Source organism: Zea mays, chromosome 7, assembly GCF_902167145.1.
Source record: "Zea mays cultivar B73 chromosome 7, Zm-B73-REFERENCE-NAM-5.0, whole genome shotgun sequence".
Lineage (NCBI taxonomy): Eukaryota > Viridiplantae > Streptophyta > Magnoliopsida > Poales > Poaceae > Zea > Zea mays.
Window position 1 is genome coordinate 95,209,859 of NC_050102.1, and position 72,089 is coordinate 95,281,947.

Consider the following 72,089-nt stretch of genomic DNA (forward strand, 5'->3'; position numbering starts at 1 on the left):
TGATCTGGTCTTAAGAACCCCGGTGGCGGGTTGACATATGCAAGGGTTAAGTGCTACATATGTCGTGTGATTGGAGATCCTCAGCTGAGTATAATCGATTCAGATCGCCATACCTTCGCGGTTATCAAGACTTGGTCACTGCCCTATACGTAGAAATCCACTAAAGATGAAAGGTTTTGTTAAGAAATTGGCTAGTATAGGTCAAGTGATTGAACTAGGGTAGAAAGAACTCTAGTTGCAGGTAATTTTACTTAACTTGACAAATAAAACTGGATTTTTAAGGATCCACTTTAGTAAGCATTTTTGCAAAACAGAGTCTTTGATTATTGAGAAGCCTTACCTTGACTCCCTTAAGCCAGCATACCCTTGAGAGTCTTTTCTTTAGTCGGGTAAGACTTGCTGAGTAATTCCATACTCAGGGTTTATTCCCCCATTGTTTTTAGGTGAGGAAGCGACAAATTTTTGTTGCTTTTGCTCTAAGGTGGTACCAAAGGAAGAGCGCAAGGAATGAAGTGCGGGAGGAAAGGATCCTCCATATAGAACTTTTATAAAAACTATCGGGAGGAGTTTTTGCCTCCCTTGGTATGTGTAATAATACTACTCAGCACTCGTTTTATAGCTCTGGTCTGTAATAAATAACTTGATCTTACTTTCTAAATAAATGTAAGTTTATGTAATCGCTTCCGCATTTCTATATCTCCGATGTTCTGTAATGTCTGCAAGACGGGTGAAACGTTCCTGGAAAGGTAAGAAAGAAGATACCGAACTTGTCAAGTGATTCAGGAACATCTACAGGGTTGTCTGATGTCTGTTGGACAAGGACAACTGTAGGTGGGCCTAATTACTTGGGAGGTTCCGTCACACCTAAGGGAGTGCAGAATAGCTTCAGAAGCTCTAAAGACATTCCTAAGGGAGCACAGAGTAAGTTCGGAAGCTCAAAAGTCGTTCCTAAGGGAATCTAGAGCTAAGATGCCACCTAAATCAAAGGTGAAGAAGCTCCAAAGTCGTTCCTAAGGGAATGCAGATCTTAAATGCCACTTAAGTAAAAGGTGAAGAAGCTCCAAAGTCGTTCGTAAGGGGATGCAGAGCTGAAATACCACCTAAGTAAAAGGTGAAGAGACTCCAAAATCGTTCCTAAGGGGATGCAGAGTCTGGGTGTGTATTCGCGTGGGTTTTTACCTTCGACATAAACATCATTTTACATCATACCATCATATCATATCGCATAGCATCACATCATACATCATTTTGCATCAGCAAAAAGCCGTGGAGTAGAAGGAAAATTGCTCCTTCGAGAATACTTGTCGGATCATGAAAGAATGTGTTGTAGCATAGCATATGCCTTCGGCAGATATATTGTACTACACGAAGCTAACCTTCGACAACAGTAGCATAAGAAAAATTCTCTTCTTTGCGAAGCATGAAAAGAAGGGAAGGTGTTTTTTCGCCAAAGGCTCAAAAACGATACGTACGTAGATTTCATGCATCACAAAGAGATATATTACATTAATGTACATAAAAATACTTGATGTTTGTTTCATACACAAGGCGACAACCATACACAAGCATTACATTTTCAAGCATACAAAAATTTAATCTTCCTTTAACACTTTTCAGCAGCTTCATGTAATAGTCTATCGACGACTGCGTCAACGACTTCATTAGCAACCTTCATTAGATCCAAGGCTTCTTTCATAACCGGGTCGACTTCGGGTTTGTATAGCTCCAGTGGTGGTGAAAGGCTAGCTGCAATAAAGAATAAGTTGGTGAATTTCGAAGCTAGAAACGAACAACGAGGCAAAACTTTAAACAAAAGTACCTATAATCGTGGCACGTTTATGAAAGGGAAATAGGGTTAACCTTTTCCCACAATTAATTTTGGTGGTTGAATGCCAAACACAAATATATGGACTAACTAGTTTGGTCTAGAATACATGTTCTACAGGTGCATAAAGGTTCAACACAAACCAATAAACATCAAAGTTAGGGATCCAATTCAAAGGAGCAAAAGAAACCAAGTGTGCTGTGGTCTGGCGCACCGGACTGTCCGGTGTGCCACCAGACAGTGTTTGGTGCTCCAGGACCGTACAGATTCCAAATAGCCACTCTTGGGTTTTTGCAGGCGCACTCCGCTAAAATTCACCGGACTGTCCAGTGTGCCACCGGACTGTCCGGTGCACCAGCGGAGCAACGGCTAACTTGCGCAACGATCGACTACAAAAGTTGCGGATAGATGAAAAGTGAAGAACAATGCGCGCAAAGTTAGAGCCGCAGAGTCAGAGGCGCACCGGATAGTGAACCGGACCTGTCCGGTGTGGCACCGGACTGTCCGATGCCACTAGAAGACAACGACGCCAACGGTCAACTGGTCCCGAAACCTAATAGTTAGGTGACGTGGCGGCGCACCAGACAGCCTACAGTGCATGTCCGGTGGCGCACCAGACTGTCCGGTGCGCCCATCGCCAGCAGCCTTCCCCAACGGCTACTTGGTGGTTGAGGGCTATAAATACCCCCAACCACCACAACTCCAAGCATCCAAGATTTCTGAGTATCACATTCATTATAAGTGCTCTAGCATTCACTCCTAGACACAATTCAAAAGGTCAAAGCCTCTCCAAGTCCCAAATTCACCTCAAATACTTATGAGGTGTTTGGTTTAAGGAATCACTCTATTCAAAATGAAATGGTGTATCATGGGTCCATTCCTTAAATTTGGTGGGATGACTCCATTCTACATATTACTACTAAATAACTAACTATGAGGAATGAGGTGGTGATGGATTAACTCATTGCATTCCACAAACCAAACAAAAAAGTGAGGAGTGAGAAGATAATGGACTACCTCATTACTCAAACCAAACACCCCATTAGTGTAACACCCCTGGTGTCACTATAACTAAACTTGAGCATGGCATCATAAGCATTGGCATTGCATATGTTTGATACACCTAGAGTGCATTCACTAGGCAAAAATTTCAAACAAGTTGTATTGTTTTAATGTTTTGCAAATAGAACCCTGGATAGGGAACTTAACCCTAAATAGGGATTAAAGGGGTAAAACTTAACCCAAATTGAGAAAACCTAAAGGCTTTAGGGAAATAGTTGTAAAATATCCCCAAAAACAAAGTTGAATCACATTTATACCCCTGGGATACTAAAAACCCTAATTGGAACCCTGGAAAACCCTAAAACTAAACCCTAGGGGCCTATGTGCAAAATTAGTCCACTTTTGGACTAAAGTGCAAAAACCAAGTCAAATAAGTTTCTTAAATCAATTGGGTCACAAATATGTGAATTTGCAAGCCAAACCTTAAGTTTTGGATCAAATTGCAAAAATCACCTCTTAAGCACTATAGAGCCTAAGTCTGAAATCAGTGGGTTTTCTTCAACTTTGAACCCTTGTATCTTTCATGTTCTAGGGATTTTGCCCTAGGGCACCACATCAAAGTTGTAGACCTATCAAAGGTGAACATTTTTGCTTAAGAATGTGAGCATAGTTGTTATGTAGAATTCTGAGATAAATGAGCCTAAAGTTGGACTGTCAGGCTGTTATGGTCTGAATTTTCAGACTAGCAGTGAACTAACGTCGACTTCAAGCTAAATTCTGAGCATGATCCAGTGGAAATCTACCTGTGGTTGCCATAGCAAGTTTGTAGTGGGTATAATGCTCTACAAGTTTGCTGCAAAGATTAACTCGTGTTACCACAGGAATTTGGGAGAAAATCATGCTCCAACTTGGTCTGTCAGACAAGTTTTGTACTCAATCCAGGCGCACTGTTCACCGATCTTCAGAAAAATAGCGCCGGCTATAAGAACGCCACCGCAGCGTGGATGGTCGTCGGCGGCCATGGTAAAAGGCTTTTGCAACGTGGCGTTAAAACGGGGAGGTGGCAGGCCCTGGTTAATCGGCGGCCACCGTGCCATCACCGTGGTTGTGCCGTAGCTAGGCTCGCCGTACCTCCCTTGCGCGTCGACTGATCGGATAAAACCTCGCCGCCGGCCGATTACTGCCGCGCGCCACGTGCTTAAGCACTAGTCCTCATCGTGGTGACTCATGGGTTGCATGCCCGGCGATCACCGGAGCCACTGCCACGGTGAAAGCCACTTTTCCCCGTACCGAGCTCGCCTCTCCTCTCCGGCCGCCAGCACCCCTCAGCCAAATTCTTCACCGTCGCTCGATGCGGCAATAAATTGAGTGCGCCACTAGCTCCGTAGGGTAGTCAAGAACCCCGCCACCAAGAATTACCCTCAGTGGATCCCCAACGAGCGCGAATCTTACAATTCCCCCAAATCGGTTCAAACAAGCCGCAAGAACACTTCGCCGTGGTCAGTGCAATTCAGGTCCGATCATGTTGTCTCTTGCCTTGTTCTAACATCTTTAAGCTCTCCTCAAACTCCTCGGCCCTTTAGTTTGAACTAAACCGCCGTAGATCACTGGGAACGCATGGTTCTGTTGATTACTTCCGCTGCGTCCGTGGCCAGGGACATTTGGGTAGCCAATTGTGCGATTAACTTAGGGGAATCAATGGTTGGGGCGTGAATTCGGTTTCGACCAAAGTAGGGCATCAGTCCTTAGGTAAATCGGCCGGTGCAGGTGCTCGCCGGAGCCTCCCTGCGCCCACCGCCGTCGTTGACTTTTCCCTGTGAAGAAATGAAAACCGAAGGGCCTTTCTGTAATATGTCAGCGGCACACAGGAATAGTACAGGAACTTATTTCCAGTTACCCAGAACCCCAGGGACCTTTCCGCAAGATCGCCAGCGCGGGCGCGCGCGGGCGCCTTTCTGCCCTAGCTGGGCCGCCTGGGCTGGATTTGGCCCAGGTCTGTTCCTCTCCTTTTCTTTTTCTTTTTACTCCAAGGCTAAAACAATTGTAGAAAATTACAGAAAAATCCTAAAATTGTGAAACCAATTTTCCTAGGCTTGTTATTTTCCATAGAATTTAATAAAAATAGTTTTGTGATTTTTAGTGGAAATAAGAAATTTTAGGGCATTTAAAGTGGTTAAAAGTATTAGTTAGGGATTTTTAGAAAATAATTGGTAAGTCCAAAAATGCCCAAACTTTTTATGGGAACTTAAAACAATATTTAGAAGCCTTGGGTAGAGTTTGAATTGATTTGGACCATGTTTGATAACTAGAACCCAAAACCACCCCCTGCCCTTTGAACTCCTTTACCGACTCCGGAAACCCTAAGTTCTCGGAGTTCCGTGAAGGAAAGTTGTATTCAAGACTTAGATAATAAATCTTTATTATCTTCTCACTCTCATGCGCATTACATGGCATTCATTTTTATATATGTATATATATGGTTATGTTAGAACGTGAAGAAGAAATAGAAGTCACCGAAGAAAGGACACCACCACCCTCGGATTCTCAAGCAGGCAACTGCTTCTACTTCGATATTTGTGGATCCGAGCCCGACTCACCTGTTAACGAAGGCAAGCCCCGGTGCATTTGCCACCTCCCTTGATGTTTTTAAAATCTTTCTCACTTGCTTGCTGCATTAGGTGATAGGAGTTGATTGATTAAACAATTCCTGCATTACCTTCCTTGATCTTGATTACCCTCCTTGAAACCCTGTTTTTACAAAAAGGTTTTACTATGCTTAGTATTGCTTAGAAAAACAAAAGGATTTGTTTTACAAAAGATGTTTGGCAAAGTGGGAGGGTTGTTTTCGAAAATAAAACTTGATGGTGAATCCATCATGGCCATGATGGATTCAACATCGGAAAAGATGTACCTCTGCCAGGTACCAAGTTTTTGGGTTAAAAAGATTAAGCTGAGACCGGGCGGGTGACTTGCACGAGAAGAGAGTCTCGGTGTAGTGTCTCCGTCTGAGTCGATTAAGGACTGTCTCGATGTAGGCTTGATGATCGAGGACCCTTTAACTGGTCACATGCCTCGTCATGGGTAAGCCTTGCCTCGGGCAGACTAAGGCCAGAATAAGATAACACGAAATGGGCGTGGAGCGGTGGCGAGAGTAGCGTGTACCCTCCGTGGCAAGAGGCTGGACGGTGGTGTATCTGTGCTCTCGGTTTGCGTGAACCTAATCTGGTCTTAAGAACCCCGGTGGCGGGTTGACATATGCAAGGGTTAAGTGCTACATATGTCGTGTGATTGGAGATCCTCAGCTGAGTATAATCGATTCGGATCGCCGTACCTTCGCGGTTATGAAGACTTGGTCACTGCCCTACACGTAGCATTCCACTAAAGATGATGGGTTTTTGTTAAGAAATTGGCTAGTGCAGGACCAGTGATTGAACTAGGGTAGAAAGAACTCTAGTTGCAGGTAATTGTACTTAACCTGACAAATAAATTTGGATTTTTAAGGATCCACTTTAGTAAGCATTTCTGCAAAACAGAGTCTTTGATTATTGAAAAGCCTTACCTTGACTCCCATATAACCAGCATACCCTTGAGAGTCTTTTCTTTAGTCGGGTAAGACTTGCTGAGTAATTCCATACTCAGGGTTTATCCCTTCGTTGTTTTTAGGTGAGGAAGTAGCAGATTTCTGTTGCTTCTGTGCCAAGGTGGTTCCTAAGGAGGAAAAGCAAGACTGAAGTGCGGGAGGACTTGGTCCTCCACATAGAATCTTTTGCTTAAAACTTATCGGGAGGAGTTTGTGCCTCCCTTGGTTTGTATAATATTACTACTCAGCACTCGCTTATATTTTCTGGTCTGTAATAACCAACTTGATCTTACTTTTTAATAAATGTAAGTTATGTAATCGCTTCCGCATTTCTTTATCTCCGATGTTCTATAATGTCTGCAAGACGGGTGAACCGTTCCTAGTAAGGTAAGGAAAGATACCGAACTTGTCAAGTGACTTAGGAACATCTACAGGCTGTCTGATGTCTGTTAGACAAGGACAACTGTAGGTGGGCCTAATTACTTGGGAGGTTCCGTCACAGCTGGTATCAGAGCGTAGCCCTTCTTCGCAGATATTATGAGGCATCTTCAAAAGGATTTTCAAAAGTCTTACCTAAAAACTCTTTTCTCTTCTTACCTAAGTATTCTGAAGAGTCTATCTTAAAGACCAGATAGGAAGAGTGCAATGTATAGAAGGTTGAATCGACTAAGGTTGATTCTATACTTACACATGCATCATGTTAAGAATTATACTAATAAAGTTTTCCCCCTTAGAAAGATGTCGCCACGCACAAGGCTAACGGCGCGCAAGTCAACTGGACCAATCGGTGTGCCCCGGCATCAACTGGCCCCTCGACATGAAAACAGTAGCAGTGGGAGTAATGACCCAATAGGAGATCTTGAAGCCCGAGTGAGTTGACTTCAAGTGGCGCTGCAACACAGGACCGATGCTTGGGTCGCGGACGGAGATAGAATAAATGAACTAAGAAGGGATATCCGTCATCTGCAGGATCAGCTTGCTGATCGGGACTTAGCACTTGACTGGGCAGTACAGTCCCGTTTGCTGGCATGTGCTAAGGAAGCAAGGGCTCAGGCCCGAATTAAGGAACTTAGCTCAACTGTCGACGACCTGCAGGTCTATTGCAATACGTTGCATGAGGAAGTCCATGTACTGTACTCGCAATTACACCCTAGTGCACCTGCACACCCTACTGAGGCGGAAGCCGGACCCTCCCATGTTGCGGGACGCGCGCTGGGTGGGGAGTTAGACCTTTTTGAGCCCCCTCCTTCCATGAGGTTAGTTGACGTCTGGACTCCCACACCTGACGATGAGGCCGCCAAGAGTAATGGGAAGCAGGACTAATGGTGTAATAGGAGTAGAAGGAGTGTAGTGTATTGTAGGTTGTACTGGTGTATGATAGGTAATGCTATTGTATACTAGGTATTGTACCCTGTTGTAAGAGTCTTGAGTCTGTAACATTACTTTTGGTAATGTAAAATGGAATGGCTTTTTCTTTGGCATATCATATTGTTTTCAAATGTTGTTGCCACAGATGCCTTCCAAGACTCGAGCTCAGGACGGAGCTGGTACTTCCCGGGGGCGGGAATATACCCCCAATCCGCCCCCTGTTCCTCCGACATTGGCGGATGCAATTGCTGCCTTAGTGAACGCAACTGCTGACAACACCCGCTTCCTAAGAGAAATGGCGGGCCAACAATTCTAGCAGCCTGGTGGGCGGGGCTATCAACAAGGCCCCCGCGAAACTACTTATCTGGATTTCTCGGAAACCCATCCACCACTATTTGTGAAAGCTGAAGATCCACTAGAAGCCGATGAATGGATACAGTTTATTGAGCAGAAGTTTGGTCTTCTACGTTGTTCAGAGACACAGAAGTCGTTATTCGCAGCGCAACAACTACGCGGCCATGCCAGTACTTGGTGGGGAAATTTCGTGGCCGTTCAGCCGGCCAATCATCAAGTTACCTGGGAGGAATTCAAAGTGGCATTCCGTGAGCGTTATATACCCGAAGGCATTCTGCATATGAAACAAGAAGAGTTCATGAAGCTAAAACAGGGAGGAGATACTATCAATCAGTATCTCAACAAGTTTAATCACCTGTCCCAATATGCAATTGATCAGGTGAACACTGATCTGAAAAAGAGAAATTGCTTCATGAGAGGACTAAATGATCGGCTACAGAGAAAAATGGCTGCTTGTATTGACTTGACGTATGGAAAGGCTGTCAGTACAGCCCTATCTGTTGAAGCAAAATATGCAGGATCCGGAAAGAACAAGGGATTTGGTGGTGAGAAGACTAATCAAGGTTAAGCAAAAAGGCAACGGTTTATTCTCCGGCCTTCTAACTACCAACTTTCCCTTTCAAGCAGCCAATAATTATTCGTCCCAATAAAGCCCCCACTGTCCCAAATCAACCGGGTGCCCCAGGCACTCGATTCCCTCCCTTGCCTAGCTCTTCAACTGGGTGTTTTAATTGTGGCAAGTCTGGACATTTCATCAAGGACTGCCCATATCCCAAGCCGAATCAAGCAAATAATCAGAAAGGATCGGGAAGTTCATCTCAAAGCAAGGGAAATGTTAAGGGCAAAAATTTCAAGAAAACGGGACGCGTATATTATACTCAAGTGGCCACTACACCGGAAGGAGAACCGGTGATGATGGGTACGTTTCTCGTGGCCAGTCACCCTGCAATTATTCTTTTTGATTCTGGTGCTTCGCACACATTTATTAGCAAGAAATTTGTGGAGCAACATCACATTGCATGCCATGAATCAAAAGAGGGATTTAAAATACACTCACCTGGGGGACAAATCTTTACTAGAGAAGTGGCCTATCAAGTGCCCGTATCATTAGCCGGACGGGACTTTCCTACCAATATGATCGTCCTGAAAGGCCAAGACATAGATGTTATTTTGGGTATGAATTGGTTGGCCAAGCATAAAGCAACACTCAATACTGATCAAAGAACTATCAGGTTGAGTCATAATCAAGAAGAAATTCTTTTGCCCATTCCTATTCCAAACAAAATTACTGGCAGAGTTTACGAAACTATGGTACCGGAAATCAAGGATATCCCGGTAGTATGTGAGTTTCCTGATGTCTTTCCCGAAGATTTGCCGGGATTGCCACCTGAGCGGGAGGTAGAGTTTGTAATAGAGTTGAAGCCCGGTACGGCTCCTATTTCTCGAAGATCGTACCGTATGCCTCCTAATGAGTTGGCAGAGTTGAAGATTCAATTGCAAGATCTCCTGGAGAAAGGATTTATCCGGCCAAGCTCATCGCCATGGGGTTGTCCAGCCATATTCGTTAAAAAGAAGGATCAAACCTTACGAATGTGTGTGGATTATCGGCCCCTAAATGAGGTCACCATCAAAAACAAGTACCCTCTTCCAAGGATTGACATTCTATTTGATCAATTGACTGGAGCTAGGGTATTTTCAAAGATTGATCTCCGATCGGGCTATCACCAGATCCGTATTCGGCCCGAAGATATACCAAAGACCGCGTTTACTACGCGATATGGGTTGTTTGAATATCTGGTAATGTCTTTCGGGCTAACGAATGCTCCGGCCCACTTCACATATTTGATGAACTCGGTGTTCATGCCCGAGCTAGACAAGTTTATGGTGGTCTTCATTGATGACATTTTGATATATTCCAAGAATGAAGAGGAGCACGCCCAACATTTACGGATCGTATTAACGCGCCTGAGGGAACATCAGTTGTATGCTAAGTTCAGCAAGTGCGCGTTTTGGCTGGAGGAAATTCAATTTCTGGGACATGTTCTATCTGCTAGAGGGATTGCGGTCGACCCCAGCAAAGTCGAGGACATTTTGGAGTGGAAACCCCCGACCACTGTTCATCAGGTCCGAAGTTTCCTTGGACTGGCTGGATATTACCGCAGATTTATACCAGACTTTTCTAAGCTTGTGAAGCCAATCACAAGTTTATTGAAGAATGATGTTAAATTCAATTGGTCTTCGAAGTGTGACGAAGCGTTTGAACAATTGAAGACACTATTGACCACTGCTCCGGTATTGGCTCAACCGGACATCACCAAGCCTTTTGATGTATATTGTGATGCATCTGGCAGTGGACTCGGCTGCATGCTAATGCAAGAGGGCCGAGTAATTGCGTATGCTTCACGGCAGTTGCGCCGACATGAGGAGCATTACCCAACTCATGATCTGGAGCTAGTTGCTGTGGTCCATGCCCTAAAAATTTGGCGTCACTATCTGCTGGGAAATGTCTGTCATATCTATACAGATCATAAGAGTTTGAAGTACATCTTCACCCAGTCAGAATTGAATATGAGGCAGAGACGATGGCTTGAGCTTATTAAGGACTATGAACTGGAAATCCATTATCACCCAGGCAAAGCCAATGTTGTGGCAGATGCATTAAGCCGCAAGGCTTCCTGCCATTGTTTAACGATGAAGACCTCCGAGAACACTTTATGTCAAGAGATGGAGAAGCTAAACCTGGGAATGGTCCAACAAGGAACTTTGAATCAGCTAAAGCTTGAGTCAGTCCTCTTGCAAAGGATAATTGATGCCCAAAAGGATAATGAGGGCATGAGACATATTCGTGAGAAAATAAGGGCTGGAAAAGCCAAATGTTTCAAAGAAGATAATCAAGGCGTTGTATGGTTTAATAACCGCATAGTGGTGCCAAAGAATGAAGAGCTCCGCCAGCAGATTCTTGATGAAGCACATCTTAGCCGCTATTCTATTCATCCCGGAAGCACTAAGATTTACCAAGACCTAAAGCAACATTACTGGTGGACAAAGATGAAGATCGAAATTGCACGCTATGTGGCGAGATGTGACACCTGCAGACGTGTCAAGGCCATACATTTGAAAGCTGCCGGTCCATTGCAGTCACTACCAATACCAACATGGAAATGGGAAGACATAAGTATGGACTTCATTGTGGGATTGCCTAGGACCGCAAAAGGGTATGACTCTATTTGGGTTATCATTGATCGACTTACCAAGATCGCCCACTTCCTCCCTGTCAAAGTAAAATATCCCGTCATTACCTATGCGGAGTTGTACATCGCCCGTATTCTCAGTTTGCATGGTGTTCCAAAGGCTATAGTGTCGGATCATGGACCACAATTTGTATCCAAATTCTGGGAAGAACTTCATAAATCCCTGGGTACTAAGCTGCTCCACAGTTTGGCCTACCATCCTCAAACCAGTGGACAAACTGAGAGAGTGAACCAGATACTTGAAGATATGCTGCGAGCATGTGTTCTGGACTTCTCACAGAAATGGGATGAATGTTTGCCTTTGGCGGTGTTTTCATATAATAATAGCTATCAAGAAAGTATCAAGATGGCACCTTTCGAAGCTTTATATGGATGTCGTTGTCGTACTCCGCTAAATTGGTCTGAACCTGGTGAAAGGTGCTTCTTTAGGCCTGATATGGTGAAAGAGGCCGAGGATAAGGTTCAGAAAATTATTCATAATATGAAGAAAGCACAAGCTCGTCAGAAGAGTTATGCAGACAAACGGCGAATGCCCTTATATTTCCTGGAAGGAGACTATGTCTACCTGAAGGTCTCACCAATGAAGGGAGTATCACGTTTCGGGGTTAAAGGGAAGCTTGCACCACGATATATTGGTCCTTTTCTTATTTTGGAAAGATATGGGCCAGTGGCATACCGACTCCAACTACCCGAAACATTGTCTGCTGTGCATAATGTGTTCCACGTGTCACAATTGAAGAAGTGTCTTCGGGTTCCTGATCGAACCGTTGAAGTAACAGATGTTGTCCTTGAACCGGACTTGACATACTCTGAGCACCCTATTCGAGTCTTGGATCAAAAGGACAGGGTTACCCAGAGAAAAACTCACAAGTTTTATAAGATACAGTGGAACCAGCATTCCGAAGATGAGGCTACATGGGAAACTCAAGACTTTTTAGATAAGAATTTCCCAGGCTTTTTAGCATCATGTAAATGGTAAAGCCTGTATAACTGTGTAATAAAGAAGTGACCCCCACATCACCCCTGCCTTGTACCAGAAATAAGGAAATAAAAGTATTCCGCGTTTCCTTTTCCATTACTTACCCTAGGACTTTTAATCTCGGGACGAGATTCTTTTATGGGGGGAAGGATGTAACACCCCAGGTGTTACTATAACTAAAACTTGAGCATGGCATCATAAGGATTGGCATTGCATATGTTTGATACACCTAGAGTGCATTCACTAGTTAAAAATTTCAAACAAGTTGTATTGTTTTAATGTTTTGCAAATAGAACCCTGGATAGGGAACTTAACCCTAAATAGGGATTAAAGGGGTAAAACTTAACCCAAATTGAGAAAACCTAAAGGCTTTAGGGAAATAGTTGTAAAATATCCCCAAAAACAAAGTTGAATCACATTTATACCCCTGGGATACTAAAAACCCTAATTGGAACCCTGGAAAACCCTAAAACTAAACCCTAGGGGCCTATGTGCAAAATTAGTCCACTTTTGGACTAAAGTGCAAAAACCAAGTCAAATAAGTTTCTTAAATCAATTGGGTCACAAATATGTGAATTTGCAAGCCAAACCTTAAGTTTTGGATCAAATTGCAAAAATCACCTCTTAAGCACTATAGAGCCTAAGTCTGAAATCAGTGGGTTTTCTTCAACTTTGAACCCTTGTATCTTTCATGTTCTAGGGATTTTGCCCTAGGGCACCACATCAAAGTTGTAGACCTATCAAAGGTGAACATTTTTGCTTAAGAATGTGAGCATAGTTGTTATGTAGAATTATGAGATAAATGAGCCTAAAGTTGGACTGTCAGGCTGTTATGGTCTGAATTTTCAGACTAGCAGTGAACTAACGTCGACTTCAAGCTAAATTTTGAGCATGATCCAGTGGAAATCTACCTGTGGTTGCCATAGCAAGTTTGTAGTGGGTATAATGCTCTACAAGTTTGCTGCAAAGATTAACTCGTGTTACCACAGAAATTTGGGAGAAAATCATGCTCCAACTTGGTCTGTCATACAAGTTTTGTACTCAATCCAGGCGCACTGTTCACCGATCTTCAGAAAAATCGCGCCGGCTATAAGAACGCCACCGCAGCGTGGATGGTCGTCGGCGACCATGGTAAAAGGCTTTTGCAACGTGGCGTTAAAACGGGGAGGTGGCAGGCCCTGGTTAATCGGCGGCCACCGTGCCATCACCGTGGTTCTGCCGTAGCTAGGCTCGCCGTACCTCCCTTGCGCGTCGACTGATCGGATAAGACCTCGCCGCCGGCCGATTACTGCCGCGCGCCACGTGCTTAAGCACTAGTCCTCATCGTGGTGACTCATGGGTTGCATGCCCGGCGATCACCGGAGCCACTGCCACGGTGAAAGCCACTTTTCCCCGTACCGAGCTCGCCTCTCCTCTCCGGCTGCCAGCACCCCTCAGCCAAATTCTTCACTGTCGCTCGATGTGCCTATAAATTGAGTGCGCCACTAGCTCCGTAGGGTAGTCAAGAACCCCGCCACCAAGAATTACCCTCAGTGGATCCCCAACGAGCGCGAATCTTACAATTCCCCCAAATCGGTTCAAACAAGCCGCAAGAACACTTCGCCGTGGTCAGTGCAATTCAGGTCCAATCATGTTGTCTCTAGCCTTGTTCTAACATATTTAAGCTCTCCTCAAACTCCTCAGCCCTTTAGTTTGAACTAAACCGCCGTAGATCACTGGGAACGCACGGTTCGGTTGATTACTTCCGCTGCGTCCGTGGCAAGGGACATTTGGGTAGCCAATTGTGCGATTAACTTAGGGGAATCAATGGTTGGGACGTGAATTCAGTTTCGACCAAAGTAGGGCATCAGTCCTTAGGTAAATCGGCCGGTGCAGGTGCTCGCCGGAGCCTCCCTGCGCCCACCGCCGTCGTGGACTTTTCCTTGTGAAGAAATGAAAACCGAAGGGCCTTTCTGTAATCTGTCAGCGGCACACAGGAATAGTACAGGAACTTATTTCCAGTTACCCAGAACCCCAGGGACCTTTCCGCAAGATCGCCAGCGCGGGCGCGCACGAGCGCCTTTCTGCCCTAGCTGGGCCGCCTGGGCTGGATTTGGCCCAGGTCTGTTCCTCTCTTTTTCTTTTTCTTTTTACTCCAGAGCTAAAACAATTGTAGAAAATTACAGAAAAATCCTAAAATTGTGAAACCAATTTTCCTAGGCTTTTATTTTCCCTAGAATTTAAAAAAATAGTTTTGTGATTTTTAGTGGAAATAAGAAATTTTAGGGCATTTAAAGTGGTTAAAAGTATTAGTTAGGGATTTTTAGAAAATAATTGGTAAGTCCAAAAATGCCCAAATTTTTTATGGGAACTTAAAACAATATTTAGAAGCCTTGGGTAGAGTTTGAATTGATTTGGACCATGTTTGATAACTAGAACCCAAAACCACCCCCCTGCCCTTTGAACTCCTTTACCGACTCCGGAAACCCTAAGTTCTCGGAGTTCCGTGAAGGAAAGTTGTATTCAAGACTTAGATAATAAATCTTTATTATCTTCTCACTCTCATGCGCATTACATGGCATTCATTTTTATATATGTGTATATATGGTTATGTTAGAACGTGAAGAAGAAATAGAAGTCACCGAAGAAAGGACACCACCACCCTCGGATTCTCAAGCAGGCAACTACTTCTACTTCGATATTTGTGGATCCGAGCCCGACTCACCTGTTAACGAAGGCAAGCCCCGGTGCATTTGCCACCTCCCTTGATGTTTTTAAAATCTTTCTCACTTGCTTGCTGCATTAGGTGATAGGAGTTGATTGATTAAACAATTCCTGCATTACCTTCCTTGATCTTGATTACCCTCCTTGAAACCTTGTTTTTACAAAAATGTTTTACTATGCTTAGTATTGCTTAGAAAAACAAAAGGATTTGTTTTACAAAAGATGTTTGGCAAAGTGGGAGGGTTGTTTTCGAAAATAAAACTTGATGGTGAATCCATCATGGCCATGATGATTCAACATCGGAAAAGATGTACCTCTGCCAGGTACCAAGTTTTTGGGTTAAAAAGATTAAGCTGAGACCGGGCGCGTGACTTGCACGAGAAGAGAGTCTCGGTGTAGTGTCTCCGTCTGAGTCGATTAAGGACCGTCTCGATGTAGGCTTGATGATCGAGGACCCTTTAACTAGTCACATGCCTCGTCATGGGTAAGCCTTGCCTCAGGCAGACTAAGGCCAGAATAAGATAACATGAAATGGGCGTGGAGCGGTGGCAAGAGTAGCGTGTACCCTCCGTGGCAAGAGGCTGGACAGTGGAGTATCTGTGCTCTCGGTTTGCGTGAACCTAATCTGGTCTTAAGAACCCCGGTGGCGGGTTGACATATGCAAGGGTTAAGTGCTACATATGTCGTGTGATTGGAGATCCTCAGCTGAGTATAATCGATTCGGATCGCCGTACCTTCGCGGTTATGAAGACTTGGTCACTGCCCTACACGTAGCATTCCACTAAAGATGATGGGTTTTTGTTAAGAAATTGGCTAGTGCAGGACCAGTGATTGAACTAGGGTAGAAAGAACTCTAGTTGCAGGTAATTGTACTTAACCTGACAAATAAAATTGGATTTTAAGGATCCACTTTAGTAAGCATTTCTGCAAAACAGAGTCTTTGATTATTGAAAAGCCTTACCTTGACTCCCATATAACCAGCATACCCTTGAGAGTCTTTTCTTTAGTCGGGTAAGACTTGCTGAGTAATTCCATACTCAGGGTTTATCCCTTCGTTGTTTTTAGGTGAGGAAGTAGCAGATTTCTGTTGCTTCTGTGCCAAGGTGGTTCCTAAGGAGGAAAAGCAAGACTGAAGTGCGGGAGGACTTGGTCCTCCACATAGAATCTTTTGCTTAAAACTTATCGGGAGGAGTTTGTGCCTCCCTTGGTTTGTATAATATTACTACTCAGCACTCGCTTATATTTTCTGGTCTGTAATAACCAACTTGATCTTACTTTTTAATAAATGTAAGTTATGTAATCGCTTCCGCATTTCTTTATCTCCGATGTTCTATAATGTCTGCAAGACGGGTGAATCGTTCCTGGTAAGGTAAGGAAAGATACCGAACTTGTCAAGTGACTTAGGAACATCTACAGGGTGTCTGATGTCTGTTAGACAAGGACAACTGTAGGTGGGCCTAATTACTTGGGAGGTTCCGTCACAATTAGTGACTTGTGAGAGAGTGGTTTCGTGTTCTTTTGAGCTCTTGCCTCTTGGATTGCCTTCTTCCTTTCTCATTCCTTTTTCCATGTGATTTGTAAGCAAAGCAAGAGACACCAAGTGTGTGGTGGTCCTTGCGGGGTCTAAGTGACCCAAGTGATTAAGGGAAGACTCACTCGGTCTAAGTGACCGTTTGATAGAGGGAAAGGGTTGAAAGAGACCCGATCTTTGTGACCACCTCAACGGGGACTAGGTTATTTAGAATCGAACCTCGGTAAAACAAATCACCATGTTCATCCGCTTGATTCGCTCTTGATTTGTTTTCCCTCTCTCTCCCGGACTTGGATTTAATTCTAACGCTAACCCCGCTATTGGGGGCCTTCTCCTTCGTCGAAGGTCCTCTAAGCAAAAACACCTTCGACAAGACGATATGCAAGCAGGCGCGATGAGGAGATATAAGCTGAAGCTACGATTGGAGGAGCTTCAGCATGATGGCATGACAAAGACAAAGGATGGCACCGACATAAAGAGGAAAAGACTACATAGTCCCTGCCAATTTGTATTATGATTATAATTAGTTATCAGGGACACAAATGTAATTTTGTCCGGGCTGCGTCCCGTGCCTATAAATAAATGAATAGTACCCCGTACTGTTCACGCTGACTTGTAATCACTCACGCGTCACTCTCGCTTTTACACCTTCTATCAAGCCAAAGGTACAAATGTACTATGAATATTATTGATGTTTATTCATGCTTGTAAAATAAGAATATGAATAATCTAATGATTTGAAATGATTATTTGTATTCTCTTTGTGTTTCATATGTCTCCATTTACACCTTTTGTTTACTAAAATGATGAAGGTACGTCCTTCATGACCTTCGTCTGAAGATCATTATATCCCAAGGGAAATAATGCTTCGAAGGACGAAGGTCTTTAATCATTAACAATTGTGTTGCTTTGTTCTTGGTGTATAGCATCTGAGAACAAGGACCAACATTAGCGCCCACCTCCGGTGAACTCACTTCCACTGTTGTGACGATGGCTTCGTACAACAATCAAGTTGTAGCACCTTCGGCCACGAAGCTAGTGCTCCCAATCACAGGTGGTTCAAGCTCAGAGCTAGCCAACAAGAAGCAGAAGAAGGAAGCACAAAGAACAGTGCAACATATTGGGGGTGCAAGGACCCTTCATCAGATCCTAGTGGTCTCACATTCCAATTACCTTCTCCCAAGAAGATTTTTAGCTCAAAGATTATCCTCACAATGATGCCATGGTTATATATTGTGTCATCAAGGGATTTCTGGTCCACAATGTTCTGGTTGACATAGGCAGCACAACAGACATCGTCTTTGCAAAGGCTTTCTGGCAAATGCAAGAGTCAGAAAACAAGATACATGATGCAACACACCCTCTTTGTGGCTTTGGAGGAAGACATATTGTGGCACTTGGCAAGATAACAATGTCAGTGACCTTCGGCTACGTCCATAACACAAGAACTGAACAAGTTGTCTTTGACATTGTTGATATGGAATATCCATACAATGCAATCATTGGTCGAGGGACAATCAATGCCTTCGAAGAAATACTTCATCTAGCATATTTATGCATGAAGATACCTTCGGAACAAGGGCCCATTGCTGTTCACGGGAGTCAAGAAGCTGCAGGAGGCTGAAGGGAGTTGGACGTATTCAAAGGCTATCCATAACATAGATGAAGCCGAAGCTTACCAGCAGTATAAGCACAAAAGAGAGAAGGCTGCTTAGGTAGATCAGCCGAAGTCTATGTTCTTGTGTGAAGACATAGCAGACCAAAAGGTATTGCTGGGATCTCAGTTATCTGGTGAACAAGAAAAGACTCTGTTAAGGTTCTTGTTCAACAACGAAGATGTCTTTGCTTGGACAACTAATGATCTCTGTGGTGTCAATAGAGATGTCATTGAACATTCACTAAATGTGGATCCATCTTTCAGACCAAGAAAGCAGAGGCTTCAGAAAATGTCCGATGATAAAGCCGAAGGTGCATGAAATGAAGTAAAGAGACTTCTCAGTGCCGGGGTTATCAGAGAAGTAATATATCCAGAGTGGTTGGCTAACACTGTTATGGTGAAGAAGGCTAATGGAAAGTGGAGAATGTGCATTGATTTCACAGACCTCAACAAAGCATGTCCGAAGGATGAGTTCCCCTTACCAAGAATAAACCCCCTTGTAGATGCAGCAGCTTCCTCAGAGCTCATGAGCTTATTGGAATGCTACTCGGGCTATCACCAAATTTGGATGAAGAAAGAGGATGAGCCAAAGACAAGCTTCATAACTCCCAGTGGTACTTATTGCTACCTTCGGATGCCCGAGGGGCTAAAAAATGCTGGAGGGAGCTTCAGCAGGATGACTGCCAAGGTCCTTCACTCTCAAATTGGCAGGAATGTGCTGACTTATGTCGATGACATCATAGTTAAAAGCACAAAACAAGAAAATCATGTTGCCAATTTGCAAGAGACGTTTGCCAACTTTAGACAAGCTGGTCTCAAATTGAACCGAGAAAAATGTGTTTTTGGAGTGAAGAAGGGCAAGTTTCTTGGCTGCTTGGTATCAACAAAGGGTATTGAAGCAAATCCAAGCAAGATCGAAGCTATCCTTCGGATGGAACCGCCAAATTCAAAGAAAGGGGCTCAATGGTTGGCAGGAAGGCTGGCGTCGTTGAATAGATTTATATCAAGATCGACAGAGAGAAACTTACCATTATTCGAAATACTGAAGTCAGCCGAAGTCTTTCAATGGGGTCTGGCTCAACTGAAAGCCTTCGAAGAGTTAAAACAGTATCTGATAGATTTGACAACTTTAACTCCACCTTCATCATGAACTCCACTACTACTGTATGTGGCTACTTCCCATTCTGCGGTCAGTGCGGCACTTGTACAGGAGAAGCAAGATGGCCAAATGAAAAGACAAGCACTGGTATACTTTGTCTCTGAAGTACTCAGTTTATCAAAGAAAAATTACACAGAATTGGAGAAGGTATTGTATGCTGTGTTGATGGCCTCCAGGAAGCTTTGGCATTATTTTCAAGCATATCTTATATTAGTACCTTCATCACAACCTTTGAAGGACATAATGAGAAACAGAGAAGCTACAGGAAGGATTGGAAAATGGGCTGCGGAACTTAATGAATTCACCATCGATTATGTACACAGATCCTGTTGGGACCATGCTTCGTCGCCGAAGGTCCTGCAGAAAGAGACAGCTTCGGCTGAAGCTGCTTGTACGTGACGCCGAAGGTACCATTCATGAAGCTTCGGTATTGCAACATATCCGAAGATGAAGGGTCGAACCGACTTAAAGATAGAATGACCTTTTAGTCCATAAAGGTCTGAGTCAATGTTGTAAACTTTTATGAGGGGCATGATTGTAATTCCTCACAGGTTGTGTCCTGTGCCTATAAATAGTGAACAACATTCCTTTACTGTTCACACATTCTTGTAATTGCAATCGCATTACTCGGGAATTATTCTTTGTCAAGGCAGAGGTATAAATGTGTCTAATATTTGAATACATCATGTTTATATAATATGTAAATGATGTCTTTTATTTATAATTTACTTGTCTTTAATGATTTATATCTCACATTGCTTTATATAATCTCTGAGAGTTCAATTACGAAGATTTAACCTTCGTAATTGTACCGTTTTTAACCTTCGTCCGAAGCTCATTAAATCCTTGAGGAAATAATGCTTCAGCAGGCGAAGGGCATCAACATTTAACATTCTATGTTGCCTTGTTCTTAATTCATAGCATTTGAGAACAAGTCCCCAACATTGGCGCCCACCTCCGGTGAACTCACTTCCACTTTTCTGAGCTGATGGCTTCGTTCAACATTCAAGCTGGAGCTGCTTCGGCTCCGAAGCTGGTACTCCCGATAACAGGCGGTTCATGTTCAGAGCCAGCCAACAAGAAGCAGAAGAAGGAGGCACAGAGAAGGGTACAGCATGTCGGGGTGCAAGGACCCTTCATCAAGTCAAGATGGTCTCACATTCCTATTACCTTCTCCCAAGAGGACCTTCAACTCAAGGATTACCCACGTTGCTATGGTTATCTCTTGTGTTATCAAAGGATTTCTGGTCCACAATGTTTTGGTTGATACAGGCAGTGCAGCTGATATCATATTTGCTAAAGCCTTCAGACAGATGCAAGAGCCCGAAGATAAAATTCTTGATGCCACGCATCCCCTTTGCGGCTTCGGAGGAAGGCAGATTGTAGCACTCGGCAAAATCTCAATGTCAGTGGCCTTCAGATTTATCAACAACACAAGGACTGAACAAGTTATGTTTGATATTGTTGACATGGATTACCCTTACAATGCAATCATTGGTCGTGGTACTCTTAATGCCTTCGAAGCAATTCTGCATCCAGCTTATCTTTGCATGAAGATACCTTCGGACCAAGGGCCCATTGCTATTCATGGAAGTTAAGAAGCTGCCAGAAGGGCCGAAGGAAATTGGACAGACTCAAAAGCAATCCATAATATAGATGGAACTGAAGCTTGTGAGCAATACAAGTTCAGAAGGGAAAAAGCTGCTTCGGCTGACCAGCCGAAACCCATGCTCTTATGTGAGGATATAGCAGAGCAGAAGGTGCTATTGGGATCTCAATTGTCCGAAGAGTAGGAGAAAACCTTGCTAAGGTTTTTGTTCAACAATAAAGATGTTTTTGCTTGGTCAGCTAATGATCTTTGTGGAGTTAACAGGGAAGTTATTGAGCACTCGCTCAATGTTGATCCATCCTTCAGACCCAGGAAGCAGAGGCTTCAGAAGATGTCTGATGACAAGGCCGAAGGTGCTCGGAATGAAGTGAAAAGACTCCTCAGTGCCGGAGTTATTAGAGAGGTAAAATACCCAGAATGGTTGGTTAACACTGTTATGGTGAAGAAGGCCAATGGTAAATGGAGAATGTGTATCGATTTTACTGACCTCAATAAGGCCTGTCCGAAGGACGAGTTTCTATTGCCAAGGATAGATTCTTTAGTCGATGCAGCAGCTTCATCAGAGCTTATGAGTTTGCTGGATTGCTATTCAGGCTATCATCAAATCTGGATGAAGAAGGAGGATGAACCGAAAACCAGCTTCATAACCCCTAGCGGGACATATTGCTACCTTCGGATGCCCGAGGGGCTTAAAAATGCTGGAGGAAGCTTCAGCAGAATGACAGCAAAGGTTCTTCATTCTCAGATAGGCAGGAATGTACTAACTTATGTTGATGATATCATTGTAAAAAGCACGAAGCAAGATAACCACATTGCTGATTTACAGGAGACCTTCGCTAACTTTAGACAGGCTGGTCTAAAGCTGAATCCAGAAAAATGTGTCTTCGGAGTAAAGAAGGGGAAATTTCTTGGTTGCCTAGTTTCAACAAAGGGAATTGAGGCCAACCCAAGCAAAATCGAAGCTATACTTCGAATGGAACCACCAAGTACAAAAAAGGGGGCTCAAAGATTGACAGGAAGGCTGGCATCTCTCAATAGATTCATATCCAGATCAGCAGAGAGAAACTTACCATTCTTCGAAGTGCTGAAGTCTTTCAATGGGGACCAATCCAGCAGAAAGCCTTCGAAGAGCTGAAGCAGTATTTGATAGATCTAACAACATTAACTCCACCTACGCCAGGGGCTCCTTTGTTATTATATGTGGCAGCCTCGCACTCAGCGGTAAGTGCAGCACTTGTCCAGGAGAAGCTTGAAGGTCAAGTTAAGAGGCAGGCCCCAATATATTTCGTATCCGAGGTTCTTAGTTTATCAAAGAAAAATTATACAGAATTGGAGAAGGTACTATATGCTGTTTTGATGGCCTCCAGGAAGCTTCGGCACTATTTTCAAGCTTACAACATAATTGTTCCTTCTTCACAACCTCTGAAGGATATTATGAGAAACCGAGAAGCTACTGGAAGGATTGGAAAATGGGCTGCAGAGCTCAATGAATTTTGTATTGATTATGTTCATAGATCTTCGATTCAGTCCCAGGCGTTAGCAGACTTCATTGCTGACTGGACGCCAGGGGCTCAGGAGGAAGAAACAAATAAAGATGCCGAAGCATGGACAGTGTTTTGCGATGGGTCTTGGGGAACCTTCGGAGCAGGAGCGGCTGCTGTGTTGGTTTCACCTTCCAAAGTTAAAACTTGTTATGCGGCAAGACTTGATTTTAGTTGCACAAATAACATCGCTGAGTATGAAGCTCTGCTCTTGGGTCTTCGGAAATTAAAGGCAATGGGAATCAGAAGGGCCATTCTTAAAACTGATTCTCAAGTTATCTCTGGTCATATTGACAAGAGCTACAAAGCAAGAGACCCGAAGCTTGAAAAGTATCTAGATACAGTCCGAAGGATTGAGGCTTCCTTCGAAGGTTTCTCTGTCAAAAATATTCCTCGTGGAGAAAATGTATACGCTGATCTATTGGCTAAGTCAGCAGCCCAGGGGCTGCCTATACCTTCGGAAGTATTTTTTGAAACAATAAAAGCACCATCGGTCGAGCTTCTTGAAAGAGCAATCCTTAACATATCCCCTATTTATAGTGAAGATTGGAGAACTGAGATCATCTCTTTCCTTCAGGGTAATTTTCTTTCAGACGACGAAGCTTATAACAGGAGAATAGAAGCAAGAGCTCGACCATATGTCATAATAGAAGGGGAGTTATACAAGCGTGGGGTCTGTTCCCCATTGCTCAAGTGTTTATCCAGATCCGAAGGTATAGAATTAATGAAGGACATACATGCAGGTCTGTGTGGATCTCACATTGGATCTAGGCCCTTGCTTGGGAAAGTTTTTCGCCAAGGATTTTATTGGCCAAAGGCAGCTTCGGATGCAGCGGATTTAGTTCAAAAGTGCGAAGGTTGTCAGAAATGTGCAAGAGATCAAAAACAACCTTCGTCTTTAACTCAATTAATACAACCCACTTGGCCGTTGCAAAGGTGGGGTCTGGATTTGCTAGGTCCATTACCACCAGCGCAGGGGAACTTAAGATATGTGGTGGTGGCAGTGGAATATTTTTCCAAATGGATTGAGGCAAAGCCCTTAGCCACAATAACTTCATTTACTATTCAAATGTTTTTCTGGCAAAACATTGTTTGTCGCTTCGGAGTGCCGAAGGCTATTACTGTGGATAATGGGACACAGTTTGATTCTGAAGCCTTCAGAGAATTTTGTGATCAAATCGGCACGAAGATCCATTTTGCATCAGTCCGACACCCAGAGTCAAATGGACTTGTCGAAAGAGCCAATGGGATCATAATGATAGGAATAATGAAGTCAGTCTTCAATCAGCCCAGGGGAAAGTGGCCAGACGAGTTAATCAAAGTGGTGTGGAGTCATAACACAACCATGTCAAGATCAACAGGCTTTACACCCTTTAAACTATTGTTCGGTGATGAAGCAATAACCCCAGAAGAGGCCAAAACAGGATCAATAAGGACAGTAGCTTCGGCAGAAGGCAAAAACGAAGCTGATTGCTCTGTAGAAAAAGATGCTATTGAAGGGATCAGACTTCAAGTTGTGGAAAACATCAATAAATATCAAGCTGAAACAATAAAATGGCGTGACAGAAAGGTCAAGCTGAAGAACATTGAACCAGGACACTTGGTACTTCGAAGAGTAGCCAATCCTGAGACAGTAGGCAAACTACAGCTGAAGTGGGAAGGCCCCTTTTTAGTAGTATCTTCGTCAAGACCCGGTTCCTACAGATTGAAGGATATGGACGGCAACGACATTCCTAGATCGTGGAATGCGGATGAGCTTTGGCGATATTATGTTTAGTTTGATGTAATTTTTTATATTCTTTTTTGTGGCACCCTTTTCCTTTCCAAAGGGGGAGAAAGGTTTTTGATGGGGCCACAACATGTAATTTTCCTTATTTCAATTCTATGAGAATGACATCCCCCAAAAATGTAAATGTAAACGTAAAGGAAAAAAAGGAAACAGGGAGAAGCTCAAAAGTCGTTCCTAAGGGAATGCAGAGCCTACAGCGAAAAATAAACGCTGATTCCGCTGAAAGTAAAAGGCGAAGAAGCTCCTAAGGGAGGCTTACAGCGAAAAATAAACGCTGATTCCGCTGAAAGTAAAAGGCGAAGAAGCTCCCAAGGGAGGCTTACAGCGAAAAGTCAACGCTGATACACCGAAAAGTAAACGGTGAAGTCGAAAAGTAAACGGCAAAAAGATTTGTATCATTCTTGAGGGGATGAAGGGCTGTGCTTATGGTTTTTGAACATGTGTCCTAATATTCATTTGCACAGTACATGTCATCATGTCATTTGCATTCATAAACATTCATTTAGACATATATAGAATCATCATCATGCTACACAAAGAAGACAGGTGCTTCAGAAAATGAGGAAAAGCTTCGAAGGAAAATTTTTTTATGCTTCGTTGTGTACGAAAAGAAGGGAAGGTGTTTTTCGCCTTCGGCTCAAAAGAGAAGTTTCGTCCACAGCAAAGCAGACTGAATGCGGATAAGGGAGACAAAATATATTACAAGGTATGTACAAATTTACATGAGTTGTTCCATAGCTATATTACAAGAGTTTCTCCAAGAATTTTTGCAGGAAAGCATATTGTAAGCAACTTTAAGCTTCAGCCTAGGTTTCGTCTTCAGCTTCGTCAAACTTCAGCTTCGTCATTCTTCAGCTTCGTCATCCTGTGTATACCAAACAGCAGAATAAGAAAGATGCAAATTTCAAAGGAGAAGGTAAAAGTAACAAACATAAGTTTCTTACCGGCTTAAGATGGCTTCGAGCTTCGTCACCTGCCATTTTTCGCCCGCCACTTACCCAAATCTGGGTCATGAATCTATTTCCAATGCTTCGGGCTAGGCTTGGGATATCTATCAGATCTGATGCTGACAAGCTGAAGTTTGGTCTGTTCACAATGTTTCCATGCGTGCAGCCAGCCTTCAAAAAAGCAGTAGCTGTACCCCGAGAAGCTACCAGGGCGCAGAAGTCGGCGTGCCCACCAATAACTTCGTCAAGGGCATCAACTTCGCCTTCAATATATTCTAATGTTCTAGGCAGATTTTCAGCTGAAGGTGTAAATTTCGCAGAGCTAGCTCCAACAGAGTGAAACACATCCTTCAGCCGCTGCATGCATCGGCTGCCGAAGCTTAAGCATTTCTCCTGAAGTTCTTTAAAGGATTTTTGCAAATTTGAATTTTTATCCACTTCAGCTTTCAGGCTTGCTTCAAGATATTTCTTTTCTTGCTCGAATTTTTCTGACTGTCGAAGCAATTCATTCTTTAACTTGTTATTCTCAGTTTGGACTTCAGCCAAAGAACCCTCCATGGTCTGAATAACAAAATCTTTCTTTTCTAATGCACCTTCGTGCTATTTGACCATGATTTCAAGGTCCTGGATTGTGAAGTCTTTCTTTTTCAGATTAGCTTCATAATTTTCAACTTTTTCAGCCAAATCTTGAATGATGGCTTTGTTTTTCTCTTTTTCCAGATCTTGTTGCATTTTTAGAACCTTGCTTAATAATATGCTCTGTCGAAACGATCTTCGTTAGAACACGACCTAAAAGATAATAATAATAGTAATAAAATAACAAAAATATTTGTTACCTTGAAGTTGGCATAAAGCAAGCTTCCGGCAATATGGTGTCGTTGATAACGGCACAGGTCCGCTTCTAGCTTCGGCAAACCAATGTTTTTGCAGAGAGTTCTAACAATTTTAGCTTCGCTGCGGTTTCGAAGGCACCTCAATTTTCCTTCGTTAACACTGCCGAACAGTGTAGCCCCTGGCTTATATCCGCAGGCTATAGCACATTTTTTAAGCTCTGCTTTTTCATCGTCTGTCAGTCCTTGCCCAAGTAAATCTTGAAATTCAAAATCTTCTTCCTCCAAAATGTCCTCAGCTTGTTCTTTCCCCTTTTCAGTAGCTGTGCTTGCCGCAGCCACAACAGATTCTTCCTCAGTCATTTTTAGGAGTATGTTATCAATAACTTCAAGTGTCTCTTCTAGGTTCGGATCTTCTGTGGCCCTGATTTCAGCCTCGGCAGCTTCGGCTGCACCAGTATCAGCTTTGAAAATTTCCGCTCTGGTGGCTTCGGCTTCGGCAGTTTCAGCAGTTTGATCAATGGCAATTTTTGATGCCGGTGTTGGTGACGGTGTCCCATGAATTACATCTGCTATTTGAATAATCCTTCGTTTTTTCGGCAGTGCAGGGCCTTCGTCTGCCGAAGCTGCCTTGTCCTTCTGAAAAAACTTCGTCAGTTCCAGTGCCAGCGGACTTAGCCTGATAGGCAAGGGTTTAGTCATTACCTTCATAATCTCTTCTACTTCAACAGCAGAAGGAGTAGCAGGAGTATCTTCTTCTCGAACCAGCATTTCCGGCTCTGAAGATGCACTTTTTCTCTTTCTTGTAGTGGCCACCTTCGGCTCAGCGTTTAACTCTTCAGGGCTAAGTTTTTCAGAATCTTTCTTTTTATTTTTGGCTACCTTGCCGACCTCTTCTTCAGTAGCGCTGACAATTCTTTTTCACTTCGGGCCTCCAGCATCCCCGCCCAGTCGACCATAATCAGCATATTCAAATCCTATAGCGTCAAGCACCCTGTTCAGCCTTCGCTTCGGCCGAGTGCCGAAGGCTGCTGTCATCAGCTGGTCGTCTTTTTTGGAGTAATTTCCAAGAATTTCATTACTCATTATTTCAATTGTATCGAGCCATTCTTGGCAGGGTGCTTTAAAATATTTCTTAAACTTATAATAATAGGGTAGTCGGACAAGTTCCCCCTCTTTCTTTTCCCCTTTAAGCTTCGGCATAGTCCACTCTTTCATAGTTGGAAATACCCTGAAGGCCAGAAATTCCTGCACTAAATCTCTAGTGCCAATATGTTCTGCAATAATTTTGAATTCAGCCAGTGCAGCCCAAGTTGGACCTTCTACTGCCATTTTGCATCGGGGTCTTGTTTCTCCGAAGATCAGTTCAAGAGGGCTCTGTACCAGCTTCTCTTTGTCTTCGTCAACTTTGACATAAAACCATTCTGACTTCCAGCCTGCCGGCCATTTGCTTCGGTAGCTGATCACAGGAAACTTTGTGGTTTTCCGATAGGCAAAATTATAGCAACCAAAATTTTCATGCAATCCATCTTTTCTGGCCTTAGTCTCGTAATGCAGCTCATGAACTCGACAGAAGCTGTCGGCAAACGGCTCCACCGCCTGGCTTCGGAGAGCCCAGATATAAACGCTAAGCCTGACAATGGCGTTAGGTGTCAGCTGATGAAAATAGATCCCAAACCTTTGCAGCACATCAGAAATCATTCAATTCAAAGGAAATCTCAACCCAGCTTTCAGAAAACTCTTGAAAAATAACTATTTCATCCTTTTCTGGCTTCGGGGTAGTTTCCTCCCCCCCGAAGCGAAGCAGCTTCTTCTCATTTTCACTGAAATAGCCCGACTTCACCATTTTGGAGAAATCAGCCTTGGAGACAGTCGACTTTCCGAAGTCCAAATGGCTGGGCTTGCTCGGCACGGCGATATGGTAATCATCATCAGAAGCAGCTTCCTCAATATCTCCTTCCTCCACTTCGACAACAACTTGTTCTGTCTCGGCAGTGGGGATTCCTTCCGAGGTCACCAATCTGGATCGTCGCATTGCTTCGGAGATAGGAACAGTCTCCGCTCCTTCGGCTTCGCCTCCCTCACGCTCAACTCTAGCGGTAGAGCGCACTCTGGCCATTTAATTCTGAATTTCTTGAAAGATTTCTTGGGAACTAAATAACTTCTTCTCCCGAAGCTTTTCTTCTGACGAAGTAGGCTCTAAACTGGAGCTTCGTCTGATTGCGAGAGTCAAGCTTCGGCTATGGTTAAAAATTTTGGCAGCAAAACAGTGCAATAGCAATGAATGCTGTGGTAACTTCACACCTACCCGTCTGTTTATATAGTACTGCAGGTAAGAAGGTGAATCGTCAGGATTTTTACACCAGGCAAACAGCTGCTCACACCCGCTGCGCGGTGGGCCGCAGAGACCAAATAGTAAAACTGCAGGGTGGGACCGCTACGCGCTCGGAAACTGTATCGTTTCTCGACAACGAGCTCAGGGAAGGTGTTTTTTGGACCTTCGGCTTCCTTAAGCCTAAGAGACTTTTTTCATGGATCAAGCTCGTTATGAAAAACAATCTAGCACCGCAAAGGGGCTACTGTTGGGACCATGCTTCGTCGCCGAAGGTCCTGCAGAAAGAGACAGCCTCGGCTGAAGCTGCTTGTACGTGACGCCGAAGGTACCATTCATGAAGCTTCGGTATTGCAACATATCCGAAGATGAAGGGTCCAACCGACTTAAAGATAGAATGACCTTTTAGTCCATAAAGGTCTGAGTCAATGTTGTAAACTTTTATGAGGGGCATGATTGTAATTCCTCACAGGCTATGTCCTGTGCCTATAAATAGTGAACAGTATTCCTTTACTGTTCACGCATTCTTGTAATTGCAATCGCATTACTCGGGAATTATTCTTTGTCAAGGCAGAGGTATAAATGTGTCTAATATTTGAATACATCATGTTTATATAATATGTAAATGATGTCTTTTATTTATAATTTACTTGTCTTTAATGATTTATATCTCGCATTGCTTTATATAATCTCTGAGAGTTCAATTACGAAGATTTAACCTTCGTAATTGTACCGTTTTTAACCTTCGTCCGAAGCTCATTAAATCCTTGAGGAAATAATGCTTCAGCGGGCGAAGGGCATCAACATTTAACATTCTATGTTGCCTTGTTCTTAATTCATAGCATTTGAGAACAAGTCCCCAACAGATCCTCAATTCAATCTCAGGCGTTAGCAGATTTCATTGCTGATTGGACGCCAGGGGCTCAGGAAGAAGAAGCAACTAAAGATGTCGAAGCTTGGACGGTATTCTGTGATGGCTCTTGGGGAACCTTCGGTGCAGGAGCAGCTGCTGTCTTAGTAGCACCCTCTAAAGTCAAAACGTGTTATACCATAAAGTTGGATTTTAGTTGCACAAATAACATTGCCGAGTACGAAGCTCTTCTTTTATGGCTTTGGAAACTAAAGGCAATGGGAATAAGAAGGGCAATCCTAAAAACTAATTCACAAGTTATTTCTGGCCATGTGGACAAAAGTAGCAAGGCAAGAGATCCGAAACTTGAAAAATATTTGGACGCAGTCCAAAGATTGGAGGCTTCTTTTGAGGGATTTTCTGTAAAAAATATCCCAAGGGGGGAAATGAGCATGCGGATTTTCTAGCTAAGTCGGCGGCATAGGGGTTCCCTCTGCCTTCGAAAGTATTCTTTGAAACAATAAAATCACCTTCAGTCGAACTCATGGAGAGAGCAGTGCTCACAATATCACCTGTACATAGTGAAGATTGGAGGACTGAGATTATATCTTTCCTCCAAGGAAACTATCTCTCGGATGACGAAGTTTACATTAAAAGAATGGAAGCAAGAACAAGACCATACATAGTCATAGAAGGGGAGTTATATAAATATGGAGTTTGCTCTCCATTACTCAAGTGCTTGTCTAGAGCCGAAGGTCAAGAATTGATGAAGGAAATACATACAGGATTATGCGGGTCTCATATTGGGTCTAGGCCTCTGCTGGGGAAGGTTTTCAGACAAGGATTTTACTGGCCGAAGGCAGCTTCGGATGCAGCAGACTTGGTTCAAAAATGTGAAAATTGCCAAAGATGCGCCAGAGACCAGAAACAACCTTCGACTCTAACCCAGCTAATACAGCCAACTTGGCCACTGCAAAGATGGGGTCTGGATTTGTTAGGTCCACTTCCACCAGCACAAGGAAATTTGAAATATGTTGTTGTAGCAGTGGAATATTTTTCTAAGTGGATCGAAGAAAAGCCCTTAGCCACAATTACTTCGGCAACAGTACATAAATTCTTTTGGCAAAATATTGTTTGTCGCTTCGGCGTGCCGAAGGCAATAACCGTTGACAATGGAACTCAATTTGATGCTGAAACATTCAAAGATTTTTGTGACAGAATTGGTACAAAATTACATTTTGCATCAGTAAGGCATCAAGAATCAAATGGGTTAGTAGAGAGAGCAAATGGAATCATAATGACAGGAATAATGAAGTTAATCTTCAATCAGCCTAGAGAAAAGTGGCCAGATGAGCTGATCAAAGTGGTGTGGAGCCATAACACAACTGTATCAAGGTCAACAGGTTTTACACCTTTCAAGCTCCTATTCGGTGACGAAGCAATAACACCAGAAGAAGCAAGAACAGGATCAATAAGAACCATAGCTTCAACAGAGGACAAAGCTGATTCTCAAATAACAAAAGATACTATAGAAGGGACCAGACTTCAAGCCATAGAGCACATCAATAAATACCAGGCCGAAACAATAAAATGGCGTGATAGGAAAGTTCGATTGAAAAATATCAAGCCAGGCCATTTGGTGCTTCGGAGGGTAGCCAACCCAGATACAGTAGGCAAGCTATAGCTAAAATGGGAAGGTCCTTTTTTTTGTAATATCTTTGTCAAGACTCGGTTCTTACAGATTGAAGGATATGGATGACCTCGACATACCCAGATCTTGGAATGAGGATGAGCTTCGGTGGTATTACGTGTAATTGATGTAATCTTCTTTATTTTTTCCTATGACACCCTTTTCCTTTCAGGAGGGGAGAAAGGTTTTTAACGGGGCCATAGTTTGTAATTTTCATTCTTATTTAGCCCTATGCAATACAAGGGCCAAAATCCCCCAAAAATGTAACATGTAATATCAGAACTTGCACCATCGAGTGCAAAAGAAAACAGGAAAAAACTCAAAAGACGTCCCTAAGGGGATGCAGAGCTGTAATCACTCCGAGGATGACGAAGCGGCAAAAGTCATTCCTAAGGGAGCACAGAGTAAGTTCTGAAGCTGCAAAAGTCGTTCCTAAGGGAGCGCATAGTAAGTTCCGAAGCTCAAAAATCGTTCCTAAGGGAATGAAGAGCCAAATATCACCAAAATAGAAGGTGAAGAAGCTCCAAAGTCGTTCCTAAGGGGATGCAGAGCTTAAATTCCACTGAAATAGAAGGTGAAGAAGCTCCAAAGTCGTTCCTAAGGGATGCAGAGCTTAAATGCCACCGAAATAGAAGGTGAAGAAGCTCCAAAGGCATTCCTAAGGGGATGCAGAGCTTAAAGACTCCAAAGTCGTTCCTAAGGGGATGCAGAGTCTGGGTGTGGCTTCGTGTGCATTTGGGTCATACATTTGCATATTACATTACATCATTCATTGCATTCATATAAACATACATTAGACATTCGTAGGATCATCATCATCATGACATGAAGCACAAACAGAAATAGTATGGCTTCGGCGACAAAGTGCTCCGATGAACACGAAGAAGCTTCGTTTCAAAAATGAATACATGCATTTTATACAAGGAAATGCTTCGATGTGTATGGAAAGAAGGGAAGGTGTTTTTCGCCTTCGGCTCAAAAGACACATGAATTTCGTCCACAACAAAGCAATTCATACATGGAAGGAATGATAAAATTATATTACAAGGTATGGACAAACATGTACAACATTGAGTTCAATTCTTGATTACAATTTTTTGAAAAAATAAATGCAAATATTTCCTAAGCTCTATACAGGAAGGCATAAAGGCAAGCTTCATCTTGGCAACCTTCGGAATGTGCTTTCGATTATTAATCTTCGGCACCGCCATCCTGCAAACAAACAATGGTATAAGGTAAAAGTGATTATAAAAATCAAGGCAAACAACAGGTATAAGCTTTGTACTGGTTTAAGCAGACTCCGAGCTTCGTCTCCAGCCAACTCTCGTCCGCCTTTAGCCCAAATTTGAGTGATGAATCTATTTCCGATACTTCGGGCCTGACCAGGAATATTAATCAGGTCTGATGGTGAAAGGCTGAAGGTTGGCTTGTTTACTATCTTCGCATGCGTGCATCCGACCTTCAAGAATGCAGTAGCTGTGCCGCGAGAAGCTAGTAGAGCACAGAAGTCACCATGTCCAGCTATCACTTCATCGAGTGCATCAACATCATTTTCAATATGCGTGAAGGTATCTGATATATTTTCAGCCGAAGGGGAAACTTCTTCAGAGCTGGCCCCAACCGAGCTGAAGAGTCCTTTTAATCGTTGCACGCAGCAGTTACCAAATTCCAAGCATTTGTTTCGAAGCTCCTTCAAAGATTCCTGTAGTTTTGTATTTTTATTAGCTTCAACTTCATATTTTGATTGCAGTTCCTTCTTCTCTTGATCGAAGCACTCTAATTTTTCTTTTAAGATTGCTTGAGTTTGGAGAAGCTCCTCACTTAACCTAGCATTTTCAACTTGAATCTCTGCAAGGGAACCTTCTCATGCTTGGAGCAGGAAGTCCTTCTTTTCAAGAGAAGCTTCGTAGTCTTTTATCTTGTTTTCTAAGCCCTCAATTATGATATCATTTTTCTTGTCTTCAAGATCTTGTTGCATTCTTAATGCTTTGCTCAGCAGCATACTCTGTGAAATTAAGCTGATGTCCGAAGATTTTAATTCGTCGCAAAGATAACATGAATCTAGGCAAAAGAGTTTTACCTTGAAATTGGAGTAAAAGAGACTGCCGATGATGTGTTCTCAAACACACAATCTCGTAGCAACGCATAGATAATTATTACGTAGTTTGTTCCTATGTTTGGTGTGATGTTAATTTTGCATATACCATTTTTGTCTGTATTGCTACGTTTAGCAGTGAGGACACGTGTCATCTGAAGAGCAAGTTGGTACCTGGAATCTCAAGTCCCAGGCAAGTTGTGCCCTTGATCACTTACTTTTTACCCAGTAATGTTCTTATTAATCATAATGATCTGCATAGGTTAATTTTGATGGGACCCAATAGGTTACCCTAGATTTGACTATCTTTATACCTTGTTTCACCACTGGTTTTACTACTAAATTTTTGGGTAGTACATGCTATTGCTTTATGTGGTTTTGGGTATAGAGATATTCACTACTCGTGATTACACTTTTTATTATCAGTTTATTATTACTGTTCATGTTAAGATCATTATGTTAATGGGAACATGGAGAACCACCCGGGAAAACAGTGCTACCACAAGGGTTTAATGGACGCCCTTGGCTGATTAACTAGGAAAGCTAGTAGATGACTACCTTACCCGAAAGGGGCAAGGGCAGTAGGGGAGTGGTCAGTGTAGGGAGGTCCTTGGTTGATTTTGCTGCGATGGCGGTCAGGCGAGGAATTCCTGCACTGGAGCTTTCTATAAACTGTAGCGGGTTTTCTGAAGCTAGTGAAACTTTGTAAAGGCCTCGTAGTGTTACCCTGCCTTTCCTCCTTGGTAGAGGTGTATGGGATTGGCCATCTCTTGGCAGATGAGTAACATGACTTGTGGGTAAAGATGCACAACCTCTGCAGAGTGTAAAACTGGTATACTAGCCGTGCTCACGGTCATGAGCAGCTCGGACACTCACATGATTAATTTATGGAACTAAATTCAATTTGTCATATGCATTGCATCGCAGGTGATGTTGCTACTTTTGTTCTACTACTTAATTGGGTTGATATTTACTTATACTTAGTAATTGCTAATAAAATTTTGACCAACTTTAAAAGCAATGCTCAGCTCTAACCATCCTCTTTGGTAAGCCTTACACTTCACATGAGCTCCCACCTTTGGCGAGTTTGTGCACATTATTCCCCACAACTTGTTGAGCTATGAATGTATGTGAGCTCACTCTTGCTGTCTCACACCCCCCCCCCCACAGGTCAAGAACAGGTACCACAGGATGAGGCGCATGGAGGATGCTACGATGTGTTCGTGAGAGGTCTAGGCCGTCGTCTCCCAGTCAACTTTGGGTTGCTGGACCGTTGTCTTGTTATAATATAATTATTTATTTATTTTGTACAGAACTCCTATTATATAGTAAAGATGTGACATTCGATCATGTGCCATGATTCATCATATGTGTGAGACTTGGTCCCAGCACACCTGGTGATTATGTTCGCGCCCGGTTCTCGGTGCCCCGAAACCCGGGTGTGACAGAAGTGGTATCAGAGGAATGTTGAATGTAGGATGAAACCTAGATAGAAATGGACAAAACCAATACCTACTTACCTTTGTTACTCTGATTCTTTTCTAAACTTATCTTAATCTTCTCTCATCTATTTCCGCTTTACTCTGATTATTCTTACCTTCTCCTTCTAAAGACAAATGTGGATTTCACTATTTGAAATCCTGTGCCTAAAATGACTTTAGGAATAGGAGACATACTCCTAGGAACAAAAAAACAAAACTATTTTTTGTAGGTATCTATACACTTGAATGTTTGTTCTTATGATACATGTCTGATTTGGATCTTTGATTGAGTGTGATGAGTTGTGGAGTAATGTTCACAATTACATCCTGCATATACATAATGCTTATAAAACTAACTAGACGAACTAGATTGTCCCTCATTGAAGTATCTAGCCTAAAAATATCCATCTCATCATAAAAGATTCTATCATACACTCATAGATCCATCTTGTCTTAAAAGATACTTTCTTACCCTAATAAATTCGTCTTACTTTGAAAATATTTTAAGTCATCCTAATAGTCTAACTGACTTTAAAAGATTCTACCTTATCCTTATGGAATTATCTTGTTCTAATAGACATACCTATCCCACTCTACAGTAACAACCATGATCTAGCCTAAAATAAATAGATCTTATCTAGTTATACCAATCTGATCTAGATCCCACCTAATCTAACATGATCTAATCCAAATTGAGTTACTTAAATGAGTTGGATAATGTTGGAGACATAAATTAGGCCCTAATTCTATAAACAAATCTTACCCTAAATTAATACCTTGGACTAACTCGTCCGTAAACAACAATATAACCTACATCACAGGCCGCCTAGTCCATTTGTTCCAAAAGCAAAATACAACTCTGTTCAAACCTACCTACCTCGTGTACCCCGACTATCCTAACTATATGTCCTTAACTCGGATGGCAACTCCAAGAAGAAAGGCCAAAGAAGACCAACCATGCCAAAGAAGGATAAGCATCAACTCAAGTCTTCAAAGATCAAGTTGAATCGTCAGCGGAATCAAGATCCACAGTTCTGGACGAAGTCTTTCCTTATTATACTCTGCCTTGCCACAACCTATACTTGTCGTAACCGTACCTCGTCCGACCTAATAAATTGCTAGACATATATATATATATCCATATTTTCCAAATCATCTACTAACGTGTATAAAAAAAACTTCAAACAAAACTTTTGATTCCTAAACCAAATGAGAAACTAAATTTCATACCAAACTGATTGCATCCCTTTTTCTTACAAATCTCGAGGACGAGATTTCTGTTAAGGGGGGTAGGATTTGTAATACCCGAAACTCTATGCTAAGTATTATAAAGGTTTCTCCAAGAGAATGACTTCTAATAAAGACTTACATCCTCTATAAAATATAATAAGAGGTAATAATTTGGTATTCAAAGCATAGATTTAAAACTTAAAGCTAGAAATTGGAGCCGCAAATAAGGGAGAGACTTTCAAACTAATTATTGTCCCTTTTATAAACCATATAGACGAAGCAACCCTTAAAAATAATTAAAATAAAATAATTTTTTTAACTTGCGTTCGTTTTGGATTTTTTTATTTGAGCACTTAAAAATTCTGTAATATTGAACTCTAATTAAATTTAAACCGAAATTTGAATTTGAGTTGAAATTGGGAACACAAAATAGGAAAGGAATTAAAAAAAGGGAAACCTTGCCAGCACCGTGGGCCCATTCATCCATGTCCTAGCCCAACCACAATTCGCCCCCGTGGCATGCATGCATCCCCGCCTGATGGGCCCGCGTGGGCAGCCTCACCCACACTTATCTGCGCGCCAGCCGCTCCTTGCGCCGCGCGATTCCTAGGAGCTTGACGCCCGTGCCGCTCGTTCGTATGTCATGTGGGACCCACTGGTCAACCGCGCAATCGAACCCGTCTTCCTCGTGGCGACCGACTGGGGGTCCCGCTCCGACAGGATCTTCTTCTTCCACCAACTACCCCACGGGACCGACAGAAGCGCAACAAACCCAGCCGTGGTCACCGGAGAACCTCCTCGGCCGCCCCCTTTCTTTCGGATCTGGACTCTCCTGCCCTCTTAAAAAGCTTGGCGGTGCCGCCCCTTTGTCGAACTACAATGGAGCCATAGCGGATACCTCGTGGATCAGAGAGCCTCGTCGCATGAGAGAGAGATAGAGAGAGAGGATCGGGTGACGCTGCATTTGGCTCAGTCGTGGGAGCTTTCGCGCAGCTCCGATGATGGATTGTGGCCTTGCCTTGTGGGGCTGACAACCTGGTGACCTGGGGATCGATTGGAGCATCGGGTTGAGCTCACTGAATTTCTCTGCTGCCGCCATCGCGACTTGGTCGGGATCTGGTCGATTTTGCTGCGACACCAGGGGTGAGTTCTTCTACTGTTCGTCGTCATGTAGGTTTTGGGTAGTGGCGTTCGGGCCGTGGTCTCGGGCTCGGATGGCGAGCTCTGCCAAGCTCGCTGCCACGACTATGGCTCGGCTGCAGGCGTAAGGTAGGAGATGTACTGGTGCCGTTGATCTACGGGGTAACGGTCTAGATTAGAAAGGTGGTTGTGGCTGTCGGATCGATGACAGATGGCCTGGATTATATCAAGGATACCCCCCTTCGATGGATTGGTCCAGATCCGTTGATCTTGGATCCATCGGATGGGTCTCTCGCGTCGGTGCTTTAAGGGAAGACCGTTAGATCGGGATCCGACCATTGACGTTGGACACCGGTTCGGAGCCTGGGCATCTAATCCACACCCTTGATTTGTGATCGCGCGGCCACCATTCACCCGTACCCCTTCGCTGAAACCGGTTTACAAAAGAGCCCCCACGGTTTATACAAAACAACCCGCAGTCCACCTCTGAGTTGTCTGAGTCTGGGGAAAACTTCTGGTTCTGCCCCTGTGTTTCTCTGTATTTGGTGCTCGGTCTAGAGAACAATAAAAATGGATAATTAATTACATAAATTGATTTCTAATACAAAAATAATTCTAGAAACTTGTGAAATTCATAGTTAATTCATTTTAACTTCAAATTGAGTCATTCCAGTTGAAATAATTTTGTATTAATATTGTTTATCACCTAGTATCTCTGTTTAGCCATGAAACTTGAATTAAAAATGTTCATTTGAATTAATCTATTCTAGGTGCTTAATAACCTCATAAATTTGTAACATAGTAACCGTAACTCTGTTTTGATCCATTCTAGTTGCATTACTCTTACAATAATATTCACTATCATCTGGTAATTATGTTTTGTCATGAAATATAGGTGAAAATGTTGCACTTAGTCTATTCTATATTTAACCACGTGGATCTGCGGAAAACCATAACTCCTTAACCATAACTCTGATCTTACTAGTTCTCGAACATACGATCTCGTAGCAACGTATAGATCATTATTACACAGTTTGTTCCTATGTTTGGTGTGATGTTAATTTTGCCTATACCATGTTTGTCTGTATTGCTACATTTAGCAGTGAGGACACGTGTCATCTGAAGAGCAAGTTGGTACCTGAAATCTCAAGTCCCAGGCAAGTTGTGCCCTTGATCACTTACTTTTTACCCAGTAATGTTCTTATTAATCATAATGATCTGCATAGCTTAATTTTGATGGGACCCAATAGGTTACACTAGATTTGACTATCTTTATACCTTGTTTCACCACTGGTTTTACTACTAAATTTTTGGGTAGTACATGCTATTGCTTTATGTGGTTTTGGGTATAGAGATATTCACTACTCATGATTACACTTTTTATTATCAGTTTATTATTACTGTTCATGTTAAGATCATTATGTTAATGGGAACATGGAGAACCACCCGGGAAAACAGTGCTACCACAAGGGTTTAATGGACGCCCTTGGCTGATTAACTAGGAAAGCTAGTGGATGACTACCTTACCCAAAAGGGGCAAGGGCAGTAGGGGAGTGGTCAGTGTAGGGAGGTCCTTGGTTGATTTTGCTGCGATGGCGGTCAGGCGAGGGATTCCTGCATTAGAGCTTCCTATAAACTGTAGCGGGTTTTTTTGAAGCTAGTGGAACTTTGTAAAGGCCTCGTAGTGTTACCCTGCCTCGCCTCCTTGGTAGAGGTGTATGGGATTGACCGTCTCTTGGCAGATGGGTAACATGACTTGTGGGTAAAGATGTGCAACCTCTGCAGAGTGTAAAACTGGTATATTAGCCGTGCTCACGGTCATGAGCAGCTCGGACACTCACATGATTAAATTATGGAACTAAATTCAATTTGTCATATGCATTGCATCGCAGGTGATGTTGCTACTTTTGTTCTACTACTTAATTGGATTGGTATTTACTTATACTTAGTAATTGCTAATAAAATTTTGACCAACTTTAAAAGCAATGCTCAGCTCTAACCATCCTCTTTGGTAAGCCTTACACTTCACATGAGCTCCCACCTTTGGCGAGTTTGTGCACATTATTCCCCACAACTTGTTGAGCTATGAACGTATGTGAGCTCACTCTTGCTGTCTCACACCCCCCACAGGTCAAGAACAGGTACCACAGGATGAGGCGCATGGAGGATGCTACGATGTGTTCGTGAGAGGTCTAGGTCGTCGTCTCCCAGTCAACTTTGGGTTGCTGGACTGTTGTCTCCTTATAATATAATTATTTATTTATTTTGTATAGAACTCCTATTATATAGTAAAGATGTGACATTCGATCCTGTGCCATGATTCATCATATGTTTGAGACTTAGTCCCAGCACACCTGGTGATTATGTTCGCGCCCGGGTCTGAGTGCCCTGAAACCCGGGTGTGAGAGCTTCGAAATGAGCGGAGCAACTTGACTCAGATATGGAAGAAGACCCCTCAATAGGCCTCGGCACTATGGCCGTTTCAATGCATTTGGGGCAATGTGTTAAAACCTTAACTTTTTTCGACCTCGGCGTGCTAGAAGTCACCGAAGCAGCAGTTTTTCTTTTCTTTCCTTGCTTTCGCGAAGGACAATAGTAATCTGGGTATACAAACCCGACGACATCAAATACTCTATTCAGCCTCTTTTTGCCTCGAGCCCCGAAGACCGTTGTCATAGCATCATCTTCAGGCTTCGAGTAAGCACCAAGCTATTCATCATTGGTTGCTTCAATGACATCTAGCTAGTCATCATTTGGCTCATCAAACTGGCTCCTGTATTTGAACGTGTACTTCAGGTAGATTAAACCACCTTGGCTAGACCCAGCAGCAGCCTCCTTCGGCATCTCCCACCCACTTGCGAGTGGCCACACTCTATAAGCAATGTGCTCCTGGACTAAGTCCCTAGTGCCTATGTAAGTACATATTGTATTAAAAGCAGTCTGGCATGCTTGTATGTCATTCCTAAGGGCAGTGGATGGCCTCCTAATACCGAAGCGGGACCATATAGGACGTTGAATAACCCCTTTAATATCCTCCCTTTCAGCCAGGTCATTCTTCACGTAAAACCACTCCTACATCCAGGCCCCCGACTATCTCTTCCGAAATGTCGGAATTGGGTAGCTCACCCCAGAGCGAGGCACAAAGCTGTAGCAACCAAAGTTGTTGTGATATTATTCCTTTCCGGTAGCCTTCGTCTCATAAGATAGCTCATGGATGTTACAGAAACATTTTGCATTTGGTTCCAACCCCTGGTTTCATCCCCATCTTGATAATAGCTTCGGGAGTAAGCTAATGAAGGTAAATCTCAAAAGTTTTCAGGACCTCGACCAACAATTTATCCAAAGGGAACCGAAGCCCTGCCTTCATGAAGCTTCTATAAACCACCACTTCGTCAGCTTCGGGTAGAGGGACATTATTTTCCCCTCCAGCCCTCACAATAGAGATATCACGGAAGTACCTTCCCCTCATTGCATCAATTTGCCCTTGCTTGATAGTTGATTTCCCGAAGACAACATGACTTGGTCTCCAGGGCCGATCTTTGGCATCTTCATTCCCGCTTTCTACATCAAAGCTTTCACTATCACTGGAACCCTCAGATATCCCAGCTAACATCTCATATGCAATCTTCTCTACATTGGTTTTTCCATAGCTTTGTAAAATCCGGATAGCGCCGGGTCAACAATCTTCTTCTCATCAGCCATCAAATCAACGGTCATTGAAATACCGAAGCTTAAAATCCAATTAAACTCGACAAAGCAAGAAAGTTTAAAATGACGAGCATAGTGTAAGCAACTGAAATGGCACAAGAAATGCTTTCAATGAAAGCTCCTATTTATATGCCTAGCGCCCCATGGTTTGGTGGGTCCTGCATGTCAGTGTCATTCGCTATTCTAGTGAAGGGAAGGTGTTTTTTCGGACCTTTGTCTAAAAGCCTTCGTTCACGTCGCAGTCTAAATTTCTTACAAAGAAACAAATTAATACTCGATGGGCTACTGTTGGGGGCCTTCTTCCTCCGAAGGTCCTCAAAACACGACTAACCATATGTTTCTAGTGTGACATGAGTTATTTCAGAGGGGAGCTTTGGCTTCGGGATGAAGGTTTTCTCTTAGGACAAGATGGAAATACAATCCAAAGGTGATGAAAATGGACGACGAAGCTATAGCCAAAGAGCTTCGGCTTGAAGTGACGATGAAGACCAAGTACGATGATGGACGAGAAGGGACAAAGACTACTTAATCCCTAATATTTCATATTATGTTCCATAGATGAATGTTAAGGGCATAAATGTATTTTTACCCAGGCTGCGTCCCGTGCCTACAAATAGATGAACAGTAGCACTGTACTGTTCACGCTAGATTGTATTCACTCTCTCGCATCCTCAATTTCGAGCAAGCCAAAGGTATCAATGTAATATTAACATTGTTATTATTCATGTATGTTTTATGGAATGCAAGAATTAATGAATTATTAAGACATAATTATCATACTTATTCCTTCGCATTTCTATTCTTATATTGATATGATGAAGGTATGTCCTTCTTGACCTTCGTCTGAGAAGCAATAAACCCACAAGGATATAATGCTTTGAAGGACGAAGGTCTTAATGATTAACAATTGTGTTGCCTTGTTCTTGACTCACAACATTTGAGAACAAGTGACCAACAGTGGTGTTTGGTGTTTGATACAATTTTCATTGCTTTGGTCCCTAAACTTCTCCCCCTTTGGCACCAACCACTGAAAAGGTAGACATTAAAAGAAAGTAGGAGGAAAATAAGGACTTGCCCTCATAAAAGATTTATCAATTAAAACTAATCGAAGAACTTTACATTATAACTCCCCCCTAAATGAGTGTTCTCTTTTAGAAAGAATTTTCTCTCCCATTAGAGACGAAGAAATACTCCCCGTGACAGAGATCTTCTACTTAGGAAAAAGAAAATAGAGGTGCAAGACATGATTTGATTCGACTAACTTTCCTTATGCATTGGTAATGAAATATGATTTAACTACTTATGCATGTATAGCAACATGGGAAGTATAAGATATGAAATATAGTTTAACCAAATATTGGAGAAGACATGTACATGATGCCAAATGTTGTCTTAAAGTTACCAATTGAAAATCAATGACGGACCATTTGAAGACAAATAGTAGGCTTGTGAGACATAAGAGTTCTTGTAGATTTGCAGTGGAAGCTTGTAGTCTTTCTCCGAGGACTTCATTTTCCTTACAATGAGAGTACTACATGAAATAGACTTAAAAAGGTATTAGTCTCAAAGTCTTAGATTATAGAGTAACCTCCCCCTCAAAGTATGCATACAATTTTTGCATACTTGTTGGAGACATGCACTTTGATTTAATATCAAGAGGGGCAAATTATATATAATCCTAGCTGTTGGAGACTTGTTCTCGAGTGCTATGAATTAAGAACAAGACAACACAAAAATAGGTTAATGGTTAATGTCCTTCGTCCTTCGAAGCATTATTTCCCTAAGGATATAACGATCTTTGGATGAAGGTTGTGAAGGACGTACCTTCATCATCATAGCACAAATCAATGAAAGACGAAGCATACGAAACATGGAAAAATAACATGGATAATTATATGACATCATAATGTATATTTTATTATATGATTATGAATGAGTAAAAACAATATTGAGTTACATTTGTACCTTCAGCTTGACAGAAGGTAAAAGCACAAGCGTGATGCACAAGTGAATACAAATCAATGTGAATAGTACGGGGGTACTGTTCATCTATTTATAGGCACAGGGCGCAGCCTATGTGGATTTACATTCATGTCCTTTATAACTAGTTACAATCATGACACAGATTATCATGGGCCGATCGGTCTTTTCATCTTTAAGTCGGTGCAACCCTTCGTCTCAAGGCGTGTCACTATGCCGAAGCTCCCTGGATGGTAGCTTTGGCGTTGCTTCTGTGTTGATCTTTCGAAGGTATTTCTTCTTACAGGACCTTCGGCGACGAAGCTGACCCCCAACAGTAGCCCCTTCGTGGTGCTAGATCATTTTTCGTAACGAGCTTGATTCGTGAAAACTTGTCCTAGGCTTCGGAATGCCGAAGGTCCAAAAAACACCTTCCCTGAGCTCGTTGCCGAGAAACGATTAAAATATTCCAAGCGCGAGGTGGCCCCACCATGCGGCGAGTACACGCGATCTGGCGATTCATCTCCCACGCGCCATGGTCCACCGTTCAATGGGTGCAGGCGACTTGACGATTCACCTTCACACCTGCAACACTATATAAACAGACGGGTAGGTGTGAAGTTACCACAGCATTCATTGACATTGCACTGTTGTGCTGCTGAAAAATTTAACCATAGCCGAAGTTTTCTCATCGCATTCTCAAGCTAAGCATCATTTTGATTTAGCTTCGGCATAAGAGGGAGCTTCATCAAAACTGTAAAAATCATCAACATTCGTAAGAACTGCAAGAAATTCAACACCTGATGGCCAGATTATGTTCAACTGCTAGAGTGACCCGTGACGGAGAGGAGGCCGAAGCCACCGAAACAGCTCCGATTTCCGAAGTTAAGAAGCAATCTAGATTGGTTGTGACAGAGGGGACTGTTGACGAAGATGTACACACTGCTGAGGCTGAAGAAACTGATATTGAGGAAGGAAATATTGATGAAGAAGAAGACTACAACACTCTAGTCCCATCAAAGCCAACCACTTAGATTTTGAAAAATCTACTGTCTCTGAGGCCGATGTGCCGATGATGATGAAGCTCGGTTACTTCGGGGAGACAGAGAAGAGGCTTCTTCGTTTTGCTGGCGAAGAAACCATCCCAAAGCCAAAAGATGATGAAGTGGTAGTTTTCAAAAGCATTTTCGAAGCTAGATTGCGGTTTCCGCTTCATGAGATGATTGGGGAAGTTTTGAATAATTATGAAATTTATCTTCATCAGCTGACTCCTAATGCTATCGTTAGGCTCAGCATCTTCATTTGGGCCCTTCGAAGCCAGGGAATGGATCCAAATGCTGAAGCCTTCTGCCGAGTACATGAGCTACATTATCAGACGAAGGGCAGAGAAGATGGGCTTCATGAGAATTTTGGCTATTACAACTTCGCTTACCGCAAGGATATGAAGGCCCCGGTGCTAAGCTACTGCACCAAGTGGCCAACTGGCTGGAAAAGTGAGTGGTTCTATATTAAAGCTGATGAAAAGAAAATGGAGAAGCTGAAGACGTTAGTACTGAGCCCACTGAGTTTGAGCTACGGGTTGACTAGGCCCTTGTGCTGTATGTCGTCGGGGTCACCATGCTAACATGCTGTGGCAGAATTTAGAGTTGTGACTGAGCAGATCGGCACTAGAAATCTGGTGCAAGAATTCTTAGCCTATGGGGTATTTCCAACGTTGAGTGAATGGAATATGCCGAAGCTGAAAGGAGAAAAGAAAAAGAATGAACTTGTTCGATTGCCATATCACTTCAAGTTCAAGAAACAATTCAAAGAGCCTTGCTAAGAGTGGGTAGAAATGATTGAGGCTATGTGTAATGAGACTTTGGGCAACTATACTAAAAAAGAAGATCAACTGATGACTGCGGCCTTCGGCACCCGACCGAAGCGAAGGCTGAATCGAGTAATGGATGCGCTGAACTTTGAATATCCTGACTATGAACGATTAAGCAAGGGTGCCGAAGGGTCAAAGCGAAAAAGGGTTGTCAGTGTTATGAATGGACATGCTGCTAGGATGATAAAAGAAGATGAAAAAATTTTGAAAACGAAAAAGTCTAGTCCTGAGCCGAAGGTGACAACCTCGAAGAAGAGGAAAACAGCAACTCCAGAGCCGAAGATGGCTGAGATAGAAGAGGGAGCTCCTTCGACACCTTCTGCTACCGAAGTGGAAGAAATTTTAAAGGTAATGACCGAATCCTTACCTATCAAGCTGCTAAGTCCCCTGGGCCAGAACTGACAAAGCTTTTACAGAAGAAGGACGAGCCTTTGGTAGCGAAGAAGGCGGTTGGGCGAAAAAAGCAAAGGATTGTTACTGTTATGCAAGCAATTGAAGAAACGCCACCGCCGGCCTCAGCATCAAATATAACACCAGTTGCCGAAGTTGCTACAGCTACCGAAGCTGCTCCCACCGAAGCTACAACTGCTGAAGCTGCAACGGCCGAAGCCACGAATCTGGAGAGCAAATTATCTGATATTGATAGAATACTCTTGGATATGGCCGCAGAAGAAGCTGCTGCAGCTGCTGAAGAAACCCTGGCCACAGTGCCTGGAAAAGGGAAGGAGATTGCCGAAGATATTTTGGAGGAAAAAGACTTCAATTTTCAAAACATAATTGGTCAAGAGTTATCTAAGGTTGAGAAAGAGGAGCTGCGGAATTATGCTATATCCTGTGGCTATCAGCCAGGAGCATTACTCTTCGGCGGCATTAACGAAGAAAGCCTAGGATGCATCCGAGATGGAACTGGAGCAAAGGTTACTAGTACTATGTCGAAGAGTGTTGGTTTCCCGAAGCTTGAAGCTGACATACGTCGCTACTGACGACAACATATCGTCGGTAGTTTATTCTATTCTAATTTCAAGGTGAAATTTTTTCCTTCAGTTTTTCATCGTTTTACGATGAAGGTGATTGCTGATGAAGGTTATTTTGCACAGAGTATGCTACTAAGTAAAATGAGGATGCAACAGGACCTCGAAGATAAGAAAAATGAGGTTATAACTGAAGGCTTGGAAAGCAAAGTTAAAGATCATGAAGCTGCTCTTGAAAAGAAAGATTTTGTTCTTCAAACGATGGAGGGTTCACTGGCAGAGGCCCAAGCCGAGATTGCCAGATTAAACAGTGAAATTCTCCTGAAATCAGAATACTTCGAGCAAGAAAAGAAGAATCTCAATATGAAGCTTAAAGCCGAAGTTGAAAAGAGTTCAAATTTGCAAAAAGCCTTGAAAGAGCTTCAAGACAAATGCCTAAGCTTCGGCAACCGGTGTGTGCAACGGCTGAAGCAGGTCTTCAACTCAGTTGGAGCCAGTTCTGAAAAATTTGAACCTTCGGTTGAAGACCTGCCAGGCACCTTCGAAAATATTGAGGGCGAAGTTGATGCACTTGACGAAGTTATAGTTGGGCACGGTGACTTCTGTGTCCTGCTAGCTTCTCGGGGCACATCTGTTGCTTTCATGAAGACTGATTGCATGCATGGGAAGATCATGAACTGGCCAAACTTCAGCCTATCACCAGCAGATTTAACTGACATCCCCAGTCTAGCCCGAAGCATTGGAAATAGATTCATAACTCAAATCTGGATGAAGGGTGGGTGAGACTTAGCTGGTGACGAAGCTCAAAGTCATCTCTAGCCGGTAATACACTTGTACCTATTGCTTACCTTGTCCTTGAGATTTGTGTTTACCTTATACCGCTTTGTTATGTACAGGATGCCGAAGCCGAAGAGCAATGATCCGAAGCTTGGCGGATAGTGATGAAGTGATGAAGCTGAAGACACTGCTGCGAAAAAGCTCTAGAGGAATTTTTGAATTAACCTTGTAAAAGACACTGTAATTTAGGAATCAAACATTACTCTGTAAATTTGTCCATACCTTGTAATATATTTTTACCTTTCCATCCATGTATGAACTGCTTTGATATGGACGAAACATGTATTTTTTGAGCCGAAGGCGAAAAACACCTTCCCTTCTTTTCGTACACAATGAAGCGTAAATTTGCTTCTTTTCTATTCATCGAAGCTTTGTCATTAGAGCCGAAGCAACTGTATGTACACTATGTGATGATGATCCTACAAATGTCTAAATGAATGTGTATGAATGCAATGAATGATGTGATGTAATGTGCAAATGAATGTCCAAACACACGCTTACGAAGCCACACCCAGACTCTGCATCCCCTTAGGAACGACTTTGGAGTCTTCTTCACCGTTTATTTTTTGTTGTTCACCTTTGACTTTTCGGTGTAAGTTCTGCATCCTCTTAGGAACGTCTTTTGAACTTCTTCGCCTTCTATTTCGGCGGTATAAGTTCTGCATCCCCTTAGGAACGTCTTTTGAACTTCTTCGCCTTATATTTCGGCGGTATTTGGCTCTGCATTCCCTTAGGAACGACTACTGAGCAGGAAACTTACGCTGCGCTCCCTTGGGAACGACTTTTTGTAGCTTCGTCATGCTCTGCATCCCCTTAGGGACGACTTTTGAGCTTCTCCCTGGTTTTTTTTCTTTTTCTGCACTCGATGGTGCATGCTCATATTTTACATTTTACATTCTTTTGAGGGATTTTGCTCTCGTAGAGCTGAATAAGAAAAAAATTACAAGCTATGGCCCCATTAAAAACCTTTCTCCCCCTTTGGAAAGGAAAAGGGTGCCATAGGAAAAAAATAAAAAAAGATTACATCAAATTACACATAATATCGTCGAAGCTCATCCGCATTCCAAGATCTAGGAATGTCGTTGCTGTCCATGTCCTTCAATCTGTAAGAACCGGGCCTTGACGAAGATACCACCAGAAAAGGTCCTTCCCACTTCAGCTGTAGTTTGCCTACTGTGTCCGGATTAGCCACTCTCCGAAGCACCAAATGCACTGGCTTAATATTTTTCAACCGAACTTTTCTATCGCACCATTTTATTGTTTTGGCTTGATATTTATTGATATTCTCCATAGCCTGAAGTCTGGTCCCTTCTATAGTATCTTTTTCCATGTGATAATCAGCTCCATCTTCTACCGAAGCTGTTGTTCTTATTGACCCCGCTTTAGCTTCTTCTGGGGTTATAGCTTCGTCGCCAAATAATAATTTGAACGGTGTAAAACCTGTTAATCTTGATATGGTTGTATTGTGGCTCCACACCACTTTAATCAACTCATCTGGCCACTTTCCTCTGGGCTGATTAAAGATTAGCTTCATTATTGCTGTCATTATAATGCCATTTGCTCTTTCGACCAGCCCGTTTGACTCCGGGTGCCTGACTGATGCAAAATGAATCTTTGTGCCAATCTGATCACAGAAATCCTTGAAAGTTTCGGCATCAAACTGTGTTTCATTGTCCATAGTTATAGCCTTCGGCACGCCGAAGCGACAAACAATATTCTGCCAGAAGAATTTCTGGACTGTAACCGAAGTTATTGTTGCCAAAGGCTTCGCTTCAATCCACTTAGAAAAATATTCTACATCCACCACAACATATCTCAAATTTCCTTGCGCTGGTGGAAGTGGGCCTAGCAAAGCCAGGCACCATCTTTGCAACGGCCAGGTGGGCTGTATTAACTGAGTGAGAGATGAAGGTTGTTTCTGGTCTCTTGCACATTTTTGAACTAACTCTGCTGCATCTGAAGCTGCCTTCGGCCAGTAGAATCCTTGTCTAAACACTTTCCCCAGCAATGGCCTAGACCCAATATGACATCCACACTGACCTGCATGTATCTCCTTCATTAATTCAACACCTTCAGCACTTGATAAACACTTGAGAAGTGGAGAACAGACTCCATGTTTATATAATTCCCCTTCTATTATCACATACGGTCTAGTCCTTGCCTCCATCCTCTTATTATAAGCTTCGTCATCTGAAAGGCAATTACCATGGAGGAAAGATATAATTTCAGTCCTCCAATCTTCACTATGTACTAGAGAAATGGCAAGCACTGCTCTCTCCATGAGATCAACCGAAGGTGCCTTTATTGTTTCAAAAAATACTTTCGAAGGTAGAGGAAGCCCCTGAGCCATTGATTTGGCTAGCAGATCTGCATGCTCATTTTCACCTCTTGGAATATTCTTGACAGAAAAACCTTCGAAAGAAGCCTCCAACCTTTCGTCTGTGTCCAGATATTTTTCAAGCTTAGTATCTCTTGCCTTGCTACTTTTGTCTACATGGCCAGAAATGACTTGAGAATCAGTTTTCAGGATGGCCCTTCTTATTCCCATTGCCCTTAACTTCCGAAGCCCCAACAGAAGTGCTTCGTACTCAGCAATATTATTTGTGCAACTAAAGTCAAGCTTGGCTGCATAACATGTTCTGACTTTCGAAGGTGCCACTAGGATAGCAGCCGCTACTGCACCGAAGGTTCTCCAGGATCCATCGCAGAACACCATCCAAGCTTCAGCGTCTTTGTTTATTTCTTCTTCCTGAGCCCCTGGCGTCCAATCAACAATGAAGTCTGCTAACGCCTGGGACTGAATTGAGGATCTATGCACATAGTCAATGGTGAATTCATTAAGTTCTGCAGCCCATTTCTCAATCCTTCCAATAGCTTCTCTGTTCCTCATAATGCCTTCAGAGGCTGTGACGAAGGAACAATTATGCATATGCTTGAAAATAATGCCGAAGCTTTCTGGAGGCCATTAACACAGCATATAGCACCTTCTCCAATTCTGTATAATTTTTCTTTGACATACTTAAAACTTCGGAGACGAAGTACACTGGAGCTTGTTTTTTGACTTGGCCATCTAGCTTCTCCTGCACAAGTGCCGCACTTACTGCAGACTGTGAAGCTGCAACATATAAGAGCAATGGAGCCCCTGGCGAAGGTGGAGTTAATGTTGTTAAATCAATCAAATATTGCTTCAATTCTTCGAAGGCTTTTTGCTGAGTTGGGCCCCATTGAAAGACTTCGGCTGACTTCAGTATTTCAAAGAATGGCAGATTTCTTTCTACTGATCTGGATATGAATCTGTTTAATGATGCTAATATGCTTGCCAGCCGTTGAGCCCCTTTCTTTGTACTTGGCGGTTCCATCCGAAGGATAGCTTCAATCTTGCTTGGGTTAGCTTCAATTCCCTTCGTTGATACTAGAAAGCCAAGGAACTTGCCCTTCTTTACCCCAAAAACACACTTTTCTGAATTTAACTTCAAACCAGCTTGCTTGAAATTGGCGAATGTCTCTTGCAAATCAACAATGTGATTTTCTTGCTTCATGCTTTTAACTATGATATCATCAACATAGGTCAGCACATTCCTGCCTATTTGAGAATGAAGGACTCTGGCTGTCATCTTGCTAAAACTTCCTCCAACATTTTTAAGTCCCTCAGGCATCCGAAGATAGCAATATGTACCACTGGGGGTTATGAAGCTAGTCTTCGGCTCATCTTCCTTCTTCATCCAGATTTGGTGGTAGCCTGAGTAACAATCTAGTAGACTCATGAGCTCTGACGAAGCTGCTGCATCTACTAGAGAATCTATTCTTGGCAATGGGAATTCATCCTTTGGACAAGCCTTGTTAAGATCTATAAAATCAATGCACATTCTCCATTTACCGTTGGCCTTCTTCACCATAACAGTGTTGGCTAACCACTCTGGGTATTTCACCTCTCTAATAACGCCAGCACTAAGAAGCCTCTTTACTTCGTTCCGAGCACCTTCAGCTTTGTCGTCAGACATTTTCCGAAGCTCTTGTTTTCTTGGCCTGAAAGATGGATCCACATTGAGAGAATGTTCAATGACATCTCTGTTGACACCACAAAGATCATTGGCTGACCAAGCAAAGACATCTTTGTTGTTGAATAAAAATCTTAGCAAATTCTTCTCCTGCTCTTCAGATAACTGAGACCCCAGCAGTACCTTTTGTTCTACTATATCCTCACACAGAAGCATAGGCTTCGGCTGATCCGCCGAAGCAGCCTTCTCTCTTTTGTATCTATACTGTTCACAGGCTTCAACTCGATCTATATTATGGATTGCCTTTGAATCTGTCCAGTTTCCTTCGGCCTTTCTGGCAGCTTCTTGACTCCCATGAATAGCAATGGGCCCTTGTTCCGAAGGTATTTTCATGCATAGATATGCTGGATGAAGTATTGCTTCGAAAGCATTAAGTGTCCCACGACCAATGATTGCATTATAGGGGTACTCCATGTAAACAATGTAAAATACGACTTGTTCAGTCCTTGTGTTATGAACGAAGCCGAAGGTTACTGGCATTGTGATTTTGTCAAGTGGTACAGTCTGCCTTCCTCCGAAGCCACGTAGAGGATGTGTAGCATCATGAATCTTATATTCTGGTTCTTGCATCTGTCTGAAGGCCTTAGCAAATATGATATCCGCTGCGCTGCCTGTATCAACCAGAACATTATGGACCAGAAATCCCTTGATGACACAAGATATGACCATAGCATCATTGTGAGGGTAATCTTTGAGTTGAAGGTCATCCTAGGAGAAGGTGATTGGGATATGGGATCATTTTGATTTGATGAAGAGTCCCTGCACCCCAACATGTTGTACCCTTCTCTATGCTTCTTTCTTATGCTTCTTGTTAGCCGGCTCTAAACCTGAGCCGCCTGTTATCGGAAACACCAGCTTCATAGCCGAAGGTGCTTCGGCTTGGTTGTTGAACGAAGCCATCAGCTCAAAAGTGGAAGTGAGTTCACCGGAGGTGGGCGCCAATGTTGGAGACTTGTTCTCAAATGCTATGAATTAAGAACAAGGTAACACGAAAATAGGTTAATGGTTAATGTCCTTCGTCCTTCGAAGCATTATTTCCCTAAGGATATAACGATCTCTGGACGAAGGTTGTGAAGGACGTACCTTCATCATCATAGCACAAATCAATGAAAGACGAAGCATACGAAACATGGAAAAATAACATGGATAATTATATGACATCATGATGTATCTTTTATTAAATGATTATGAATGAGTAAAAACAATATTGAGTTACATTTGTACCTTCAGCTTGACAGAAGGTAAAAGCACAAGCGTGATGCACAAGTGAATACAAATCAGCGTGAACAGTATGGGGGTACTGTTCATCTATTTATAAGCACAGGGCACAGCCTGTGTGGATTTACATTCATGTCCTTTATAACTAGTTACAATCATGACACATATTATCATGGGCTGATCGGTCTTTTCATCTTTAAGTCGGTGCAACCCTTCGTCTCAAGGCGTGTCACTATGCCGAAGCTCCCTAGATGGTAGCTTCGACGTTGCTTCTGTGTTGATCTTCCGAAGGTATTTCTTCTTATAGGACCTTCGACAACGAAGTTGACCCCCAACATGAGCTTTGGCACATATGAGTTAAATGATACCAATTGTAGGATATACGCTTTTGAAGCATTAGTGTCATTTACTTAGGATTGTTAAATAAGTTATGTACCGTGCTTAATTAAAATTTTTAAACCATGTAGGTTTGCTCAAGATTATGAATTTAAAACAAGCAATCCTACCATGTGATTTACCTAGTATGCATGCATTGTTAATCTAAAATAAGTACCAAATGAAATACTAGGCATGAAAGGTAAAACTAGATACAAGAAAATAGATACACATATCTAAAAATTAGGAATACAATAAATCTAGTTACCTTAGTCATGGGTGGGGAAATTTAGGTCCAAAATATTCACTAACCCACTTGGCAATAAACTTGATCCAATATGATGTAACCCATGATATACATCCCAAATTTGTCAAGTCTCCAAATTCGCCGACGTCCTTCAGACTCCCCACTTCCCTTTCGAAATCCAAACCTTCTTGGTGCTTTTCATCGTTGAAATTATTTCCTTTGGCACCCAGATGAGTTTGGTCCCTTTCCCTTTGTTGGCCTTGATTGCTATCACCTTTCCATTCTTTTTATTCTTGATCAAATATGGTGTAGCAACCTTTTTATGCACATTTTTATGTAGGTGTTGGAGATTTTGCTTGTTGGCTTTTGCTTATCCCCGGTCTTCGCCTTGCATTGGAAAGACTTGTGGCCTTCTTTGTGACATAGCCTACAAAATCACAGTTTCACCCTCCACAAGCTTGTTCACTCCCGCAGTGGTGCTATCCTGTGGAGGTTGGATTTGTTTGGCTTTGGCTTTCTTGTCATACAAGGCTTTTCCAAGCCGAGCCACTTCTTTCTTTAATTGCTCATTTTCCATTGCAATCTCGTTCAAACAAGTTTCTATAATAACATTCTTAACAAGAAATTGAGTGCAGGGGTTAGAATCATCAATTAAATTAAAGCAGGAAGTAGAAGCATCTTTCTTAATAATTTCAGGTATTTCAACCAAAGATACTTCTGGGGTGGTACCAATGTTTTCTAGATTAGTAGTTAGCTCATTTTTGTGTATGCTAAGAATTTCCATTTTCCCTAGCAAATTTTCAATAGCTTCTTGGGAGCTAGCTAACTTAGCCTTAAGTTTTTCATTCTTTATAATAAGGCCATCATCTGTAGCTGTGGATGTAGCACTAGACTCTAATTGCTCAATTTTAGTTGATAGGTCACAATTCAAATTTGCAAATGCTTCAAATTTTTCTAGCAAACCTTTATAATCATTTTGAGAGCTAATCAACTTATTTTTCAAAGTTTTAAGATGAGCTTTTTGTTTAGTGCAGACATCTTTAAAAAAATTAACGGCTTCTGCAAGCTCATCTACGGAGGTCTTTCCCTCACCTTCTTCATCACTATTACTTTCATCGCTAGAGGATGGAATACTCATTTTACCTCTTGCCATAAATCACTTGCGTGATGACTATGATGAGCGTGATGAGGATCGGTGGCTGCGCGTCCTTGGATGTTCATCTTCGCTTGAAGAATCGTCCTAAGTTTTGACACTTGTTAGCGCCTTTCCTTTGCTCCTCTCCTTTTTGGGTTCGGCCATAGTTGGACAACTATCCCTGAAGTGGCCCTTCTCCCCGCGTGTGAAGCATCCTCTCTTTCTTTGCTTTTTCCTATCAATGTTAAAGAGAAGATCCTCTACTTGTAGGGGCACACCCATTAGATTAATCTTGTGGATCATCCCCATACGTTTCTGACGCGTCAGATTGTTTCTTCGTCCTTGGAGGATAATGTTGATGGTTGATTATCTTCTTCATCATCACTTTCTTCTTCTTCCTCTTCTTCACTTGAGGAACTTGGAGTGGGAGCCTTCTTTTTACCCTTCTTTTCATCACATGCAAACACATATGGCCTTGAGGAAGTTGGCTCCTCACCCCGACACATTTTTCGTGACATCTCAAAGGCCGTGATTTTCCCAATCACGATGGTCGGGGTCATCGTACTCAAGTCCTCCATGTTGTGAAGAATGGTGATGATGCTCCCATATCTTTGTTGTGGTAGCAGGGAGATAATCTTCCTCACAATGTCCGCATCACCTAGCTTATTAATGCCAATAGAATTGAGCTCATTGATGATTAGATTCAAACAAGAATACATATCTCTAACAAGCTCATTATCTTTCATAGCAAAAGAATTATACTCATTTAATACTAGGCAATGCTTTTGCTCACGGATATTGGATGTGTTGTCATGGAGCTCATGCAATTTTAGCCAAATCTCATTAGCAGTTTTCAAAGTAAAAACTTGATTGAAAATATCCATGCTAAGAGATTCATACAAGCAATTTTTGGCTCTAGCATTTAAATGAATTTCTTTTTCCTCCCTCGTGGTAGGTTTCTCGGGATTCTTGGGTGGTTTCATCCCATCACGAGTGACTCTCCAAACACCTAGATCGACGGCCTCTAGGTAACAAGCCATTCTAGCACTATAATATGGGCAGTTAGTGCCACCAAAGTGTGGTGGCCTTTGGTTATCCATCCCTTCCTCTAAAAAGCGTCAGCTCTTTTAGCGGTGAAGCTAAAGCGTTTCAAATGAGCCAAACTAGGTTCTCATACCAATTTAAAGAAACATGTGACGCCAAAGAGGGCGGGGTGAATTAGGACTTCTAAAACTTTCTCTAAACTAGGCCACAAATAAATCCCTAGAGCAAAACCTATGCAAATAATCAAACTAGAATGTGGAAACTAGATTTTGTCTAAGTGTTGCTATCTCTACCTCAATGGCTAAGTTTCAATCTAAACAATATAAATATGAAGACAAGATTAAAACTTAAATGCTTAATATAAATTTGGAAGCTAAAGAGCAAGGTAGAGATGCAAACTCTCGTGGATGACGCTGGGATTTTTACCGAGGTATCCAGAACCGCACAGGGTCCCAACTAATCCTCGTTGGTGCCCCTACGCAAAGGGAATCCCACGTGAGGGCCAAGCACCATGGCCGAGTAACTCTTTAGAGAGCCACAGACCTTCCCCACACGCAAGTGGTACTCAGCTTCCCGCTCCTCTTGGACACTCCCCGCCATCTCCACTATAGAGCTTCTGGCCGAAACACCGTGGGCCTCGTTCCCTCCAGTATACGGTGGCGGCCGTGACAAAAACGCGGTTGTCACGGTCTCTCGAGACTCTCGCCCCACTCGGTACAATTACAACAGCTCGCGCAAGAGCCGAGGCATTGTGTGGTTTGTCTAAACTCACTCAACAAACTAGGATTTACCCAGAGCAAGTGCTAATGCAGTCTAACTAACCTAAGCACTTTGCAAAGCACCAATGCTAATCACCGAGTGTTTCTATTAAGCGCTTGGGTGTATGAGCTCTTGGGAATGTCTACTATATGCCATGGTATGTTGATTGGGCTCTCACACCTTGGAATGGCTGGTTGGGGGTGTATTTATAGCCCCTAACACAAAACTAGCCATTGGAGAAAAGTTGTGCTCTCTGCGGCACACCGGACAGTCCGGTGGTGCATCAGACAGTGCACTGTTCACTGTCCGGTGTGCCTAGCCGTTGGTCTGACACTGCAGCCCACCGTTGGCGTGCATGCTTTTTACACCGGACACTCCAGACTTCGCACCGAGCAGTCTGGTGGTCTTCTCTCCACAGTGCCACCTGGAACTAGCCATTGGGCTACTGTTCCCTGGTGCACTGGACAGTCCTGTGTGCCACCGGACTGTCCGGTGCTCTAGACCAGACAATCCGTAGGCAACACTTCTTTTGTTTCTTGGACTTCACTTGATGTTCATAATGTCTTATTTTGAGGTGTTGCTTTCCTCAATGTCTTGGTCCAATGTCACACCCGGTTCTGGGGCAAAACCGATTGCATAACATATGTGAGCCAGGATCCATTTTCCACATATATGTTGACGTCACAAGTGTAATATATCAAAAGACAATGCAATAAAGGTGTAAAGAGAGTAAAGTAACTTTATTACATCATCTAGATCATAGTATCTTAAACCAGTATCATAATCAAAGTACGGCGGAATTAAACATGGACACTCTTCCACAGGAAGGTGACTGGCGCATCGTTAGACTCAAAACTCATCAACATCATCTACGAAGTCGTTGTCATCACCCTCTGATCAAAATATTAGCAAGGGTGAGCTCACTTATGGTCGGGGCTCAGCAAGTGGGGGAAATAATGCAAGTTCACAAGGTAGGCTATGGATAAGCGGTAAGCATTTTAGTTGGTCAATATTTTATTAGCAACACCTGTCTTACTAATAAGTGTGTATTCCAAATATCCCAATTAATCAAAGGCATAAGATTATATCAAAAACACTTCAGTGAAATCATTTAAGCAACCCACTGGTAGATCATCGGATCACGATTTATTTTCCATCTTTAAGTTCAATTATCATGTGAGGGTCCAGGTTACTCTTAACCGTGAGCACGACTGACATATCAGTTTTACACTCTGCAGAGGTGGTACAACTTTACCCACAAGCCGTGTATCCCATCTAGCCTGGGTTGATCGGACCCATAAACACTGCCTAGGTGAATGGCCAGGGATCCACTATGAGGCTTTCATAAAATATCCTTAGTACAAAGCCACCCGCTAAGGTTTCTACATCAGTATTGATGGCCCTCTGGGTGAGGTAACTTAGCCAAGACTACCACCCCATGTTAACATGAGCTACCACCAAACCACTGCCACCCCCTCTTGCCCATCTTTTAGGTAGGGTTGCTAAGCACTAAGTCTATAGAGCTAATTACCAAAGCCAGAGCCATTATAGCACTCGTGGTTGCACTGTTATCCTGGATGGTCACTCCATCTTCCATTTAACACAAAATGTTTTTGTTTAACCATTGGGTTAACATCATAATAAAACTTCATTTCCAGAACATAGTATCATTAAAAGAGTGACATCATATTTATCAAGTTGAGCAATAGCAAAAATTGCTAAACATAGCATTTATCCCAGGGTAATTCAAGGAATAGGGTTGGTAATTCTAGGAAATCTTTATTTAGGCAAATCCCATCAAATTATGCAATATATCAAAAAAGTAAACATTATTATATGCATTATTTGGGTACAAATAGAAATGCAGAGGGAGAATCCACTTGCCTTGCACGAAAATGTCCTTTGGGTCGTCCTCGAACGAGTTTGGTTCGTCTACCTCACAGTTAACTTCTAGCTTTGATTTGCGTATCGTACATACAAAAGAATACATACGCAAAATAAATAAACATACACCATTACATGGGTAATCATTCACTATTACATACACATTCATACATCACACAACTATACTCATAAATATGTCTACAACATAAATGTTTATTAACCCACTATATCTTCCACTTCGAGTTATCATTGGTGAAAATATGAGTAGGTGACTATGACACTAGTTTATCTAGTATAATATAGATAAAATGTCTTAACAAACTTTACGAAAAAATTATTAATTTTTTTTGTTTATTACTTAATAATATTCCTTTGGGTTTTATCCTTTCCATTTTAAATAGAAATTACACATATAGCTAAAAATGTTTATTTCTAAATCACCTAACATTAATATTCTAAGAATTAATGTAGATTACTAATTTTGGACTTTAATACCATAATCATAGTTATTTTGACATAATTAGATATTTTACTAATTTTAAGTAATTAAGTGCTATACATATGAATACATTTATCATGTCTAGTAAAAATCTATATTTTTAATCTGACTGAAAATACGTGGCCTGTTACTTCTTCCACTTTATTATATCAATAAAATTATACTTAAATCACTACTAACAATATCATTTCATGTGCTAAAGCGAAGTTAATCGTGAACGTTTCTAGTATTTAAATCACCAAGTTAGTGAATAGTGACATTATTTGTTTTTGAAATACAAAATAATACCCATATCCAAAATATTGTTGCAGGGCTAGTTCACGATTTAGTGTATACATCGGGGTCTCTTTTCAATAGTTTCTGAACTGAAAAATATCTAAACTAAATTTACACAAACGAGGGGTTAAAACATAAAATAGTCATCTTCTACCTTGGGCTCAGTCTCGTGCTTGTGCAGGAAGCTCGACATGGGAGTGGTATCAGGCGAGTAGGGCGAGGCGCGGTTCCGGCGAGGTGGTGCGGCTCCAGCGAGGTGGCGCGGCTCTGGCGAGCTCCACGGACGGCGAGCACGAGCAAGGAAGAGAGAGCGCGAGGAGTGAGAGAGAGGGAGCTCGGGCAGGGAGATGGAGAGAGCTCAGCGTCGGTTTTTATAGGGAGGGAGAGGGTGCCGGGGAGGAAAGGCCGGCGGCTTCAATCACCACGCCATTGATGGCCATCAATGGTGGTCGTCATAATGGGGAGGAAATGCGGAGAGAGAGAGAGAGGGAGAAACAGTCGGGCGTTTACGATAGAGGGAGTCGAGCGGGCGCGGGCCGGTCGGCTCGGCTGGCCGACAGCCAAGCGGCCCGGCGGTGTGGCCAGGGAAGAAGAAAGGGGCCCCTGACGGGTGGATCCCACGCGTCAGTGAGAGGGAGGGAGAGGACAAGGGACGCGAAGGCTGATGGGCCCTGGTGGGCCGAATTGGCCGGCGGCTAGGCTAAGGGTTTCAGTTTTTTGTTTTTTTCTTTTCTTTTGTATTCTATTTACAAATATAAATAAATATATTTTTAAATAATTATAATAATTATAATAATTATACCAAAATTATTTATAACTAAAATATTTATTTTTGGACCAATATTTCTATATTAATTAATTGGATTTTCAATATAAAAGAAATTCTACGCAACAACCATAAATCAAATATGAGCAAACAAAATTATTCTAAATGCAAATAAAAATCAAACACTTGAAAGAAAAATTCATTACCATATTTACCACTAATAATCTAAATGTATTATTTTTAGTTGATGGTTTTGTAGTGTTACAATCCTATCCCCTTAAAAGAATCTCGTCCTCGAGATTAAGGAACTTCTGAGAATAACTGGGGGGAATTCTGCTTTGAGTTCATCTTCTCTTTCCCAAGTGGCCTCATCTTCTGAATGATGACTCTACTGAACTTAACAGATGTTGATAACTTTACTCCGTGTAATTCTGCGAGATGTTTCCAAAATTCTGATAGGGTACTCCGAATAAGTCAAATCCTTCTTAACATTGAGTTCTTCCATAGGTAATTGTTCCTCCGGTACTCTTAAGCATTTCTTAAGTTGTGACACATGAAATACGTTATACACATCCGACAAACTATCGGGTAGCTCTAACTGGTACGCTACTTCACCTTTTCTTCCCAAAATTTTGAACGGGCCAATGTAGCGAGGAGATAGTTTACCCTTAGCCTTAAATCTTTTCATTCATCTCATCGGTGAGACTTTAAGGTATATGAAGTCTCCTACTTCAAATATCAACTCTCTTCTTCTATTGTCAGCATAGCTTTTCTATCTCAACTGTGCTATTTTCAAATTCTCTTTGATAATCTGTACTTGCTTTTCTGCTTCTTGGAGAATTTCTGGACCAAATACTTGAGTTTCTCCAGTCTGATTCCAATAAAGCGGTGTTCTACACTTTTGTCCATAAAGTGCTTCAAATGGTGCCATTTTTAGACTTGCCTGTTAACTATTGTTGTACGAGAATTCTACATAAGGCAAACTCTTATCCCAGCTTCTACCATGCTTTATAGCGCAAGCTCGTAGCATATCTTCCAACACTTGGTTTGTTCTTTCCGTTTGCCCATCTGTTTGCAGATGATAAGATGAACTAGAGTTTAGCTTGGTATCCATGGACTCATGTAGACTTTTCCAAAAGCGTGAGGTAAATTGGGTTCCTCGATCTGATACGATCTTCTTCGGTACTACGTGCAGACAAACAATCCTTGACATGTATAACTCTGCTAACTGGGCTCCTGAGTAGGTTGTCTTCACAGGTATAAAGTGTGCCACTTTAGTCAACCTGTCCACTATAACCCATATTGAATCATAGCCATCCCGAGTACGGGGTAGTCCAACTATGAAACCCATACTGATTTCTCCCCATTTCCATTCCGGTACTTTGAGAGGTTGTAGTAATCTTGTTGGTCTTTGGTGTTCGGCTTTAACTCGTTGACATACGTCACATAGTGCAACATGAGTAGCCACATCTCTTTTCAAACCGTACCACCAATACTTTTCTTTTAGGTCCTGGTACATCTTAGTACTTGTAGGGTGAATAGAGTAAGCTGAATCATGGGCTTCCCTTAAAATAAGTTGGCGTAGGTGCTCAATTTCTGGTACACAAATTCTCTTTTTAAACCATATTGTGCCTTGTTCATCTTCTGCGAAATCTGGGGCTTTACCCACACTAATTTGTGCCTTAATTTCCTTGATTTTCTCATCAGATTCCTGTCCTTTATGAATCCCTTATTCCAAAGTAGATTCAACTTCCATAACTGTAGCTTCCATAGTATTGAGTATTCCAAGGTTGAGTTGTTCCATCTCCCAGCACAATTCCTGTGACATCAAATGAGTAGTGATGCTGTTCACTTGACCTTTACGGCTCAAAGCATCTATCACTACATTTGCTTTTCCTGTGTGATATTCTATTTCCAAATCATAGTCTTTGATTAACTCAAGCCATCTTCTCTATCTTAGGTTGAGTTCTTTTTGTGTGAAGATATATTTCAAGCTTTTGTGATCCATGAAGATTTTACACTTTCCAATCATGTAGTGCCTCCAAATCTTCAAAGCGTGCACTACAGCAGCTAATTCCAAATCATGCGTAGGATAATTCTTTTCATGCTTCCATAACTGCCTTATAGCATAGGCAATCACTTTTCCTTCTTGCATTAACACACAATCAAGTCCTAGATGTGATGCATCGCAATACACATCAAATCGTTTATGAATATCAGGCATAATTAACACTTGTGCAGCGATTAGTCTTTCCTTTAATTCCTTGAAACATTTCTGACATGCTTCATCCCACTTAAATTCTTTACCTTTCTCCAACAGTGAAGTAAAGGGTTTCACTATTTTGGAGAAGCCTTCAATAAATCTTCTGTAGTATCCTGCTAATCCAAGAAAACTCCTGATCTTGGACACATCTGTGGGTTGTTTCCAATTTAGTATTTCATTTATTTTACCAGGGTCTACCTTGATTCCTCCATTAGTGATAATATGACCTAGGAAAGCGACTTCCTTCAGCCAAAAATCACACTTTGAAAATTTCGCATACAACTGATTGTCATGAAGTTTCTGTAGAACTAATCTTAGATGATCTTCATGTGCTTCTTCATTCTGAGAGTATACCAGTATGTCGTCGATGAATACCACCACAAACTGGTCGAGGTATTCCATGAATAATTTATTCATCAAGTTCATAAAGTAAGCTGGTGCATTATTCAGTCCAAAAGACATGACTAAAAATTCATATAGTCCATATCTTGTAGTGAAGGCCGTTTTAGGTATATCTTCAGTCTGAATCTTCAACTGATGATAGCCTGATCTTAGATCTATTTTTGAGAATACTTTAGCTCCTCTCATCTGATCAAACAGATCTTCAATCCAAGGTAACGGGTACTTGTTCTTAATTGTTAGTTCGTTCAAGCTTCTATAGTTCACACACATTCTTCTTGAACCATCTTTCTTGTTCTCGAATAGAACTGGGGCTCCCCATGGTGATGAACTGGGGTGAATAAAACCTTTTTCTAGTAATTCCTCTATTTGTTTCTTCAGTTCAATTAAATCTTTGTCATCCATTCGGTAAGCTCTTTTTGAAATTGGTGTAGTTCCGGGTAATAGTTCAATAGAAAATTCTATATCATGATCAGATGGCATACCTGGTAATTCTTCCGGAAATACATCTGGGTATTCACACAATATTCTGATGTGCTCCAAAGATTTCTCTTCCAACTGATTTACCATTGCCTTTGTTGTTGCTGGCATACTGACATTGATTTCAATTCTTTCTCCTTGCTGACCGGTTAATGTAACCATCCTCTTGGCACAGGATATTACTCCATCATACTTGGTCAAGTAGTCTTTTCCAAGTATCACATCGATTCCAAGATTATCATCTCTACTAGAAAGCTTAGGCCTCTAATTTCAATCTTAGTCTGAGGGCATGAGTGAGTGGCTCTAAGTTCACCTCCTGGTGATCGAATTAATAGTTTCTTCTTCAAGGGATAGTTTGGTATATTATGTTTTTCCACAAATGACTTTGTTACAAAGGAGTGAGATGCTCCAGAATCAAATAAAACTGATGTAGATATGGAGTTAATAAGAAACATACCATACACCACGTCGGCATCCTCAGGAACTGATTCTACTGTCACGTGATTAACTCTTCCCCTACTCTAGTTCCACAGAGCCTTGTTCTATGCAGATCCATGAGCAGGTGTGTTCTGGTTAGTCCTCTGGTTGCTGTTCTTCTAGGGTGTCTGTTGGTTACGCCTTGGGTAGTTGTTAGCATAGTGGCCAAGTTTGCCACACTCGAAACAACCATTAGGTTGTACAAGGGTAGTTGTGTTGTTGTTCTTGGCCGGTGTGTTCACGGCGCTTCCTTGACGATTCTGCTGTTGCCCACTAGACCTTTGACTAGTCTGAGTGTTGTTTCTCTGTTGGTTCTAGTATTGGTTGCTCCTCTGACTTTGTTGTCCAGAGCGCTGTATGTTGGGGGCCTTCGGCTTCCGAAGGTCCTCAAAAACATGATTTAACAATGTTTCTGGAGTAAAGTATATTAACAGGTATCTTCGGACCCGGATCAGAGCCACGGTACGAAGAAGCACAAAGAACACGAAGGTTGACGCAGAGCCGAAGCTGTGTGTAGAAGAGCTTCGGCATCACGGCGGGAAGGGGAAACCGACTTAAAGATGAAAAGCCAAACTAGACCTTGAAGAATTACTATAGGGTTATTGATAAATGTAAAGGGCATTAATGTAATTTTCCATGGGCTGCGACCCGTGCCTATAAATAGGTGAATAGTATCCCCGTACTGTTCACACTGATTGGACATTGGCTTTTACGTCATACTCGTACTTTTGCCTTTTCACGAGCTGAAGGTACATTTGTAATTTGATATCATTTCTATTTTTCATCATAATAAAATGAGAATCAATTGAGAATAATACACAACTGTTTATGTTATTTTCTATGCTTTATACAATTCCTTCTTCGTTATTATGTTTCGTGCTTATGAAGGTATGTCCTTCGTAACCTTCGTCCGAAAATCATTATATCCTTAGGGAAATAATGCTTCGAAGGACGAAGGATATTAACATTTAACATTTTGTGTTGCCTTGTTCTTGATTCATAGCATTCGAGAACAAGTCCCCAACACTGTACTTGGTAGTTGTTGTTCCCACTCTGATTTTCGGAGTGGAACTAAGAACCCTTGGAGTTGTTCTGACGGGTATTCCTACTAGTCTGCCCTTGGTACTTTCTCTTGTAATCCGACAACTCTTTCCTTTTGCTTTCAAGGCCAATTGCCTCGTTGAGCAAAGTTTGAAAATTGAGAAAGCTGTGCTAAGTAACTGGTAGTTCGATGGCCTATTCAAGCCTTCTAATAAACGTTCTTGACACTTCTCGTTAGTGTCCACTTCTTCTAGGGCGTAACATGAAAGCTGGGTGAAGCGATCATGGTACTCACTAACAGACATGTTCCCTTGTGTGAGGGAAAGGAACTCCTTCTTCTTGAGCTTTATGATTCCCGAGGGAATATGGTGAGCACGGAAGTTCGCTCGGAATTCCTGCCAAGTTATGGCATCAGCATTAGCATGTGCCGCGGTGAAGGCATCCCACCAATCGGACGTGGCACCTTCGAGTCTTCCTAAAGCATACAAGACCTTCTCTCGGTCCTTGCACTGGGTGATGTACAGTTTCTTCCCGATGACCTTAAGCCAGTCATCGGCATCCAAAGGGTCTACCGCATGAGAGAAAGCAGGCGTGTGATGGCTCATGAAATCCCAATGCTTATCTCTAGCTTGGGGTGCATGTTGTTGTTGATGCTAGTTCTGTTGATTCTGTTGAATCTACCGCACAGACATAGTGAGTCCTTCTAGAAGTTGCATCTGCGCTGCGATGAATTGTTCCATATTAGGGTTGGGTGGAGGTGGTGGCAACTGCTGATCACGCTGGTTCTGATGGTTATTGGGACCTGAGTGAGTGTTCACCATCTAATTGGTTAGAAAGTGCAATTCTGGGGTAAGTGAGGAGTAGAGAAGATTCTAGGGGGAATAGCTTATTTTTAAGGTTAAGTTTATTTTTATATTTTTTTGCTCTTATGGCCATTATTCCATAAGACCATTGTACTCAAGCAAAAATCCAACACAAACATTTCAAACAACACCCTCACATGGTTTTTATTATTATAAGCATAATATTATAAAGATGTTCATCGTCTAACGCAAAATTTAACTTATTACAATATAAATGAAAATTTATAGCAGCCTGGTGATGGATCCTGGTTCTCCATAGCGGATCCTCTTGCGAGGAGGGGATAACGCCATGGCTGGTGTTGGGGGCCTTCGGCTCCCGAAGGTCCTCAAAAATATGATTTGACAATGTTTTCCAAGTATGCGAGCAGGTATCTTCGGAATCAGGCTGCTGGTATACAAGAGCACGGTCAAGACGAAGCTTGACTGGAATGGAAGACGATCATGACGAAGGAAAAGACGATCACGAAGCTATGTGCAGAAAAGCTTCGGCATGACAGCAGAAAAGGGAAACCGACTTAAAGAGGAAAAGCCAAATTAGACCTCGAAGAATTACTATAGAGTTATTGATAAATGTAAAGGGCATTAATGTAATTTTACACGGGCTGCGTCCCGTGCCTATAAATAGATAAACAGTACTCCCATACTGTTCAGGCTGACTGGGCATTTACTTTTGCGTCACGCTCGTACCCGTGCTTTCCTTCGAGCCGAAGGTACATTTGTAATTTGTTATTATTGATACAGTATCGCAAATAAAAATGAGTTAATAATAATGATTAAAGTGTTTATATTATTTTTCATTTCTCGTGTATGAATCCTTCTTCATCATTCATTGTGTTTATGAAGGTTTGTCCTTCATAACCTTCGTCCGGAATCCATTATATCCGAAGGGAGATAATGCTTCAAAGGACGAAGGACTTTAACATTTAACACTTTTTATGTTGCCTTGTTCTTAACTCGTAGCATTTGAGAACAAGTCCCCAACATTGGCGCCCACCTATGGTGAACTCACTTCCATTTCTTGAGTTTTGAACATCTTCGACAAGCATCACCTTCGTCATGTCGCCGAAAAAAGCTTCAGCGACAGGGGCTGCCACTCTGCAGCCGCTGGACCCCAATCAGGACGTCCTTTCTCTTAGGGAGGCCCGAAGCCAGAAGAGGAAGGCCACCAGTCCAACGCCTCCGGAGGACGACTTGGACCAGGAAATCCAAAACCTAGAGATGCTTCATCAACAGGTGCAACAAAAGAAGGAGAAGATGGCTCGTCTAGCTGACCTTCAGAGGCAGATAGATGAAGCTTCGGAAGAGGTTCGTCATCTTGCTCAAGATGATCAGAACCGAAGGCCTCCGCGCAGAGAGCTTCATCAGGAGGGCTTCTACAATGAGGACGACTGGTATGAATATTTCCATCATGGAAATTTTGCTTTTGATGATGCTTCTCCTCTATCAACAGAATTGCAGGCTACACCATGGCCCCAGTCTTACAAGCCACCCCAGCTCCCCATGTACGACGGTCATTCAGACCCAAAGCAATTCTTGATGAGCTATGAAGCAACCATATCTTCGTATGTTGGCAATAATGCAGTCATGGCAAAGTCTTTTGTCATGGCCGTCAAGAGTGTCGCTCAAACCTGGTACTCCTCTCTTCGGCCAGGGACAATCACCTCATGGCAGAAGCTGAAGGATATGTTGATAACCAGCTTCCAAGGGTTTCAGATGAAGCCAGATACCGCTCAAGCTTTATTCCAGTGTACCTAGGACCACGAAGAATACCTTCAGGCGTATGTCCGAAGGTTTCTGCGTCTGAGGGCACAGGCGCTAACAGTGCCCAATGAAATTGTCATTGAGGCCATGATTAAGGGACTTTGGCCGGGACCTTCAGCACAATACTTTGCCAGGAAGCCACCACAAACTTTGGAGAAGCTGCTCCAGAAGATGGACGAGTATATTCGAGCTGACAATGACTTCCGCCAAAGAAGGGAGGAAGCATTCAGGTTCTCTGAAATGACCAGGGGCTTCGGAGGAAGATTTCATCCGAGGCACGTCAGGTCAATTCATAACTCTACTCAAAGTGATGATAGAGGGAGCCAACAGCAAAGGCCACAATACTCCTCGCAAGCTGCGGGGCAGCAGCCAAGCTCTTTTCGGCCGCCAGCGCCAAGGGGCAGAGGCGCCAGGGGCTTCGAGGGAAGATTTGGGGATCGTCCAAGAAAAATTTACTGCTTATTCTGTGGTGAAGACAAGGGTCATACCACCAGGATGTGCCATGTTACCATCCAGAAGCAAAAGGAGATAGCAGAAGTTGCAGCACAACAGAGTGAGCCGAAGCAGGTCATGCATACTGCTTCGTACCATTCGCCTTACATTCCAGAATATGTAGGCAATCACCCTGCAGCTTCTGTTGCTTCGGCAAGCCAACCCCAAGCATCTTGGCAACAGCCTCCACCGCCACCACCAACACAACGAGTTCAGCAGCCAGAAGGGAGTCAGCACACTCACCTTCAGCGGGACTTCAGAGAGGAGTCCGAAGCTCGCACAGTCAACAGCACTGTGCCAGAGTCTAAGCACATTTACTGACAAATATCCTACCTTGACAGCAGCTTTTCGCATTTTCACATTAAGTATTACTTTCTTTTTAATAAGGAACAATTATGGGAAGTCTAAATGTCTTTTATTGTCTTTCAATTTCTTGTAATAGTTTCGCTTTTTACCATAATGAAAATATATCTTCTCCATAGGCCTAAGTTGCCGAAGCATGAGAATTTATGATGGCAAGGAGGACCTTCGAATTATCAAAAATTTGTTCTAAGGAACGCAGTGCAATTTTTTCGAAGCAGCAAAAAGTCGTTCCTAAGGGAGCGCAGTGTATGTTTTCTGAGCCTACAGCGAAAAATAAACGTTGATTCCGCTGAAAGTAAAAGGCGAAGAAGCTCCTAAGGGAGGCTTACAGTGAAAAATAAACGCTGATTCCGCTGAAAGTAAAAGGCGAAGAAGCTCCTAAGGGAGGCTTACAGCGAAAAATAAACGCTGATTCCGCTGAAGTAAAAGGCGAAGAAGCTCCTAAGGGAGGCTTACTGTGAAAGATTAATGTCAACCTTCGGCAAATATCATTTTGCACAACATTACATCATTACATCATTTGCATAGCATAACATCATACATCATAGTGCATCAACAACGCAAGAAGGGGGGTCTTGATATTGATATTCAAAGGTTGTTTTGAAGAAATAGTGACAAGGCACAAAAAATAGCCGTTGAAAAGTTATACCATCGTCAAACTCTGAAATGGAAGGATCTATTGATTATTGATTTTACAAGGATTGATTATTGATTTTTACGAAGCATGAAAAGAAGGGAAGGTGTTTTTTTTCGCCGAAGGCTCAAAAATGGTATGTATATGATGTTTCATGCATCGTCAAAAATAGAATTATAAACAACTAATATGTTATATCCAAAGTTACACAATGTTACATATGATTCTCAGCAAGCATTACAATCTAAATGTTTTTACAGCAGCATTTAATCTTCCTTTAAGACTACTTCTGCAGCTTCGTTTAGAAGCTGATCAACAACTCTATCCATGATGGCTTCGGCCATTTGTCTAATTTTGTCATCCCCCTTCGTGTGGGGGCCTGGAGATAGCTCAGCAGGTTCTGAGGGAAGAGAAGATATAGATATATTACTATTACAAACCATGAACAAGTTCGAAATCAAAAAGTTACAACGAAGAGCCAGTTATCACTAATTAATACCTATTTGTCCTTCGGGCTCAGCGCTTTCTCAGCAGCCTCTGCTACCTTTCTAGCATCATGGATGCCTTTTTCGCTTTTTTGAATGATTTCTTGGGCCATTTCTCGGCCGCCATTGTCCCAGATGTCGATGAAAAATTTTCCACCAACCAGGCTTGCTTCGGCCGAGGGGTCTTTTATATCTTCGAAAGACAAGGCAGTTTCGGATTGCGCTAAAGATTTCACATGCTCACAGTCTTTTCTTTCCAAAACAGTAACAATCCCCCTGGCACCCGAAAAAGCACATATGTCTCCGCGGCTATTCAAGATTTCCTCGAAGGCCTCAGCTTCGTGACTGATCCATTCAATCGGGCCTTCTGGATTACCCCTTGTGAAATTTTCTTCGCTAGAGAATGCGCCAACGCTGGCGAAGCTGGATTTTATTTTCTTAGCACATTCTATGGATTTGTCATAGCACCTTTTCTTGGATGCACGAAGCTCTTTAACATTTATTTCCAAATGATTTTCCCATTGATCACTAAGTTCTCGTTTTGTCTCTTCAAGTATGCGTTCTTCTTTAGCCCTGGCTAGCTGTTTCCGAAGATCTTCAATTTCGCGTATTTGGGCTTCAGCTTGAGCCTTAGAGGTAGCTTTGTATTCCTTTATTTTATCCACCAATGTAAGCAGAATTTATCTTTTTCCAAAGCTTCGTTCCTCAGCTTAATAACCTTTGTTCGTAGGTTGTTGAAAGCAATATTGTAGCTCTCGTCTTCGGTATTCTTTTGCGCTCTCAAAGCGTTGCTCAGTATTAAACCCTATATGAAAAAGAATTAGTATAAGAATAAAAGAATGATTCAAAAATTATAGATTTCCAAATATACAATTCTCACACCTTCAGACTATTATATGCAAGGCTATCCACAAGATCGTCCTTCGTCATAGCGCAGAGTCCAGCTTCAAGCTTCGGAAACCCCATACTTCTAGCCATCTCCCGGCAGACAGATAATTCTTTGTTGTCTGGGAGACAGTATAAGAAGTCATCTTCGTCTGTGCCATTGAATACTAAGGTCCCTTTCGGATACTTCAGTTCTCGGGCATAGTGATTAGCTTCAAAAATCTCTTCTTCAGATAATTTCTTCCCCGAAGCATGTCGCACAATATAGTCAAGTACTTTGGAAGATGCTTCGGGGGCAGCAGTGCCAGTTTCTTCAGCCAAAATTGGTTCTGTTATTTCTGTTTTTTCGGCTTCCAAGGATTTCACCTTGGCGGGCTCTGAAGGCCCGGTTTCAATTTCAGGCTGTTGCTTTGAAGCTTCGGTGACAAAGGCTTCAGTGTGTGCTTCGGAAGTTTTAACAATTTTCTTTGGAGGTGTGCTTGAAGATTTGATTGTCTCTAAAACATCTAGTACATTAACCATCCTTTTTCTTTTAGGGGTCACTGCTGGACCCTTATGGCTTTTTGTCGTCTCAGTTTTTGCCGAAGGACTCAAGACTTCTGATGTCTTTATTTCTTCAGCTCTCGGTTCTTCTATTTTTCAGTCGCTGGCGCTTCGGACAGCACTTCAATATTTGGCAGCGGAGCTTGCTCTTTAGCTTCGGTGGCCGAAGAGGTCCCACCGGCAAATTCAGGCACTGTGGCCGGTTCGATATAACGAGGCCGGTGTGTGAGAACCTTTACTCTTTTCCTCTTCGGCGCCGGCTCACTAGGAGCAGCTGAAGCAGTTTCCTTCGCAGAAGGTGTATTCTTTCTTTTTTGACCCCGCGCTGTGTAGCGGTAATCGGGGTAGACAAACCCAATTGCATCGAATACTCGGTTGACCCTCTTCCTCTTCCGGCCTCCGAAGGCCGCCGATAATGCAGTATCTTCGGCCTTTGAGTATACACTAAGTAATTCATCACTGATGGCCTCAATACTTTTCAACCAGTCATCATCTGGCTCAACGAATTTATCTCTGTATTTAAATGTGTATTTTAGCCTCACTAGTCCACCTTCGTCAGTTTCTTTAATGATTTCCTTTGGCATTTCCCATTTTTCCACAAGTGGCCATACTCTGAAGGCAATGTGTTCTTGAACCAAATCCCTTGTCCCAATAAAAGAGCAAACAACACCGAAGGCTCTTTGGCATTCTTCGACTGCTTCATTCATTTCCACCTTCGGCCTCCGCAGTCCGAAGCATTGCCAGATGGGACGCATAATGATACTTTTAATATCTTCCTGTGATTTTAAGTCATTCTTCACGTAAAACCATTCCGTCATCCAGTCGTCGGGCCACCTCTTTCGAAAGGTTGGCACGGGGCAGCTTGACCCAGACCAGGAGCCGAAGCTATAGCAGCCAAAGTTGTTGTGATACTGTTCTTTACCCTAGGGTTTTGTCTCGTACAATAACTCATGTATGTTGCAGAAACTTTTTGCATTTGGTTCTAAACCTTGGCTCCTCACGGCCCAGACGAAGATGCCCATCCTTATGATTGATTCCGGAGTAAGTTGATGAAGGTAGATTTCAAATATCTTCAGTACTTCCACGACAAAACTGCTCAAAGGAAATCGCAGTCCAGCCTTCAAGAAGCTTCGAAAGATTACGACTTCATTCTCTTCGGGAGTAGGCGTAGTCTTCTCCCCGGCATCTACCCTGACAATAGACATGTCTCAAAAATACCTTCCCTTCATGCTATCAAGATGACTTTGTTTGATGCTCGATTTTCCGAAGACTGTGTGACTTGGTCGCCACGGTCGATCTTCGGACTCTTCACCACCACTATCCGCATCAAAACTGTCACTGACACCAATATCTTCAGATAAACCCTCCAAAATCTCTTTAGTAATCTTCTCTGTATTAGTCTTTGACATTGATTGAAGAAAGCCCAGATGCATCTCCTCAGAAAGACTTAGCTTTGAATCACCAACAGCTTTTTTATCTTCAGACATCCTTGCAAAACGCTGAGAAGGTGCTCTCGAAACTGAAGCTTAAAAATCTAAGAAGCCAAGCAAGTGTTGTTGCGCAGGCTAAAAGTTGGGTGAGTAAAAGCAGATGGCAAGAGAGCGTACCAAATAAACTCGTGATGAGCCCTTATTTATACACCTAGTGCGTTGAAAACTGGAGGATCCCGCTTGTCAAAGACTTTTGCTATTCTAGCAAAGAGAAGGTGTTTTTTCGAACCTTCGGCTTAAGACCTTCGTCCATGTCGCAATATGAATTTATCATTCCAGCAAATTAATATTGCGAGGGGCTACTGTTGGGGGCCTTCGGCTTTCGAAGGTCCTCAAAAATATGATTTGACAATGTTTTCCAAGTATGCGAGCAGGTATCTTCGGAATCAGGTTGCGGGTATACAAGAGCACGGTCAAGACGAAGCTTGACTGGAATGGAAGACGATCATGACGAAGGATAAGACGATCACGAAGCTATGTGCAGAAAAGCTTCGGCATGACAGCAGAAAAGGGAAACCGACTTAAAGAGGAAAAGCCAAATTAGACCTCGAAGAATTACTATAGAGTTATTGATAAATGTAAAGGGCATTAATGTAATTTTACACGGGCTGCGTCCCGTGCCTATAAATAGATGAACAGTACTCCCGTACTGTTCAGGCTGACTGGGCATTTACTTTTGCGTCACGCTCGTACCCGTGCTTTCCTTCGAGCCGAAGGTACATTTGTAATTTGTTATTATTGATACAGTATCGCAAATAAAAATGAGTTAATAATAATGATTAAAGTGTTTATATTATTTTTCAGTTCTCGTGTATGAATCCTTCTTCATCATTCATTGTGTTTATGAAGGTTTGTCCTTCATAACCTTCGTCCAGAATCCATTATATCCGAAGGGAGATAATGCTTCAAAGGACGAAGGACTTTAACATTTAACACTTTTTATGTTGCCTTGTTCTTAACTCTTAGCATTTGAGAACAAGTCCCCAACAGCTGGGACTTGAACTTCAGGAGGATTCCTTCTATCAAGCTGAGCTTCCAGGGCTGCACTCCTTGTGTGTGCATCCTCTAGCTCCAAGTGTACCCTAGAGAGGTCCAGGGTAGCACTATCCAGGTTGGTGTTAAGACCTGCCACCGCACCAGCTAGGGTGTTGATGCGATCTTCTCGAGCTCCACCTAGAACAAAGCTGGTTTGGCTTTCTCCACGAATACGCAGAGGAAGATGCCTGTACTTCATGTTGTGCAGCTGTTGCCGGTAGGTGTGGCTGAGGGACCACAGAGTTCACCTAGCAGCATCCCTGACCGAAGCAGCGTAGGTGGATAGCGGCATCAGAGACTATTGAGCTGACAGAGTTCTGAACCCTCTA